The 72,089-nt window shown below is 44.8% G+C and overlaps 1 protein-coding gene across 2 annotated transcripts; it reads left to right on the top strand.

Annotated features, from left to right (window-relative positions):
• The first annotated feature begins 23,986 nt into the window (after positions 1–23,986).
• On the top strand, positions 23,987–62,886 carry LOC147632537 (octanoyltransferase LIP2p2, chloroplastic-like). Of its 2 annotated transcripts, none has more exons than XM_086807307.1 (4): positions 23,987–24,286; positions 61,382–61,646; positions 61,834–61,984; positions 62,088–62,886. In XM_086807307.1, the coding sequence occupies exons 1-4, from the start codon at positions 24,120–24,122 to the stop codon at positions 62,435–62,437; spliced, it is 933 nt and encodes a 310-aa protein (XP_086663433.1). In that variant the 5' UTR covers positions 23,987–24,119; the 3' UTR covers positions 62,438–62,886. The 2 variants fall into 2 exon arrangements, with proteins under 2 accessions (XP_086663433.1, XP_086663435.1); XM_086807309.1 differs by having other exon boundaries at positions 24,033–24,286; positions 61,410–61,646.
• Positions 62,887–72,089: the final 9,203 nt, after the last annotated feature.

The following is a 72,089-nucleotide window of genomic DNA, read 5'->3' as shown; positions in this document are numbered from 1 at the left end:
CCACGGCCTCTTTGACTCTCCCTGCCTCTGAATTTGCCTCTTCCACCTGCGTGTTGTTGTTGTTGTTGTGTATTCTGGGACTATTGTTGTTGCTGCTGTTGGCCATAATTCTGATTACCTATTCGGTCACCTCCTTGACCACGTCCATGGCCTCCTCTACCTCGTCCTCTTCTTGAACTTGTGTAGAAGGCCTGTTGCTCTGAATTGTTTTTGTTTTGTGAAGACTGTTGGTCTTCACCCAAGCTCTTCTCTTCTATAATCAGCATAGACACCAAATCTGTAAAGTTGGGAATGTTTTCTTGAGTCTGAATAGACGTCTTGAATGCCTTGGATTGTGGCCCGCGAGACCACGTAAACAGACTTCCACCTTATCATAATCATCTACTGAAACACAAATAGATTCAAGGGATTCCAGAATACCCTTTATCTTCAATGCATAGTCATTCACAGACATGCTCTTTTTCTCCACAGTATGAAGTTCGTTCTTCAACTGTATCTTGCGTGCCTTGGTATTTGTTTCATACAGTTTTACCAAGGTGTCCCACGCCTCCTTGGGGGACCTGGCATCCTGAATATGCCCAATCATGGTGTCCTGTATACTAATGGAGAGCTAATACATAACTTTCTTGGCTCCTTGGTTCCAGTCTTTAAACTCTTTCACATCTGCAGCAGCAGTCGGATTTATGTCTGGATTTATGTCTGGCATCTCCATGCTCACCTTCTATGTAGTTAGTCCCAATAGCATTTTCCCATCAGGAAATTCGTCAACTTGAACCTCCAAGCATGGAAGTTATTCTTATCAAGCTTCTTAGCCACAATTTGGGTTATCCCATCATTTAACATCTTGCCAAACACACAATTTTACCAGAAACTGCACTGGTTTATCTGCACAAACTACTGTACAGCGGTACTATAGTACTCTCAAATGTCACAACAACCAGTGACTTAAATGTGCATACATACACCCAATGGCAATTGTTGACCTCTTTGCAGCACCCACAGTGTCTACACAGTCAATCTGTCTTCTTGCAGTTCTTAAAATAGAGTTCTGTAGAGAATCGATAACTTACCCGTAGTGCTCGAAATCGCCTGCTTTCTGAAAAACAAAGGTCCTGATGCGCCCAAAATTACTTTTTCGGCCTGAAATTTTAGTCTGATAGGACAGTATAGTTGCCCTATAGCTTTACTCCCGTGAAGAAAGCTCCTCAATCAAAGATCGTTTTTTGCCGGTGCCTCCCGTAGAGCTCCTGACAAGGGTGTAGTCACCAACACAAATAGGGAAGAGTAGTTGAAGCTCTTACCCTCGTACCGCTTCCTGTGGTTCTCTTGCTTGCAGCTCAGCCCTTAGCACGAACCAGGCTCTGATACCATGAAAAGATGTAGGGGGGAAGAGAGCTTGAGCTCTTGCAAGCACACACACACTCACAAAACCCTAATAGAGAACACACAAGGTGAGAGGCTGGAAATCTTCTTCTTCTTCACTCAACACTCAACACACCATATACAAAGATAAGAGTACACATAATATGAAAGGTACTCAACCAATACATACACGGGTTCTCTATAGTGTGAACCCAACTAAATGAGCTGGCGCTATAACTATGCCAGTCTCTAGAATGGCTGTCACACACGGGTTCTCTATAGTGTGAACCCAACTAAATGAGATGGCGCTATAACTATGCCAGTCTCTAGAATGGCTGTCATACATGGGTTCTCTATAGTGTGAACCCAACTAAATGAGCTGGCGCTATAACTATGCCAGTCTCTAGAATGGCTGTCACACAGCCTGTCATCCCACTGGCCGCATATCACCCATGATCTCACCAACCATGCCAGTGGTGTAAGTGTAGGGTCTATCCCCCAGCCGGGTCATTAGTGTCCACCGCCTCACTGGATGAGCTCGATATCTCAATAGTGCTTACCTAATCTTATATGCCATATGTCTTTGTATGGATCGGGGTGTACCTTTATAACCCTGTCATCAATGAAGCCTTTCCTTTAGAGAATTACTTATGTCTCAAAGTTTTCCTCATTATTTTACACAACATGAACCTTGATTGTATCTTAGCTCTAGTGATTATACACGGCCGAATCAACTTTACAAGAGCTAACTTATGCTAATCATGTCCCACTACTTGAATCCATAGGGGGCGTACATGGCCGGGCCTAGTAGGAATATGTGGCCTTTTCCCCATCGGCTCTAGGTTGTTAATAGTTTGAGCTTCGAGCTTTGAGCTTTTGAGCAAGCGACATCAATTTGTGTAGATTTTAACACACAATGACATCACACAAGAGAACACAACAATATGATTTTGCCACAAAACTATCTTACCGTACAACTTATGAAAGATAACAAGTGGACGATATGATGACATAGTCTCTTTCCTTATAGCTAATGCATTTAACGTTACTATAGTAAACTATATGTATACTATTGTATTTTAGTATTCATAATGTCAAAAAAAGAAGTAAATGTATTGACTATAATAAAAAGAATAAACACATAGAGAAGAACCATCTAGTATGCACCAATGTTTTAACTAGAGTATAATAGAGTCTTGTAGGGTAGAACCATATAGTGTGCAATACTATATCATCAATCATGTGACTCGTTATCCAATAGAGGACACTGCCACATAAAAATATAGAATGACCAAATAAGAAATGTAAGTAAAGAGCGATGCAACTACTAGAGGACACTGCCTCATCAAAAATCAATGTAAGTAACTAGAGTAAAAAAGTGTCACCTAGTATAAAAACATCCAATAGGCAACACTATATCATGCATCATGTGCCTCATCATTAGAGGGCATCACCTCTTCTATCGCCTACTCTATGGAATGACATTTGATAGCCTCTAATTACGTAGGTGATGACCTACATTAAAGATATTTCAAACCATTTGATTTCTAAATTTATGCCAAGCTGTGTTATGTAAACATGAAATTGATATTTAGCCCCATTAATATTAAGAAACAAAATCAATACCAAAAAACGTGACATACTATTTAGGCATGGTTATGAATTGATCAACATTAATGGCATCATCATCAAGGGACGCAATCAAGGAGGTGGAGATAGAGTGAAACAGAGACAGAGGTGGAAATGGAGCAAGACAGAGTGTTTATATGAGAAAAAAAACCTTCACCTCATATAATTCTAAATGTATATAGAGTTCTTATATATATATATATAGTTCTTATATATAGTGAAGGTAACAAAGGAGAACAACCCTCTAGCATCCTCTATTCTCTCATCATTGGAAGATAAATCCTAGTCTATCCCTCATACATTCTCTCAAGATAAAAAGAGCCAACTGATAATCCCTTAGCTGCAAAATCCAAAAAGAAGGGGAAGATTTAGACGAGAGATAGAAGTGAATAAATGTTGTTGGTGAGGCATAAAGTTCCAAAAGAAGCTCTTAGTGTGTTGTTGTTTTTTTAAGAAACACTCCTTGTGGCACTACACTCTTAGCCTTTGACAAGAAACAAAACTCACCCAAAATGAGAACAATATAACTCTCTCAAAAGAAAGAACTTTGAATTGAGAAGAATATAGATGACAAAAAGACCATGAATATATCTACTTATAGCATGGGAATACAAAATTATTCTTTGAGATTAAGGAAACTAGGAGGAGCCATTTTCTTCTTCTTGAACAACCAAGAAACAAGAACAAAGTATAATTTTCACCATCTATGATGAGCAATTAGAACGTGATGCTCACAAATGTTGCAAGGATTCGACGAGCATGGAGATCTCATCCTCTTCATCACAAGAGGGTAGAGATTCTCTTGAGTGAAAATCCTCTTTGTAATAAACCCGCAAAAATTAGGATGGAGTAGGGTTCCTCTTCTATATGTAATAATCAGCTCTAAATTCACACCCTTAATAGTAGGGCTCCTCTTCTATATGTAATAATCAACTCTAAATTCACACCCTTAATAGTTACACACATGGTTGCTTAAATAGCTTTTGAAGAAATTGTCCTCCTCTCCTTTTGTGGCTGGAAAAAACTAGTACTGCAATTGATATGCATAAACTGATGTCCTTATATTGTGAGGAACCCTTTTTAAAGGAAAAAAAGATTTCTCTTTAACTCCTAGCCTCTCTCTCTTTTCCTTTCTCAAAAACTAGGGTGTGGCTTTACTGTAGACCCACACGGACAATGGCCGAGAGTGAACGTCAAAGGAAGACGCGACTCTCAACAGTCGAGGAGGGTACTCAAGGGGGAGAGAGAGAGAGCACCCATTCACACAAGCTAAAGAATGGATATGCCTTGCTAGTAGGCACACAAGTAATAAAGGCCACAAGACAAGACAAGCTCCTTACCAAGCCCCCTCTTAGGTAGTGGGAGAGAGGGCATGTTTCTAGCCTATAAAGGCTATTCAAAGGCCACAAGAAAAGACAAGCTCCTTGTTGCCAAGCCCCCTCTTAGGTAGTGGCAGAGAGGGCATGTTTCTAGCCAATAAAGGCTATTAATACATGCCTGAAAAAACATGGATGTGGGATAAAAAAGGAGAGTTTCCCCATGGTTGCAGGTAAATAAAGAAAAGATACATCCTCCTCTTTCCAAAAAGTGAAAGACATTTTCTGGAGTAATCAAATACTAAAAAAGTATGAACTTATAATTTTATTTATATACCAAGAAAGCTAAAACTTCACTATTTTTCTAGAGGTCTTTTCCTCTCTTCTTGCAAGGTTTGAAAAAGAGGAAAACAATCTTGATCATATTAGCCATCTCCCAAAACATTAAGGCATTCATGTGCTTCTCCTTTGATATGTGCTCCTAAGAATGATCATGTGCTTCTCCTTTGATATGTGCTCCTAAGAATGATCATTACCATTCCAAATCTATAAAAAATGAGTGAAGTATGACTTAATTAGACTTCTCTTTTGTGAACCATTTATTTTTCAAGCAAGGTGATGACTACCGGAGGAAAGAGTTAATCTGACACAGAACGGCTTGTTTTAGCTTCGATATTTACAGTGAGAAAATTTCGTGCATATTTGCTAAGCAAACTGTTTATTTTGATACTATGAAGAAATTTTTTCCACTTGATCATATTCTTAATGATGAACAAGTTGTAATCCCTACTCAAGGAGTCCTTGAATTAGAGCCCAGTAACATCATAGATTTTAGGGAAAGACAACTCCGAAATAGAACTCTTATAGAACATCTAGTTTAGTAGAAAGATTACCCTGAAGAGGATGCAACTTGGGAAGATGAAGCTACACTCTTAAAGGATTATTCCCAATTCATAACAAGATGCGGACATCTCGATTTCTTTAAGGGGGGAAGGATGTAACATACCCATCTTCACTAATAAAGAAATGTTCATGTAATAGATAAATTTATGAGTTTTTATGGTATAAAAATCAATGATTTTATTATTTGAGTCATTTCTACTTAGAATCTTCAAATTCTGAGCCCAAATTTGGAATTTGCGCGTAATTTTACCCTAATATAAGATTTTACAGCATCCAAAATGGACACCGGATCAAGCTTATACGTAAATTTTAGTCATTTTAGTTAAAAAGCGACGACCTTTAAACCTTAATAAATGCACGACCGGGTGTCCGATTGACGAACGGTCTGAACCCCAATGACAAGAAGAACTCCCGGACAAAAAAAAAATCACCCCCGGGGCGGTCCAGCATGCAAATCGAGGCGGGCGTCCCAAATTTAGGTACCGCGTCCCAAAATTCGGACCGTACACACTTACTAGGGTGCCCGTACAATGGTCGTCCAAGAACCAAAGGATGGCTACCCACTATGTGGTCCACACGTACCCCTATCCCAGACCAGATAAGGTACATGCATACCACTCCTTTCCCTGGCAACCGACACCGTACCTTTCCCCTAGACCCATGCAGGCCACTGATCCATAGCCGTTGATGGTACACCGTCCTTTCATCCTTGCTTTGCGCAGCGTCCGTAACCGTACCCCTCAGCTATATAAACCCCTGGGGTGCTCCACAAGCTACACGCATTTCTGTGTAGCGTATGTCCCGTTGTACCGTCGTCCATACCGCCATCCACCCCTGTGTAGTGTACTTGCTGCAGTACAGCCGCCCCTCTCACACCCCCTCATTTGCCTCTTTTCAGATAAGCCAATTTTCCTCCATCCCCCTCTTGCTAGGAGGCAGTGTCCTTAACTCTTCTCCCCCCCATGTGAATAGACTTACAGCAGCCCTCCCAACCCTCCTCCACGTTTTTGGTCTTAAGGACATCTCACAATCCCCCCCCCCATTTGCGGTGTAGACTTTAATAAGGGTTTTTTTGCCTTAAGAAAGGGTTCGTGCGCTATAGTCTTTTGCTCATATGGTGAGCAAACGATCTCAGAATTGAGATCCGACTGAAGCGTTTCAACCGCAACAGCGAGCCCTACAAAACGCCATCCAGAATGGCCCCTTCTCGGAGACGTCAGAAGATTGCTCCGAGAGGAGCGCGCAACAACGAGATTATAGAAGATGCTCCCGCGATGTGGCTCCAGACCTCCCTTTACAAGCTCCTCAAGGAAATGGTGGCCAGGTTAGCTTGGTTATATTTTAAAGAAGCATTTTTTTTTATTAGTGCTAATAAATGTGTATCTTTTCCTTTCAAAAAATTGTATGAAGTTATGAATTGTGTGATGCTGTATTTAATAAATTGCATTGAAATTGTTATCTTTAAAGAGTGCAAGTTTTTCTTGGCTTCAACGCTAACTCCGTTCCGTGCTTGTGTAGCCGGGCGGCGTTGTTAGCAAAGCTCAGGATTGGCCTAAGGTATCCCTCATACCATTGGGAGAATAAGGTTCGCCGATTGAGGCGAGAGATTATGATGCTACCTAGTTCTGAGGACCCAGGCTAGTGCAGTGAATAAGCCCACCCTAGTGTGCAAACATCCCTCTGAGGGGTGGGAGGATTGAAAAGATGCAGGGGGGAAGAGAGCTTGAGCTCTTGCAAGCACACACACACACTCACAAACCCTAATAGAGAACACACAAGGTGAGAGGCTGAAAATCTTCTTCTTCTCTACTCAACACTCAACACACCATATACAAGAATAAGAGTACACACAATATGAAAGGTACTCAACCAAATACATACACGGGTTCTCTATAGTGTGAACCCGACTAAATGAGCTGGCGCTATAACTATGCCAGTCTCTAGAGTGGCTGTCACACAGCCTGTCATCCCACTGGCCGCATATCACCCAAGATCTCACCAACCATGCCAGTGGTGTAAGTGCGGGGCCTATCCCCCAGGCGGGTCATCAGTGTCCACCGCCTCACTAGAGCTCGATATCTCAACACTCCCCCTCGAGCTCAACTCCATCTCATGTACACCAAGCGAAGCCCTGAATCTGCGGAGCTTCTCTGTACCCAATGCTTTGGTGAAGATGTCAGCTACCTGATCCTCTGTGCTGACATAAACAAGGTCAAGGTCTCTTGCCAAGACCTTCTCTCTGACAAAGTGGTAGTGGACCTCTATGTGCTTCGTACGAGCATGAAAGACTGGGTTCCTGGCCAACTGTATACTACTAATGTTGTCACAGAAAATGACAACTTGTCTATCCACTGATAGACCCAAATCTGCAAGTAGCTTTCTCAACCAAGCTACCTCACATGCTGCCATAGCAGCTCCTCTGTACTCGGCCTCCGTACTCGATAGAGCAACCGTAAGCTGCTTCTTGCTGCTCCAAGTCACAGCAGCACTCCCCAAAGAAAACATGAAGCCACTGGTAGATCTTCTGTCTGAGATACTACCAGCCCAATCAGCATCTGTGTACCCATGTACACATATCTCTGTCCCAGTCTCATAGAATAGTCCACAATGCAAAGTAGACCTCACATACCTCAGTATGCGTCTCACTGCATCCAAATGCGGTTTCCGTGGAACCTGCATAAACTGACTCACCAACCCAACAGCATAGCTCAAATCTGGTCTGGTGATCGTCATGTAGATCAAACTTCCTACTATGCTCCTGTACATAGTAGGATCCTCCAAGATCTCTCCTGAATCTGCACTCAACTTGCCATTCTGATCCAATGGCACAGAAATAGGCTTACAGCCTATCATACCATACTTGGACAACATGTCCAAGCCATACTGTCTCTGCAGTAATCCAATACCATGTGGTGACCTAATCACCTCAATGCCCAAGAAATATCTGAGCTCCCCCAGATCCTTCATCTCAAACTTCTGTCTAAGCAAGATCTTTACATCAAAGATCTCTGCATCATGGTCCCCCGTAATGATCAAGTCATCTACATAGATGACAACAAGCACAACTCCTCTATCACCATGTCTCACATACAGCGAGAAATCTGCATTGGCTACATGAAAGCCAATAGTGACAAGATATTCAGAAATCTTGTCAGACCATGCTCTTGGTGCTTGCTTTAAGCCATACAAGGCTTTCTTCAACCTGCAAACATGCTCGGGGTGACCCACATCCTCATATCCTGGTGGCTGCAACATATACACCTCTTCTTGCAAATCCCCATGCAAGAATGCATTCTTTACATCCATCTGATGTAAAGACCATTGCTTTGACGCAGCCACTGCTATCACAACTCTCACCGTTGCCATCTTGGCAACTGGGCTGAAAGTTTCCTCATAATCAATCCCATATGTCTGCGCATATCCTTTGGCTACCAATCTAGCCTTGTACCTGTTTATGCTCCCATCACTGTTATGTTTAACTTTGTACACCCACTTGCATCCAATGGCTTTCTTGCCTTCAGGCAATTGCACTAAATCCCAAGTTTCATTTCCATATAGTGCATCCATCTCCTCATCCATAGCTTTCTCCCAACACACATTTCCAACAGCCTCATCAATGCATGTGGGCTCAACAACCTGCACAACCTTTGCCATATATGCATAGTGATGTGTGAGAAAATGTTGCATTGGCCTAATTACTTGATTAGCTTAATGGATTTGATAAATGACAAGATGCTCAACAATGCATGGAGGCAAGAAATTATACAAGTAAAACACTTGTTTATTATGCTGCTTAGGAATACAACATGGATGGGCTCTCACAAGCTAATGCACCAAGTGAGCTTCCCTCTCCCTAATGGGCCTTTAAATAGGACACCACAAGCCCTAAAGCTAGAGGCTTGTTTACACACACACACACCTCATCCATTGCCCCTTTGTGTATAACCTTAGTTCTCAACACCCTCCCTCAATGCAAGCCATGTAGAGTCTGGACTTGAAATGGGTGGCATTGGACATAGGTTGAAAATCCCTCCCTTAATGACTAGTTGGGTAGTTGCCTTTATAACATAGGCATACAAAAGAGATGTTATGGTTGTGTGTTTCTAGAATGATTCTAGAAGAGTTTCTCATTTACAAAGTTTGCTTCGGCTTCCTTTGTTGTTGATGACGATGTAGGCGTTGTAGGACACTTTGAGGTAATGTGCCCTTGTTGCTTACATTTATTGCATTTCATTTTGTTGGGGTATTTAACCCAACAATTACTTGCAAGATGACCAAGCTTCTTGCAATGGGTACACTTGATTTTGGTGACTTTGTGCACAAGAGCTTGATGATCGGATGTAGAGGCTTCACTCCCACTTTTAGGTCGCTTGTCTTCATCTAGACATGATTGGATGACACCTTCAAGTGTGGGATTAGGAATGTTTTTGAGGGTGGTGACAAGGGTGGGAAAAACTTTATTTACCGCTTTTAGCAAAACGGCGATGGCATCCTCCTCATCTACCTTTGCATTTACCGATGCAAGTTGAGCCATGAGGCCCTTAATTCTGGAAATGAAAGCACCAATGTCGTCTCCTGCATTGAACTCCAAGCTAAAGAACTCAATTTTAAGTGAGATCTTGGAGTTCTTTCCACGAGCACCGTAGAGTTTCTCTAGCTCATCCCATTTTTGCTTTGCTAATGGGAGTTGATCCACATGATGGATGAGAGACTCATCAAGATGAAGCATGATGATGGCTTGAGCTCTTTCATCATCTTCTATGTCTTCGGGATTGTTAATGTCAACGACCTTTTTGCCGGTGATGTATGGCCACAAGCCTTTTGACATTAATTTGTACTTGACAAGCACTTGCCAAGTATGAAAACCATCACCCGTGAATTTCTTGATTTGGTTATGATTTTCTTCTTTCGCCATTAGGGTTAGAGAAGGTCTTACCAATTGCTTGAAGCAATGGCAGTGTCTAATCTCTTACAAGATTGGCAAAGAAAACAATTAAAATGCTTGAGGATAATAATGCCAAGAGATTAATGAATGTAAGGCTTAAAAAAGGGCTGTAAATTCTGAAAAAAACAGCAAGAAGCCTTGAGTTAGGGTTTAGGATTGGTGATTAGTGTTTAGCAACACTATTAGAGAGGGTTTTGGTGTTTTTAATGAACACCGTTGGCTTGAGAAATGGTTAGGTTTTCCATTTTTGTGCTTAATGAACACACAAATCAGAGATTTGAAAGATTGGCATAGTGTTTAAGAACACTTTGATTGAGGCTATAGTGTTTAATGAACACTATTAGTGTTAAACAACACTATTAGTGAAGCTTTTAGGGCATAAGCTTCAAGAAAAAGAGCATGGAAGCAATGGTGGAAATTTTAGCTCAAGAATGCTCAAGAAGTAGTGAGCAATCAGTGTTGAAGACCACTTGAGAAGAATTTGTGTTTAAAAACACATAATTAGTGTTTAATTAACACTAATTAGCAAGAAAAAACTTGGTTTTCCATGACTTTGAAGAAAAAACAGAGCTGGGCGTCTGCTAATCCACCTCTTGCGCGCTCGTTACTGCATCATTTGGGCCCAAATTAAGTGACCCTAACCATTGATGTATGGGCTTTAAAAGCCCTATGGTTTTGGGCTCAATAGTGGCCCGCGCTGCCCGCGGCAGCTGTACGACCAGAAACTGTGAAGAAAAAACAGGCGAAATGCCTAATTCGATGACGCCGCCTCCTCCGCCCCCTAATTGGGTTAATTGCCGGTACAGGACACTTAGCCTTGATCTCCCCTTCAACTCCCAAGAAGGAATTTCATGGAGATATGGCCTCCATTGCTTGATTGAAGGCCTCCACCTAGAGAGGGTAGAAGAGGGAAAGAGGAAAAAAGGGGGGAAAGTTCAAAATTTGAACTTGGTTCACTAATCTAGCTTAGGGATGGCTAATGCAGCTGAATAATCAGTAAACCGGGCTCTTGATACCATGAGAAAATGTTGCATTGGCCTAATTACTTGATTAGCTTAATGGATTTGATAAATGACAAGATGCTCAACAATGCATGGAGGCAAGAAATTATACAAGTAAAACACTTGTTTATTATGCTGCTTAGGAATACAACATGGATGGGCTCTCACAAGCTAATGCACCAAGTGAGCTTCCCTCTCCCTAATGGGCCTTTAAATAGGACACCACAAGCCCTAAAGCTAGAGGCTTGTTTACACACACACACACACCTCATCCATTGCCCCTTTGTGTATAACCTTAGTTCTCAACAATGTGCCACATAACCATCATATGTAAATCTCTGCACAGGGTTCTTCACTCTCCCTGATCTTCGCAGCTTTTCATTCATGGCTTCCATAGCCTTCTTTACACCAGGTGTTCTCATAGCTGGGATCCCAAGCTCCTCATCAAGACTCATATCTGAGCCACTAGACTCTCCATCAACATGAGAATGCCCTGCAGAAATGTCAGGCATACCAAGGGGCTCAACCACTTTCTCTTTTCCTTTACGTGATGTAGTAATCACATTTGCAGGGCTGGTATTATGACGCAGCCTGCCACTCCATGGTCTATCAACAGACCCACTAGATGAGGACTCTCCTGGTCCACTCAAAGACTGTGATTGCTGACCTGCATTCTGTGCAACCACACTTCCACTCACATCAGCCCCAACAGCTTCTTTTTCAGCAGCATACCAGCTGCTCATCTCATCAAAGACAACATCCCTGCTTACCCTCAACTCACGTGTAGCAGGGTTATAACACCTGTATCCCTTTTGCTCAAGGGAATATCCAATAAACACACATTTTTCAGCTTTCGGATCCAGCTTAGTTCTCAGCTCATCTGGCACATGCACATATGCAATGCATCCAAAGACTTTCAGATGAGACAAATCTGGTTTTCTGCCAGTAAACCTCTCCTCTGGAGTTACATCATGTATGGCTGCAGTTGGAGTCCTGTTCATGATGTATACTGCTGTAAAAACAGCCTCAGCCCAATAGCAATGCGGCATATTCTTCTCTTCCATCAATGCTCGCGCAATCTCAGCAATGTGCCTGTTTTTCCGCTCAGCAACTCCATTTTGCTGCGGAGTGTATCTGCATGTGAACTGTCTCCGAATACCATTCTTCTTCAAAAATTCAGAGAACTCATTGGAGAAGTATTCTCCCCCTCCATCTGACCTTAGGCACTTGACATATTTTCCTGTTTGCTTTTCAACCAAAACTCTGAAATTCTGAAAGTGAGTGAACACCTCACTCTTCTCTTTCATGAAATATACCCACACTTTCCTTGTGTGGTCATCAATGAAGGTGACATAGTACCTGCAGCCTCCCATAGACACGGTCTTCGTAGGACCCCATACATCTGAATGCACAACATCTAGTGCATTTCTGCTCACATATCTGTTACGTGGAAACACATGCTTTGTTTGCTTCCCAAATTGGCATGCTTCACAGATTTTCTGCATACCTTCCACTTTAAATTTTGGCAGCCCTGTCACAATTCCTTTTGTCTGCATAGACTTCAATCTCTGCACATTTACATGTCCAATTCTTTTATGCCATATGTTTGTGTCTGCAACAACTCCTGAACCATTTGCAAACATCGTAGCACTCATTTCAGGCATGTCTACATCCAACGTAAACATTCTGCCCACTCTGTTGCCTTTTGCAACCAACCTGCACTTGTCTTTGAAATCTTCAACATAACACCCATCAGGGTTAAACCGAACCTGCAACCCCTGCTCAATCATCTGGCCAACTGAAACCAGATTCTTTGTTATGTTCGGTACATGAAGTACATCTGCAAGGTACTTCACTTTGCCATCCTGCATAGATAATGGCACATCTCCAACGTGGGCAATTGGATGAGCAGTGTCATCCCCTGTTTCCACAAAACCTGGTCTTTCCGGGTTCTTCATCTCCTTGAACCACTCCCCATGACTCGTCATGTGGTTCGAAGCGCCTGAATCCACATACCACACATTATCTTTTTGTGCTGCATCAACATTTTCAGACATGGCATTCACGACATGCTGCATAACAAACAACCTTTCATTATCCTCATTATTTCTGCTTGAGGATGCATAGTTGTTTTGCTGCACTTTCCCATTTTGCATGTCAGCCTGCTTCTTATAACATTCTGACTGCACATGTCCAGGCTTACCACAATAATAACATTCACGTGCATCATTATATTGCCTTTGCCAATTTCCACGGCCTCTTTGACTCCCCCTGCCTCTGAATTTGCCTCTTCCACCTGCGTGTTGTTGTTGTTGATTCTGGGACTGTTGTTGCTGCTGCTGCTGCTGTCCAAAATTCTGATTACCTGTTCGGCCACCTCCTTGACCGCGTCCACGACCTCCTCTACCTCGTCCTCTTCCTGAACTCGTGTAGAAGGCCTGTTGCTCTGAACTGTTTTTGCTTTGTGAAGACTGTTGGTCTTCACCCAAGCTCTTCTCTTCGATAATCAGCATAGACACCAAATCTGTAAAGTTGGGAATGTTTTCCCGAGTCTGAATGGACGTCTTGAACGCCTTGTATTGTGGCCCGAGACCACGTAGACAGACTTCCACCTTGTCATCATCATCTACTGACACACCAATAGATGCAAGGGATTCCACAATACCCTTTATCTTCAGCGCATAGTCATTCACAGACATGCTCTTTTTCTCCACAGTATGAAGTTCATTCTTCAACTGTATCTTACGTGCCTTGGTATTTGTTTCATACAGCTTTACCAAGGTGTCCCACGCCTCCTTGGGGGACTTGGCATCCTGAATGTGCCCAATCATGGTGTCCTGTATACTAATGGAAAGCCAATACATAACCTTCCTGGCTCCTTGGTTCCAGTCTTTAAACTCTTTCACATCTGCAGCAGTCGGATTTATATCCGGTATCTCTGGTGCCTCTTCATGCTCACCTTCTATGTAGTCCCAATAGCCTTTTCCCATCAGGAAATTCGTTAACCTGAACCTCCAAGCATGGAAGTTATTCTTGTCCAGCTTCTCAGCCACAATCTGAGTTATCCCATCATTTGACATCTTGCCAAATACACAATTTCACCAGAAACTGCACTCTGGTTTTTTCTGCACAACCTGTAGTATTTTCTGCACAGCGGTGCTGTAGTACTCAAATGTCACAACCAGTGACTTCAATGTGCATACATACACCCAATGGCAACTGTAGACCTCTTGCAGCACCCACAGTGTCTGCACAGTCAATCTGTCTTCCTGCAGTTCTTAAAACAGAGTTCTGCAGAGGATCGATGACTTACCCGCAGTGCTTGAAATCGCCTGCTTTCTGAAAAACGGAGGTCCAGACACGCCTGAAACGCGTTTTCGGTCCGAAAATATTAGTCCTCCGTTATTCTAGGAATTATCATCCTAGATTAATTGAAAGATATTCATTGTAAGCCTAGAGAAATTGATTTTTATATTATGCATAATTGATTTTCATGCATAGAAGTATGCATAAAAGATTATTATTTTAACATAAAAGTGTTACTTTTATCATAATTGAATTTCATGCATAGAGGTATGCATAAGAGATGAATATTTTATTATAAAAGTGTTACTTTTAGCATAATTGAATTTCATGCAGAGGTATGCATAAGAGATTAATATTTTATTATAAAAGTGTTATTTTTAGCATAATTGAATTTCATGCATAGAGGTATGCATAAGAGATTAATATTTTATTATAAAGTGTTACTTTTAGCATAATTGAATTTCATGCATAGAGGTATGCATAAAAGATATGGGAAGTGATAAGATGTGATAAGATGTATATGAAATGAGTTAGGATGTGATAAGATGAGTTAAGAAGTGATAGGATGTGTATGGGATAAGGTAAGAAGTGTATGTGATGGGATAAGATGTATATGGGTTGTGATAGGGTGAGAATATGGATGTGAATGTGGATGGGTATGTATGGATGTATGCATGTAGATGTGGATGCATGAATGTGGATGTATGGATGTGAATGAGGATGTGGATGTGGATGCATGGATGTAAATGTGGATGTGTATGTATGGATGTATGCATGTAGATGTGAATGTAAATGTGGATGTATGGGTGTAAATGAGGATGTGGATGTAGATGCATGGAGATGTGGATGTATGCATGTAGATGTAGATGTATGGATGTGAATGTGAAGTGGATGTGGATGTATGCATGGAGATGTGGATGTATGCATGTAGATGTAGATGTATAGATGTGGATGTGAAGGTGGAGGTGGATGTATGCATGTAGATGTAGATGTATAGATGTGGATGTGAATGTGGAGGTGGATGTATGCATGTAGATGTAGATGTATGGATGTGAATGTGAATGTGGATGTGGATGTATGCATGGAGATGTAGATGTAGATGTAGATGTATGGATGTGAATGTGAATGTGAATGTGGATGTGGATGTATGCATGGAGATGTGGATGTATGCATGGAGATGTAGATGTACAAATGTGGATGTGGATGTATGCATGTAGATGTGAATGTACGCATATAGATGTGGATGTATGGATGTGAATGTGCATGTAGATGTGGATGTATGGATGAGGATGCACGAATGTGCATGTAGATGTGGATGTGAAAATAGATGCATGGATGTAGATGTGGATGTATGGATGTGAATGTGGATGTGGACGTGGATATATGTAAGGAATCTGAAGTGATGAGATGAAAAATGATGGGATGGGATGAGTACACATATAAATGGAATGTGGAATAAGCAATGTGGATTCATGAGGGATAATGTGGAAAAATGAGAGTTAATATAGAAACTATATTTGTAAACTGTTTGTAAATGCTGTTTGTAAATGGCTGTTTTATGTCAAGAATGCTGGGGAAGCATTTTGACTGTCTTGTGATTAAGGTCGTGGAGACCTAACTGATAAAGTTGCAACTGCTGACGGAGAGTCAATGGTGGACGTCTCGCGTAGCAAGGTCGGCCGAGGTCTTGACCAGCCTCGATTCGATTAAAATGGTGAGCTTCCGGTACGGTGGATGAGGGACCAAGGAAGCGGCCTATGAGTGAAGTGCTAGGTCACCTGCGAAGGATCCTAGAGGGTGCTGACCATACGGTGCTCGGGCTCTGGGTCGCCGAGGATACCCACGCGTGCGTCAAGGAAGATATTGGAACAAGGAGTAAGAGTTGTTTTGTGAAACCGGGCATGGATCTGGTTGATTGACCTTGCTGGTCTTCAATGGATGAGTCCATGGCTCTTTATATGGATCTGTTGGTTGATCTTGCTGATCTTCAACGAGAGTCCATCTGGATTTTTATAAGTGATTATATTGCCGAGTATTATGGGCTAGGAACTATTGAAAAGGCCCCTGAGAGTGGACAGGTGGTGAGCGTTCTAGTTGCCAATGATGCCATAGATACTCTGATGAAGGAATGATGGGAAATTAATAATCAACCGGATAATTTGGAAGATTGTGATCAGTGATACTATGGTTTCATTAAAGGATTGTTTTAAAACTGATTGAATCTGTGAAAAAGGCAATTTCATATTGGGTGTGTAAGTGGTGTGACTAGTTTTATTTTTGCATGAATATCCGGCTAGGGGACCTGGGAACTCTTTTCCTTGGTACTCGGGACAAAACCTAACCAAATTCCTAATTGGATCCCATCACTACAATGGTTGGGCGGTTGGCTAACCCATGGGACTAGATGGGGTTAGGCTGGACTGATGGATCCGTAAATTGAGACTCAATTTCTGTTATTACGATAGATAAAGTAAATCCCGGATAGTAATTGTTCTATGGATAGGAATCAACAGCTGTGCCTCTTTGATGGGGAAAAAAGCGTTGATCTCAATGATCCAAGTGCAAGTTTCTTCCTTGATCTGATCGAGTATCTTTATAGGTACAATCGGATCAGCTTGATCAGTAATGGTCTTGACTACGTTAGAGAAAAAAGTTATCCTGGTGGAATCGCCCGTGCTTTCCGGGTAAGAGAAGTTTTTTCGAGTCCGGTTTTTGGAAAAATCGATGGATTAGTCTCTTGTCCGGATATCCGTGGGGGACGAGGCCCCGAATGTGGGACCCCTGTCCCGTGCGAGAAGTGCTACTTCTGCTGCTAGTACCCCGAATCTGTTGCTTGGTGGGAACAGGGGGATCTCACAACTCATTTTTTATAGATTTGGAATGGTAATGATCATTCTTAGGAGCACATATCAAAGGAGAAGCACGTGAGGCATGAATGCCTTAATATTTTGGGAGATGGCTAATATGATCGAGATTGTTTTCCTCTTTTTTAAACCTCGCAAGACGAGAGGAAAAGACCTTTGAAAAAATAGTGAAGTTTTAGCTTTCTTGGTATATAAATAAAATTATAAGTTCATACTTTTTAGGTATTTGATTACTCCAAAAAATGTCTTTCACTTTTTGTTGGAAAGAGGAGGATGTATCTTTTCTTTATTTGCCTGCGACCATGGGGGAACTCTCCTTTTTTATCCCACATCCATGTTTTTTCAAGCATGTATTAATAGCCTTTATTGGCAAGAAACATGCCCTCTCTCCCACTACCTAAGAGGGGGCTTGGCAAGGAGATTGTCTTGTCTTGCGGTCTTTGAATAGCCTTTGTAGGCTAAAAACATGCCCTCTCTCCCACTACCTAAGAGGGGGCTTGGTAAGGAGCTTATCTTGTCTTGTGGCCTTTATTGCTTGTGTGCCTACTAGCAAGGCATATCCATTCTTTAGCTTGTGTGAATGGGCACTCTCTCTCTCCCCCTCGAGTACCCTCAGCTGTTGAGAGTTGCATCTTCCTTTGACGTTCATTCTTGGCCATTGTCCATGTATAGTAGGTCTACAGTAGTGCCACGCCCTAGTTTTTGAGAAAGGAAAAGAGAGAGAGGCTGGGAGTTAAAGAGAAATCCTTTTTTCCTTTAAAAATGGTTCTTCACAATATAAGGACGTCAATTTAGGCATATCAATTGAAGTACTAGTTTTTTCCAGCCAAAAGGTAAGGAGGACAATTTCTTGAGAAGCTATTTAAGCAACCATGTGTGTAACTATTAAGGGTGTGAATTTAGAGCTGATTATTACATATAGAAGAGGAGCCCTACTATTAAGGGTGTGAATTTAGAAGAGGACCACACTTGCACCAAAGTCAAAGAGGATGATCTTCACAAGCTACAGTCTGAGATCCAAAGGGTACTGCTTCTGGGATCTGGTGGTTAATGACATCATCATTTCTCATGATGCTCGGTTTGATGAGAGCTTGTTTGGTATTGACTCCTCTCCACCTAATGCATCTTCCAACTTTCTGGATGATCCATTCCTGGCCGATGTTAGTTATCTTATACCTCTTCCACATCCAGCTTCTCCTCCTCCTCCTCCTATTGCAACTCCAGTGCTAGCAACTACTTTACAGCCATGAGTTCATGTTGCAACAACTCTGATGCTAGCTACTACTTTACAGCCACGAGTTCATGTTGCAACAACTTCTACAGTTCCCACTCCCTCTACGAGTCCTTCTTTGACTTCAGGATTACCCCCACCACCAGTGCTTACTTCATCACCTCTCCCAATAGCATCGGATGAGTCCTCTACTGCAATTGGATCTTCTTCTTCATGCTTTGAGAGGAAGGTTGGCCTACCTCGGTGGGTTTAACAACTCTTTAGAGATTCTAGTCACTTATGCATAGCTCCATAATCAGATCTCTACCACCACCCTTGGACCTCACCGTTCATCTCAGGCTTCCACATCTCATCACATAATGAATTATGCTCTCATGAGTTCTCTCTAGGAGATTGATGAGCGTGAGAGTCCAGAGGAGGCTCTTTCACAGCCACAGTGAGGCGGTAAGCCATGGAAGTAGAGATGTCCTCTATTGAGAGGAATTACATTTGGTCTTTGGTGCATTATCATTTTGTACGTGAATGGATCGAGTTGGGACTTCTTTGGTTGGCCTATAGTTCTACCAAGGACAATGTGGCTAATCTCCTCACCAAACCACTTCCAAGAGCTACTTTGGAGGTGTTACTTCAGCGTGCTGGTATTGGACTGCCCCTTTGGAAGCGCTGAAGAGGAGGTGTTGGAATATATCATCTTTAGAGGATCTACATCACCTTTTTTTCATGCTTGTACTAGTCATTTTATGACACCCTACATTGGCATATTTAGTAGATATTATTTAGGCATTTTCTACCATTTTTAGTCATTTTATACTACTGGACAGCTGTCAGTACAGCTGGCCAATCAGCTCTCTGGAGGGATATATAAGGGTTCTCACCTTTCTCCTCACTTTTGATCTCATTCTTGCATATCTTCTAGAGGTCATTGGCTGTAGCAACAATCTCTTATGCTTGTAAGCACCTACGGGCTTCCCTCGTGCTCATTTTCGACAATAATCAATTGTTTCCACCCTTCTACAGTTTGTGCTTTTGGCCCCTACAACATGTAATGCTCTTTCTTTCAATATCTAATGGAGCTTTGAATAAAACTGCATGGATGCGTGTGATTTGATGAGAGCAATTTCATCTATCATTTGTTGAACCTTTCCAAGATCAACACATTCTTTCCTAATGTTTCTTTAATGGATAGCAATTTTGGTGGGTCAAGGAATTAGAAGCAACCATGATTTACTGACACAACCGTGGGCTTCATCCCCCTTCACTAAGTCTAGTTGCATATGTCAATCCCAAGGGATTCACTCGCAACAACAAAGAGGGACATCACCTGCGTGCATACCTCAAGAAAACCCCCTATATATGATTCTCATAAGATGATAACACCCCCCTATTTAAGCTTATAAGGATACCTTTAAAAATGACTATGTCACCCCCTTCCTTATATCTATGTTTTTTCTCTAGCATTTACACACCCCCTCTCCTTATATTAAAGTATATTACTTTGAACCTTATTAAGATAACATAAGTACTTTGAACCTTATTAAGCAAACATAAGTACTTCATGCATGCTACCAAGAAATAGATGTTAAGTACTAGCAAATCATCATTGTAAGTCACCACACAACCTACTTGAATCATTATTGAAGCATGTTGTGATCATTTCTTGATATCATTAGATCATTACCATATATGCACCGTGAAAGTAAGCACTACCAAGGCCCCCTCCCCCTAACTTAAATTTAAGATTTAGGATTCACCTAAATACATGGCCTTACCCCTCCCTTATAAGCTTATGCCTCATTTCAAAAAACCCCTCTTGTACACTCACGTGAAATCATTAGTTTTCAAAGAGTGAATCCCCTGGGATTAAGTCATTAGGATTTTCATTATGTTGTTAATTAGGCTTCATCCTCCATAGGATTATATTAACTTAATTAGTGTGATTAGAGTTATCTTGCATAGCCGTTGATTAGGGTTATCTTGCATAGCCTTTGATTAGGGTTATCTTGCATAGCCTTTGATTAGAGTTTCATAATTTCATCATGGTATCAGAGCCTCCCTCTCTCCCTTGGGCTTCTTCTAATCACTCTATTTAGTTTACCTCAACTCATTAATGTGTTTAAGTCACTAATCATTCACTTATCTTAATCTTATTCTCTCATCCCCCTTGTGGCTCAAATTTGTGAGGCTCAATTCTCACTCCATAGGCCACCATTGCCTCTTAAAATTTGTGAGGCTCAATTCTCACTCCACAGGCCACCATTGCCTCTTAAAATTTTGGAAGATCTTTCCCACACCTAGGTGCCTCATCTTATGAAGGGAGTTCGCCATATTTGCACACTACAACCAGAAATCGTCGTTTGCCAAGCAACTGAACATTTGCTCCATTCTCTGTGTAGCATCATAATTAGCTTAATCCTTCTTAGGGAAAGGTTAGCCATAGCTTAATCCTTCTTAGGGCAAGGTTAGCCATAGCTTAAGCTACCTACATATCAAAGCTGAGCTCAAATCAACCAAGGGTTGAGCCAAACTCTGCAAAAAACTAGCCGAGTTAAGTCACCCATTTGCGCCAATTTAAGGTGCCATTGAAGGAGTTTCTCGGCTTGGGGACTCTCTCTCAACCAAGGGTAATATAGGTGTGCCAAAACCCCCATCAAATCTACCTTATACATGCTCAACCAAGGGTAATATAGGTGTGCCAAAACCCCATCAAATCTACCTTATACATGCTCAATTTGATCCTCCAAAATCAATTGATATTAATCACTATTTATAGCACTACTCATTATAATTAAGATGGTCATTAGTAGAAATTGGTCATTAGTAGAAATTAAGATGGTCATAAGTAGAAATTGGTTTAACTGAAGGTTAAAATTAAACTTCTTGGGTTGCATTAGTCTTAGTTGAGCATAAAATCACATCATTTTGTCACTTGGGTTAACACTCGAAATAATTTGAGCAGTTTTTTTAAACGCCAAATTTGTACGCAATTAGACACACTAGCGAGAGTCAAACTCTGAGAAGACCTTTGCAATGGTGTCAAGCAGTATCACAAATGTTGAGAAGCTCTCTAGGAAGAATTTTACACTTGGGCCACATAAATGAAGTATCTTCTCATGCACAAGAAGCTATGGAAACTAATTAAAGAAAATGGACCTACTAATCCAACTAGGGATTGGATTGAAAAAGATGAATAGGCACTGCCATTTTGTACTTGGACAGTAATATTATTCATCACATTGATTCCAAAACCATGACAAAACAAGCATGGGATGAGTTGAATTTAATATTTGGTTCCAAGGCCAAAAAGCAATAAATTCACTTGAAAATAGATTTTTTTGGCTTAAAGATGGAATTTCGTGCACAATTCATAAGCAAAATGAAAAGTATCATAACCCAGCTAGATGGCATTGATGCAAAGATTGGTGAAAAGTATCATAACCCAGTTAGATGGCATTAATGCAAAAATTGGTGAAAAGGATGCACTTGCCATACTCATAAAAAGCATGGCAGAGGAATATGGTGCACTAGTAACCACTCTAAAGAATTTACTTGAACCAACATTTGAGGGTTGTATTTCATCAGCACTTGAACAAGAGAACAATGGAATACAAAGTTCATCAAGGGAACAAGCTTTCTACACCAACAAGGGCATAAAAGAATGCTACCAACATTTGAGGGTTATATTTCATACTAATTGAAGAAGAGAACAATGGAATACAAAGTTCATCAAGGGCATAAAAGAATGCTACCAACATTTGAGGGTTATATTTCATACTAATTGAAGAAGAGAACAATGGAATACAAAGTTCATCAAGGGAATAAGCTTTTTACACCAAAAAGGGCATAAAAGAATGCTACCACTGTAGAAGGAAAGGGCACTTTAAAAGTGAATGCAGGCTCAAGCACAAGCCTAAATGTGGACATTGCAACAAGCTCGGGCATAAAAGAATGCTACCACTGTAGAAGGAAAGGGCACTTTAAAAGTGAATGCAGGCTCAAGCACAAGCCTAAATGTGGACATTGCAACAAGCTCGGGCACAAGGAAGAAGAATGTAAACTGAAGAACAAGGAGGCAAACTATGTGGAGGCTTCATCAAGAAAAGAGGTGGTCTCTGACGAGCATCTCTTCTAAACCAAAGCTACATCGACAAGCCTCACCACCTTAGCCCATTATTGTAAAAGTTCACTGATAAGTAGACCTAGTCCTTTGTATTGTGTATTTTAAAAAATCACACCTGACCACCTGACCACCTGAGAGTAGAAATTTATGCACCTAGGGGGGGTGTTGGATCTTTTATAATTCACATCCAACCACCTTGCAGTAGCCTATACATCATGGCACCAAGGGGGGGTGTTGAAATTTGTCGTGCCATTAAGGGCGAGGTATGAGTAGAGGACTAGGATCATGAGCATCCAGCCACATCACACTTGGGATCACACTTGGGATCACACTTGGGCATTATCCCACATGAGCATATTTGTAATAGGTGTACCCTCATGTTAAAAGGTTCATTTCCAAGCAATGAACACAAGCAGTTCTCAAGCCTCTCTATGAGTATACATTTCCATCTCGTAACCTAATTGTGCTTGAGTCAAGCCTGATTAAGTCATTAGGATTTTCATTATGTTGTTAAATAGGCTTCATCCTCCATAGGATTAGATTAGCTTCCATAGCCTTTGATTAGGGTTTCATAATTTCATCAATATTGGCCAATGACCTCTAGTAGATATGCAAGAATGAGATGAAAGTGAGGGGAAGGGTGACAACCCTTATATATCCCTCCAGAGAGCTGGTCGGCCATAGTTGTAGAGCAGGTCGACAGTTGTCCAATAGGATAAAATGCTATAAAATGCCTAAAAAATGGTAGAAAATGCCTAAATAATATTTGCTAAATATGCCAATGCAGGGTCTCATAAAATGACCAGTACAAGCATGAAAAAAAGGTGATGTAGACCGCTGGAGATGATATATTCCAACAGATATTATATAATATTGTGAAGGTTTATGTTGTACATGTGAACTAGCATGCTTGTTGCTTTGTGATGCCCTCATCCTATTTTTCTTTGTGATTCCCTACTCCTATTTTTCTTTTTTGTGGAAGATGGATCCAAGTTTTCTAATCCTTTGTGTTGAGTAGCATTTCCTGGCTTGTAAATCTCCTTAGAGCATGGTGAGGGGTGTAGGGGTTTAGGGAGGGTTCACTTTGCACAAAAAAGTGTTGATAGTAGAGAACTCAACGGGCGGAGCTTTGGATGGGCAATATTGCATGTTCATGCATTTGATGCTCGCCCATTCAAGAGAACATGTGAATGCACTCCGGATTGTTGCCCATCTGTATAATGATGATGATGATCATCATACACATTTGATTGCCCGCCCATTTATGAGAACATGTGAATGCACTCTCATTTGTATGATGATGAAGCAAATATGCATATATCCATATACATATACATAATGCATAATGTGCTGCATATATCGATTGGCTTAGCTTAAATGTGCTGGTTAATTGGGTGAATAACCAATCACATTAGAGAGAGAGAGAGAGAGAGAGAGAGAGAGAGATGGAGATGCTTCTTTCCCATGATGCCGTAGCATTCTACACAGAAAGTCTGTGTTTCCCGCCACCACACTACTCGTGTTTTGGCCGGACAAAACTCACAAGACATTACTGCGTGAAGACTCCTTCAGCAGGCCTTCTGGACTGCCCTCCGACACTCACCAAGCGCAGGTGCCATCGTTTCCATCATGTCTACGCATGTTTGAACTTTGTATTCATGAACGCGTAGCTATGCAAAATCATACTTTTGGGTTTGTTTATTTTCAATAACATTTGGGATCATTTTGACTCCATAAATCCCGTTTTTCCCCCTCTTCTTTCGCACATTCGTACCTGATTTTTTTTTCTTTGTTTAGGAGAATTCGGAGAATTCTTTTTTTTTTTTGTTTGGTGGGGGGTGGGGGGAAGAGACAATGGTGCAGTTTTTTAAAACTGAAGATTCATTTGTGACACTGTCTGTATCTCTTTCTCTCTTTATATATGTGTGCTCAGGTAATATATATGCGTGTATACGCCATATATATATTTTTGATGAATTTGAACTTGATGGGCATTTAATGCATGAAAAAATGTTTATGTGTGCATGTATATGTGTATGTATGTAGGTATATAGGTATACCAAGTACAGGGTATTTGCAATCCTCATAAATGGAGATGTTTATGGGGTTATGTACATACGATGAGTCTGTTTGCAAGGTCTTCCGATGAGTGGCAAAGGATTTGGAATTTCTTAAATTCCTATCCTTGGTTATTAAATGCTTTTGTTTGTGGAGATTTCAATAACTCTCCACGAAGGGAGGATAATACAGCTGGCTTTTCTCATATGTTACATGTTGAGCGTCAGGCTTGGGACAATTGCATTTTGCAAACAGACGCCTCCAATCGCCAAGTAAAGAGTTGAAACAGAGAAGATCTTTGGTTTGCACTCCTAAAATGCATGGTAGATTAAATATACTCGATCTGCATTATCATCTTTTGGCAAGAAAATCCACCATGATTCCCACTTTCTTTCAACTTCGGCAGCCGTGGGCCATAATGCTTGTAAGCATGCGTGCTTTCATCAAAACTACAGCTTATGGCAATTGGCACATTTCTCACTGGGAAGCAGTGATTAGTAAATTTGAAGAAAAAATTCCGAGATGCCCTTTTGTGATAGAATGTGCAGTGGAAGAAGGGAAAGTGGAAATACAGGAGAGAGAGAGAGTGAGAGAGAGAGATGGAGAGGAAACACAGGTGAGAACTTGCTCTCAATATCATCATCCAAAGGAATACATGTCCCGAGCAAGAGGGGAGAAGGCCTCGTATGTGAGGGACTGTAGCAAATAATGCTAAGCAATGAAAAAGGAGTGAGGGTATGCCGGCTATATATATGCCCAGAAGTAGGTAACCGACTAGCTCACGACTAGGGAAAAAACCTCTACGACTAGGATAAAAAGTGCCCAAGACTCCATAAAATGGAGATAAAATATAGGTAAAATAAGTGAAGGTTGACCAGTCCCTCTAGCTAACATGGTTAGTCCTAGAGACTAAAATAGGACACCAAACAGGAAGCCAGCAACGAGGAGATGACACCCCCTTTCAGCACCGGATGTTGAGTGAACTCCAAGAAGCCAGAGACGCCGTCCTTGATCAAAGATAAAAGACTGCAGACACAGGTACCAAGAAAGCTCCACAAGCAATCTCCTCAGCAACTCAACTACAAAAGCAATAGAACAAGCTGCCAGGTACACCGCTCCTCTGGAAGAAAATAATCATGAAGGTTGCGACGTGCTGCTCCAAATAATGGTTCCAAACCCAAGTGTAAGAACACTCCCCGAAGTCGAATGTCGTGTTTTTAGCCTGGAGAAGGTATGAAAAACCTCAAAATCAACCAAGATCAAATCCTGTAGATAATCAATCATGGGAGAAGCAAACTGCTCCTCAATGGAATCCTCAAAAGAAATAGAGTCAATCTACTCCAACTCTGTACCAAGAGTAGCCAAATGTTTTACAAAAGCATCCTTTGAAAATGTTGGCATCGCAAGATGTAAAGACTCTGTAGAAAAGATGGGGTTCATTTGCCCAAATTTTGTACCATGAGTTGCCCAATGCTGTACATAAGCACACTCCACTGAGGTGGGCATCGCCAAATGAAAGGACTCCACATCTCCCTCTGAAAAAAAATATCGTCAGACTGATACAAGCCCAACCTGATTTTGATCTAAAGCCAAAAAACTCTGGAAGTACCACTGTCCCCAGGCACGGTTAGCAACCACAGATCCAAAGCATCCCACCGGGTCCAAAAGTCCATCCTCCAAAACAACAAACCTGCACATTGCATCAAATTGGCAGAGGGAGGGGCATCCTCATAACCATCACAAAGAGAGGCAGAGGTAGACTCCTCACAATGAGGAAAGGAAGCAGGAATATAAACTGCAGTGGTAACAAAGTCCTCAAGAGCATCAGTGAGAGCAGAAGATTGTTCCATAAGTAGAATTAGATCCCAAGAATCAGCAACAAACAAGTGATCCATGTGAAAGGATCACACCTCGCAGGCAAAACACCCTCCTTTCTCTGCACACACTACAAAGAACACAGGCTCGGACAAAATAAACTTTGCTTAGGATCTCTGAAAAGATCACTACTCTCCTCCAAAAATTTGTAAACGCCTATCGCAAAAGAAAGTCTCTGCAGATACAAACAGCTCCCGAAACTGATCCTCAAGTGAAGTAGCTGGAGATGGGCCCCCTTTGAGTGTAGAAAACTCCTATGGGAAGCAAAACACAACCAAAAACTGCTATCTAGCAAAAAAACAGCACTCCACCACCAACAGAAGGCAAGGAATATGAAGAAACTGGGTAACTTTGTAGGCCAGGAACAAAACACAGGTATAGATGCTCCAAAATCAGCAAAACGCTGATTGAAATCAGAAATTCAGTGCCCTCCTCAAGTACCAAACTGCCTCCAAAGCCACAATGCACACAAAACCCCCTTTGCAAGTGATTTGTGTCCACTGTAGAAGAAAACGCAGCCAAACAAGGGCTACAAACCTGAAAATTCAGGCCAAGCAGTGTCCACACCTCATATGAGGAAAAACGCTGAAGAGAAGGTACCTTTAGGTCCAACGGGAGGAGCCCAGGTGAAGGTAGAGCTACCAGCAGAAACAACAGATAACTAGATGTATGAAAGCTCTACTAATGACCCGTCCTTTGGCTAAATTATGAGTTTTACTTATAGATGGGTGTAGGATAGTAGTTGGCCAGCTATACAGCTGTCAGCCTGCTGAATCAGTCACCAAAATGCTAAAAATAACATAGAATGCTAGTCGGGTAACATGTAATGCTAGTCGGGTAACATATAATGCTAGGTGAGGAACATATAATGCTAGGCGGTTGGGAATAAATGCTGGATCTCCATAAAATGCTGGCCAACTGGTCCTAGCTGCCTTCTGATGTTGGCCGACTGATGATAGGAGGTGTCCACATGCTACCGACAATGCCCAAGTGCTCCTGATGATGATGACTTTGATGCTGATGTTAATGCTTTTGCTCTAATGATGTTGACCTAAACGCTTATCTTATTTGCTGCACTAATCAAGGATTAAGCCAGTTCATGCTGAAGATAAGCGATGTGCACGTGACATTCCCTTCGGCTAAACTTGATGATGGGGTGGAGACTTTGTCATCCTTCCTCCCTAGACTTGACCTTGAACTGCTACTGCTTACTGACTTTGACTTCTGCTGACTTTGACTTTAATTGACTAATATTTTTGGTTTGAACACCTTCACTCTTGATCTCCACTTCCAAGTCTTCGATGAAGTATTGAGCATTTGTTCACTGTTGTCCCCATGCTTGCTTTTCCCTTATCCTTGACACAGCGTCGGGTCACCTACTGAAACTGATCATGCTTGTTGCTAGGCCTTCGGAAATGATCTGAGGGCTTAACGAGGTATTGGGTTTGCGTACCTACCCTCAGGGGATGCTTCCTCTGGCTTCGCCTGTTTTGCAGACCACTCCATCTGCTACCCTATTGCATCGTTTCTGCTAGAACTGTGCACCTCCCTTGGGACATAGCTTAGTGGGCTGAGCCTGAATGCTCTGATACCAATGTTGCATGCGCGGAAGCCTTGTTGTACTGATGTTGACCTAAATGCTTATCTTATCTGCTACACTAATCAAGGATTAAGCCAGTTCATGCTGAAGATTAGCCATGGCACGAGCGTGCACGTGACATGTATAGTCTGAATACTACTTTTGCAATTCAGAGCGTCTGCGACGGGGTTGTTCTTACCCGGTACATACTCAATCATTCCTCCAAATTGTTGGAACAACTGACTCCACTGGTGCTGTTTATTGCTCCACTGGGCACTTGGCATAGTTTGTAACCACTTTAAGGCTTGGTGATCTGTCTTCATAGTAAATTCCCTTCCATAAAGAAAAGGTTTCCACTGCTTCGAGGCTGTGATAACCTCTAGCAACGCTTTGTCATATACATCATATATATATATATATATATATATATTTGCATCATTCAACTTTCTGTTGTAATATGCCATTGTCTGCCTTCTTGTTGCAAAATTGCTCCTATGGCGAGATTATTGGCATCGATGATTACCTCAAGGGTCATCCCATGATGCGAGTTTAAGAACTGGTGCTTCGGAAGCTGCCTTTTGCAAAGCAAAGAAAGCCTCTAAAGCCTTGCTTGTGAGACTGAAACTTTTTGTCTTCTAGTCTTCACTCCCTTGAGCAAGTCTATCAATGGTGCTAAAACCGATCCATATGCAAGCTATATGCTTGGCAGAAGCCCACGAAGGAATGTATCTCTTGGGCTGTCTTTGGAACGTCCCAATCGAGGATTGCCTTTATCTTTTCCAGGATCCAGGCGAATTCCATTGGAACAATCACATAGCCTAGGTACTGGACTTCTTGAACTCTAATATGCTCTTCTTTGCATTAATGTAGAGTTCGTTGTCTTGCAAAAGCTGCAAGACCTTCTACACATCTTTCACATGCTGCTCTGCAGTGGTGGCAGAAAAATTAAGAATGTCATCCAAAAAAAAGAAAAGACATATACCGATGAGTATGGCGAAGACTCTTGACATCATCTTGCTGAATGTCGCCGGTGCATTGGTCAAACCAAACGGCATGACCACAAACTCATAATGCCCTCGTTTTGTTCAAAAGGCAGTCGTTGGGATATCGGCCTCGAAAATCCTGACTTGATCATAGCCACTTTCGAGGTCGATCTTCGTGAAGTATTGAGCACCGTTGAAACTTTCAAGGATGTACTCTATCCTTGGCATGGGAAACTTATTCTTGATTGTCAACTTGTTCAAGGCTCGGTAATCCACACAGAGACGTGCGGTCTTATCCTTCTTCTGCACAAATAGAATCGGTGTAGCAAATGGAGAGGACGAAGGCCTGATGAAGCCAGACCTCAGCAACTGTGCAAGTTGTGTGTCCAACTCAGCTTCCAACGCCTTGGAAAGACAATACGAAAATTACTGGGTGGCTCAGCTCTAGGTACCAATTCGATACGATGGTCTTCAGGACGAGAGGGTGGGGGTCTTGGTGGAAGATCATCCCCTTGCAACAACTGCTGGAGGAGGCCGGTCATCTGGGGTTCTAATGGAGTCACGGTGGATCTCGCTATCTGCCGTGGGCGGCGGACATAGATCATCGCACACTCAGCTCCCTTTCTTATAGCTCTATTGGCTTGAAGGTGGGAAATAAGTGGAATACCTTGAATGCTCCGATCCGCGGCGAATGATAGTAGGCTCAGGCAAACCTTCGACGTTGTGATGGTGTCCTGCCTCCAATCAGGAATGAGCGCATACTGGCAGAACCATTGATTCCAAGGATCATGTTGCACCCGAGAGGGGGGAGAGAATGAAGTCCCTCTGAAACTGGGCCTTCTGAACTGTGAAGGCAAATTGTTGAGCTTTGTGAGAAATATGAGTACGTAGGTTGGGAGTGAACCCGGCCACGTCCAAATGATACGGCACAAGGGCACATTTCATCTTGGTCGCCAACTGCAGAGAGATGGCATCTTTTGAACTACCCATGTCGAAGAGGACAACAAACTGTTGCCCCTTCGATGTGCCATAAGCTCTGATAAGACCTTTCTGATGCTCTGTCAGAATACGCAGCGGAGATGATGACCAAATTTGGGAACACAAGAGCAAAAACGCAGGCAGAAAAACAGCACAAGAGAGAGACAGATGTAGGCGTGTAACTCTGCTCTATATACACAAGAAGATCCCGAGGAATGATACAAATGAGGTATGGGGGCTGAGGACCTATATATACCTCCCTAGAGGGCAGTCGGCCAGCATAAAGAAAAGCCCACGACTGATAAAAAGGTCCACGACTGCATAAATGCAGTCGGCCAGCAATCTGGTGCCCAAAACTGATCAAAACCAGTCGGCCAGCAGCAAGAGTGCCCACGACTGATAAACACCCAGTCGGCCAGCACTGTACTGCTCTTGGCACCCTCTGGCAGCCCTCCCAAGCCTCAGAAAAAATGGGAAAAATAGGGGAAAAATACGGAGAGTGGGGAAAAATGGAAAAACACCTCATAAGGGCGGGCACACCCACAACAAAGGCCATGGTGTATAAATCTAGACAGGAGATGACTTCTACCACCCCCTCTCAGCTCCTGGCTGTGTAACTAACCACTGGGAGCTGGGGTGCCGCCTGAGCAAATCCTGAGAGAGCGACTTCGTGAAGAGGTCCACCGTACTGTCCTCCGTCGAACAGAACTCCAGCAAGATGTCATCAGCAACGATCTGTTCACGAACAAAGTGCCTCGGGATGACCATGGGTTCCTCCAGTGGAAGCCCAAACCTGCAATGTAACCTCCTCCTGCTCCGTAAAACTGCTCCTGCGCCATAAGTAGATCCCCTCGTGTCCGGATCTCCTCCCCAAACCGAGTCACTCCAACCGTGGAGTCGGACTCCATCCAACAATCCCCCTCCTGTGTACAAGAGTCCATGATCCTTCGCATGTCACAGAAACCACAGGAAACGCTATCCTGCCTCCCAAAGAGACATCTGCAACCATGAGCTCAACCGCCTCATCAGGAAGCTCCCGTCCAATCTGGTGTCCATCAACCAGATCAATGAACCATACAGCTTCTGAGTCATAGAGACATCACACTGCTCACAAGGATCAACACCTGTTACGGTGCACAAATAAGTCCTGGAAACCTGATGAAACCTGTCAACCACCCCCTCTGAATCCGGAACCACAAAGCCTGGAGAAACCACCTCCTTCTGCAAGTAAGCACCTGCCACCTGCCTAGCTTTCCGAAAGGTCCCCGTGGAAAGAACATCCTCAACTACTGGAGGTTCTATGTCCCCGAACACGACGAGACATCAGAGCATAAGTGACCTGTTCAGCTTCCTTTGACTTACGAACACAAGAACTACCAACATCAGTACTGGAAAGTTCCTGCCAACTGCTGCCATCTACTGGTAAGCTATCCACCATCTGGTCTCGGAAAGCCTGTACCTGCAGCGTATCCACACTTGAGTAGCCATTACTAGACTGCCACTCATCACAATCCTAAGGACCTGGGAGAGAGAGTGCAGAAAGCCTGTAAACTCCATTCTCCACTCCACCTTCCCAAACCACTTGGCCTGTTGCTTTGTCCCGGAGAGAAACAAAATGCTCATCAAACTCCACCCGTACGCCAGTCTTGCAAACCTGATGCACTGACAACAGATGAAAACCAAGTGCCGGAAACATACAACACCTGGGAGGAACGCTTCCCCCCTCTGCCATCGGGAACTATCTCCATCCTGTCCTCACTGTGAACTGGGATAGTGGACGTATCCCCAGTAAGAATATGACCAGAAAGCCTGCAGAGATCCTGTAAACCGGAACGGAAAGGAGTCATGTGCCTGGAAGCACCACTATCGAGAATCCAAACCCGAGTATCCGTTGCGGACAGTCCTCCAATCTCCTCCCTGCCTGAAGAAAATGAAGCATCGGTGTCCATCACCTCCAGGTGCACAAAAGCCGGAGTCTTCATGATTGCTCCTGAGGAGCCTTCACCCTTCTTGGTCTTCCGCTTGGGACACTGCCTCCAATAGTGGCCTTTCTCGCCACAATCATTACAGGTCCTCTCTGCCTTCAGTTTCTCGCGGTCAGCGTCGGACTTCTTCTCAGAAGACTTCTCCGATGAAGCCTTCCCTTTGTCCGAGTTACGGCCTTTCGACCGTTGGCCAGTAAAGGCCTCCGAACCTCCACCCTGAGGAGGGTTCGTGAATTGTTCCTCCTGGTCCAAGACCATGGGCACAAGCTCCTCCCACGTGATGGTGTTGAGCCTGCCACTGGTAATCAACGAGGAGTAAAATGCTGAGTACGAAGAGGGCAAATGTGATAGCAACGTGATGGCCATGTCCTCTGACGATATCTCCTTCCGAGCCTGAAGAACTTCCTGCTGAAGAGCCTGCAGCTTGTTAATATGCTCCGGCATCGTCGACGACTTTGCAGGGCTCATAACCCGCATTTGTACTTCCAAGGAAATCCTCTTCATGGGCGATACCCTATTGTAAAGTGAGGCCAAATGCTGCCATATACCTCTGGCCAGCGTCATGTGCTTTACATGATTGATTAACTGTGGTGTGCAGTTGAGGAAAATAAACGAACGGACCCTGGCGTTGACACGATCCCACATCTGTGTCTGGGCCTCCTAGTCCTTTCGGATCGACGGTAACTCCCCTTCCTCTACTTCCGGTCGTGGAATACCTACAACGACGAAATCGGCGAGATCGTAGGACTCCAGAACGGATTCCATCATCACCTTCCATATGCCGTAGTTGCTCCCATCCAACTGACGGTCCACCGGGAACGTGGGGAGTGTCGGGATCTTCACATGTCTCTCGGCCATCTCAAACAGATCTGCCATAGCGGGGATGTACTCTGAAAAGGGTGGGTGGGTGCGAACAAAGAAGAACTAAAACCTGCAAGTGGCTGTCCAGCAAATCAGCCCGCCTTCCTCTTGCACCTTCTCTTCCCGATCAGCCCAAAACAGTCCACCAATCAGCCACGAAACAGTCCCCCTATTGCTCACACAAATCCCAAGACCTATCTAGAGCCTAGGGCTCTGATACCATGTCAGAATACGCAGCGGAGATGATGACCGAATCTGGGAACACAAGAGCAAAAACGCAGGCAGAAAAACAGCACAAGAGAGAGACAGATGTAGGCGTGTAACTCTGCTCTATATACACAAGAAGATCCCGAGGAATGATACAAATGAGGTATGGGGGCTGAGGACCTATATATACCTCCCTAGAGGGCAGTCGGCCAGCATAAAGAAAAGCCCACGACTGATAAAAAGGTCCACGACTGCATAAATGCAGTCGGCCAGCAATCTGGTGCCCAAAACTGATCAAAACCAGTCGGCCAGCAGCAAGAGTGCCCACGACTGATAAACACCCAGTCGGCCAGCACTGTATTGCTCTTGGCACCCTCTGGCAGCCCTCCCAAGCCTCAGAAAAAATGGGAAAAATAGGGGAAAAATACGGAGAGTGGGGAAAAATGGGAAAACACCTCATAAGGGCGGGCACACCCACAACAAAGGCCCTGGTGTATAAATCTAGACAGGAGATGACTTCTAACATGCTCCTCAGCTCCGCCCTCTTTCTTATCATCGAATACTACTACGGGTACCGCATTCAAAGCGGGCAAACGCTGAACAACATTGGTGGTTGAGGGTGGGGGTGGAGGGGGTGGTACAGATGTGGCGGGTAGTCATTGTAGAGGCTGGTTGTTTGCTCTTTTTCGCTTGCCATTTGGTACAATCTTTCTTGGCATGTCCTGTGTGGTGGCAAACAAAATAACGGTTCTCTTTGAAGTACCGTTCCTTCTCATCTGATTGTAGGAATCCTTCAGTAAGGCCCTCCTGGATGTTTTCTTCACGGGTCTTCTTAGGTCCATCTTGTTGCTCCTTCCCAGAGCTATTCTGGCTCTTCTTCTTTGCCCCCTTACCTGCTTGCTGGATAGACGCTTGGTTCTGCTGGTTGGTCTGCGTCTGCTGTTGAGGTTTGGGGGTGATTGGAAGGGTCTTGGGCTTGCCTCCATTGAGCATCATCTCATGTTTTTGTGCAAGAGTCAAAGCCCTGTCATACGTCTGAGGTTCAAAATTTCGAACGGGGAAAACCGAATGTTTGGATCCAATCCCCGAATGAACTCCTTGAGCTTCTCCTTCTCGGATTTCCCAACTGTTGAGTTGATGTGATCACCTTGTTGGAGTAGGTAAGCATACGGGAACCGTTCTGGGTGAGTTTGTAGAACTCATCTTCAAGATTTGTCATGTGTACTGTGGAGGTAGAAGCTTGGTCTTCAAATCTGACACAAAAATGTTCCAATCATAGTCCGGTAAGCCCGTGTAGGAATTTGTGTGGAAACGGGACCAATGTTGCCACCAAGTAACTGCATCACCCGTGGGGTGGAGCTGCCAGATGGACTTCGTCTTGGGTTTCTGTGATTTTTGAAAGAGGAAAATGGGCAACAAACTAGGACCAATGTTGCCACCAAGTGACAACCGAATGGTTGCACTTGCCGTCGTACTTGGTGAAGTTCGGTGAGGCATGGATAACTGTTGTCGAGGCTATGGCTGGGGTTGTGGAGGATTGAGAAGGTGGAGTGGAAAGAAGTTACCAGAGTCCGAAGTGTCTGTTGTTGGAACTGGTCTGAAGTCTTCTTGGGTCTGTCGCTCATGGTTTGCCTTCACTTCGAGCTCCGTGTCACGTGCATCCCGCACTTGGATGCCACGTAGACATATTTGTACAGAAGGTGCAGGACCTGGGATGGTAAACTGGTCCCATGTGAGCCCAGTCCGAGATGAGTCAGCCAGGGATCCATCTCAGTCGTCCGAGGTCAGGTGTGCATTGTCCTGCACATGAGTCCAAGGTTAGGTGTGCACTGTCTTGCACATGAAACAGTGCCAGTCCGTGCTATGAGTCTCCCTCTGGAATGATGTCAGTGATTCTGTGTGTCTGGTACGGTACCGGACACCAGATCATTGTGTAGACAGTTAGGGTTTGCTTTTAGGAATAGGGGCCAGCCCATAGGGCTACCCCAAGTCTTAGTGTGGGCATGGGGATGGTGTGAAATCACCCCCATGAGGGCTAGGAAGGCCTTGGCTGAACCCACCAGCCATGGAGAGGCTGTAGGACAGACCTAGGGGCATGCCAGGGGCAGCCGACAGCACATCTAGTGTTTGATGGCTGTAGGGCAAGTGTGGGGCAGCCCACACAGGCTGCCCAGCCCTCAAAACAGAGGGAATTCAGTGCCCAGCCCCTAGAGAATCAGGTGCCTAGTGCCTGCCAGCAGCCAAGGGAAAAGATGCGCAACAATTTATGGATTTTATGTGAATTATCCAGCATTTAATGCTGATTTACAGTCGTGGGTAGAAAAGTGAACTGGCCGCCTGGATAAGAGCTGGCCGACTGCTGTTTATGAGAAGTATAAATAGGAGAGCCACAATCCCATTGTGTTATCTCACAATTCACCAAGTGCTCAAGCAAAACAGGGCTAGGACAGCCAAGAAGTTGCTAAATCAAAGGGGTGGAGGACTGCAGGTCAAGGGCAGAGATTTCTCAGCCAAGAAAGGTCAAGATTTCTGTATTTTCTTTTCAGATTTACATCATTCTAATAAAGCAAATACACCATCCGTGGTGGGGGCCCTACAGAGGGTATTTGGGACCCAATACTGTGTCCTCTCCCTCTCTCCCTCTCTCCCTCTCTCTCTATTTTCTGCACATCTTTAGTTTAGTGCGTTAATTCCGTCGCGAAAAGAGTGCTGATTTCTGAGCATTGAAATTACCGATCGTCTCCGAAGCTCCCGCATGTTACAGTGGTATCAAAGCCTACTTCAAGTGCAAAGATTCAGCAAAGAAACCAGAATTTTTTCTCGCTTGTGTGGTTGGTTTTTAGATGCCGGTGGACTACTCCTTTCGGAGTGACTCCTGTCCCTCAAAGGACGGTTGGTTTTCAGCCTCCAGACGTCTCCCACACACACAATGGATGGTCAGATTGCGCTCTGGAAAGGAAGTGCGTTTTCTTGCTATGGCGAGCTTTGACGACGAGAGAGACCAAGAACCATGGGACCAGAGTGCACCAGGCAGCCCAGCTAGGGCACCGGGCTGAGTGTTGCAGAGATGTTCCACCAGATGATGCAAGCAATCGCAGACTAGACGACCAAGTTGGAAGAGAAGAAGGCGCAGATTGAGGCTCTAGAAGAACGTACCCGTTCTCCAGCGTCGCGTTTTCCATCTCCTCCTCCCTCTCCTTCCGTATCCCAGATTCCAGATCCTCGACACAGGGACCCTCTCGCGGGGTCACGACTGCAGTCGCAAGCTCTTTGCTTGAGTTGTAGATGCGTGCATTGGAGATCCGACAACGAGAAGATGAAGCCATGTGACGCGTGGAGCACGAGCGTTACCTAGTAGCTTTGGACGCCAGATTGACACCAGCGACGCCCACGACTTATTTTCTTGAGAAAATGAACTTCCGTAAGTATAATGGTAAACTCGATCCCACAACTCTCTATTCATGGTTGCATCAGTTTGAAGCTTACTTTGCCGCAGTTAGAAAGACAGATACTGACAGAGTGATCTTAGCCAATTGGTACTTGGAAGGTGAGGCCATTCCTTCCGTAAGTATAATGGTAAACTCGATCCCACAACTCTCTATTCATGGTTGCATCAGTTAGAAGCTTACTTTGCCGCAGTTAGAAAGACAGATACTGACAGAGTGATCTTAGCCAGTTGGTACTTGGAAGGTGAGGCCATTCCTTGGTGGACTCAGTGGGCTCATGCCCACACCAGATTAGGTATGGCAGCTTATGTATGGGACGAGTTTGTCAGAATATGCAGTGGAAATGATAACCAAACTTGGGTAGACAAGAGCAAGTAGACTGCAGAAAATAAACAGCACAAGAAACACAGAGAGATAGATGTGTAAACTCTTCTCTATACACAAGATCCTGAGAAAACTGAATGAGGAAGTGGTGGGGGCAAAGGGGCTATATATACAACCCAGAGAGGGCAGTCGGCCAGCAGATAAAGTGCCCACGACTGCTGGAAAAAGTCCCACGACTGCATAAATGCAGTCGGCCAGCAGATGAATGCCCACGACTGATGAAATCCAGTCGGCCAGCAGCCCAGTAGCCCACGATTGATGAACATCCAGTCGGCCAGCACTGGAGTGCTCCTGGCATCCTCTGGCAACCCTCCCACCACTAGGAAAAAATGGGAAAAAATAGGAAAAAATAGAAAAAAATACGGAGAGTGTGGAAAAATGATAAAACACCTTATACAGGGCGGGCACACCCACAATAGAGGCCCTGGTGTATGAATATAGACAGGAGATGACTTCTAACACCCCCTCTCAGCTCCTGGCTGTGAAACCAACCCAAGGGAGCTGGAGTGCCGCCTGAGCGTAGCTTGAGGTAGAGACTTCGTGAAGAGGTCCGCCGCATTGTCCTCCGTCGAACAATAAAGTAGCAAGATGTCACCAGCCAAGATCTTCTCACGTACATAGTGATACTGTATCTCTATATGCTTGGTCCGGGCATGGAAAACCGGGTTCCGAGCAATAGCTATACAACTCTGGTTATCGCACTGGATGACTGTGGGCTCCCTCTGTGGAAACCCGATCTTGCCTAGCAGCCTCCGCAGCCATACAACCTCACAAGCAGCACCACAAGCAGCCCGATACTCTGCCACTGTTGAAGAAAGGGCAATAGTTGGCTGCCTCTTGCTGCTCCAAGAAACTGCTCCTGAGCCGAGGGTAAAACTGTATCCTGAAGTAGATCTCCTCGTGTCTGGATCTCCTCCCCAATCTGAGTCACTCCAACCTTGGAGCTTGACTCCATTCCCTCCTATGTAAAAAAGTCCCAGATCCTTCGTACTCTGCAGATACCGCAAGATCCGCAATCTTGCGTCCCAATGAGTCTTCAATGGCGTTTGCATAAAAGAGCTCAACAGCCCCACGGAGAAGCTCAAGTCCAATCTGGTGTTCAGCAACCAGATCAATGAACCAACCAACTTCCGGTACTGCGAGGCATCAACTGGCTCACAAGGATCTGTAACGGTTAACTTTGTGTTCGGGTCCATCGGCGAAGTAATAGGCTTGCAGTTCTCCATCCCAAAGGTCTCAAGCAACTCATGAACATACCGCTGCTGAGAGACGAAAAACCCCCTCTGGGTCTGCCAGATCTCCAATCCCAAGAAGAAGTGGAGTAAGCCTAAGTCGGTCATCTCAAACTCTTTTGACAAGGCAGCCTTCGTCACTCCAATGTGCTCCACATGACCGCCGGTGAGAATGAGATCATCCACATAAAGGATGATTAGTGTGACCATGCCGCGTTCCCGAAAGAGATACAGGTTCGGATCTGCAACCGATCTCTGAAATCCAGTCCGAATAAAGAAGGAATCAATCTTCTGATTCCAAGCCCTGGGAGCCTGTTTAAGACCATACAAGGCCTTACCTAACCTGTAAACCATTCCTTCCGATCCTGGAACAATAAAGCCGGGAGGCTGCTCAACATACACCTCCTCCTGCAGGTCACCATTAAGGAAAACAGATTTTACATCCATCTGATACACGGACCACCTCTGAGAAGGAATATGATGGTGGCCATCTTTTAGGCTTTTTAATAATATAATATCCACGTGGCCAATAAAGCAATGACCACATGGAGGTTTGGTTAGCTGCCAGCGTGAAAGAAGAGCCGCCTCTGGAAGGTTGGCGAAGACGAGGTAAAAGGTTGCCGCCTCGTTGTGGAAAAAGTGGCCCTGGTCATTTTGCTGAGAAAGGCGAAGGGAGCTGCCGCCTTTGAAGCTGGTGTGGAGATGCAAGGGGCCCGTCAGAGGAGCTGAAGCCGGCAGAGAGCTGGTGATAGCAGCAGAGGGAAGCGTGGCTGCAGTATGTCAGGCATTTTTCTGAGAGGTGTTTTGGGCTTGTGTACATATGGATGCATGGCATGTGTGAAGAGTTTTGTTTGGAATGCGTTGGCGGATGTACAGGGTGAATGGTTTTGTTTTGGGCTTGTTGCAGGCCTGTCCGGAGTGTGGTTTGCTGGAGATGATATCAGTTGCTTGGTAGCTCTGAGTTTGTGTGCGCGTCCAAGAAATAAATGGGCACTCGAAGCTGTATTCGAAGGTGTGTGGAAGCATGGGGCCAAGGTTGCCTTGAATCTTGAATTTGGTGTGAAAAGGAATATGATGGTGGCCATCTTTTAGGCTTTTTAATAATATAATATCCACGTGGCCAATAAAGCAATGACCACATGGAGGTTTGGTTAGCTACCAGCGTGAAAGAAGAGCCGCCTCTGGAAGGTTGGCGAAGATGAGGTAAAAGGTTGCTGCCTCGTTGTGGAAAAAGTGGACCTGGTCATTTTGCTGAGAAAGGCGAAGGGAGCTGCCGCCTTTGAAGCTGGTGTGGAGACACAAGGGGCCCGTCAGAGGAGCTGAAGCCGGCAGAGAGCTGGTGATAGCAGCAGAGGGAAGCGTGGTTGCAGGCGACGGTTGCAGCTGAGGCCGACAGTGCCGACCCTGCAGAGAGAAGCCGCTGCTGGACCAAAGAAGTGGGTCGGGTTGTTTGGGAGATGGCCACCTTTTGGGATGCGAAGGATGGCACCGGGGAGCAGTGAAGAAGGCACGCGTGGCCGTATGGTGGACGTGAGAGAGGCTGGATGCGCAGGAGGGCTGCGACGAGAAGTGATCGTGGTTGGCATGTGAGCGTGCGGGGTTGATGAGCAGAGAAGTGGCGGCGGCTGCAGAGGAGGTCGTCTAGGAGACAGAGGTGTGGACAAGCGAAGTGTGAATGGGAGAGTTAGAATTAGGGTTAGAGTTCATGTGGGAGACATACACAGAGAAGCAAGAAGGGAGAGAGAGAGTTGTGGGGATAAGTCAACTCATGGGAATGAGTGTGTGACTCCCCTATCACATGTATATTGCACTAGTACACATAGTGCACTTAGTACATTAAAAGTACTAAGTGTACTATGTACTATAACTTATGGGCTTGTACACACTATAAGGGTGGGCATAACGCCTTTACCCCAACAACCTCCCACTTAAAGGCAAAGTGCCCTTAAGGAAAGGAAAAGAAAAAATCAGCATGTACATGATAATATACAAGGCCATATCAAGGCTGAAACTGGCCTCATCCAATGCCCATCAAGTGTCTGCAATGAGCAAACCGCTCCGAAGGCAAACTCTTTGTCAACAGATCAGCCGGGTTGTCATCCGTATGAATCTTAACAAGCTGAATTTGCTTGTTCTCTATCACCTCTCTGATGAAGTGATACTTCACATCCACATGCTTCGTCTTTGCATGAAAGACAAGGTTCTTAGCCAACTGGATGGCACTCTGACTATCACAATGCAACAATGGAATTTCCCCTGTATAACCCAAATCAACCACTAACCGAGATAGCCATAATGCCTCCTTGCAAGCCTCTGTGGCTGCAATATACTCGGCCTCTGTAGTAGATAAGGCAGTGCACTTCTGCATCCTGGATATCCATGACACAGCACCTCCTGTGAATGTAAACACATAACCGGTAGTAGACTTCTGGTTATCTGGATGACCGGCATAATCCGAATCCGTGTAACCATGCACTAATGCATCCTGTTTGCCAAAACAAATGCACATATCCTGTGTGCCCTTCAGGTATCTCATGACACCTTTCACTGCTTCCCAATGCTTCTTGCCAGGGTTGGCCATGTATCTAGAAACCACTCCCACTGCAAATGCAATGTCCGGCCTAGTAGCAACCATGGCATACATGAGACTGCCACAAGCTGAAGCATACGGAATCTTGGCCATATCAGCCCTGCCACTATCTGACTGTGGGCTGTCCATAGCACTGAGTTTCACATATGGAGGCAAAGGAGTACTAGTCTTCTTCCCCCCGTCCATATTGAACCTTTGCAAAACTTTGCCAATGTATTCCTTCTGAGACAAATACAACACATGCTGATTTCTGTCCCGAAGTATCCGCATACCCAAAATGTGATTTGCATCACCCAAATCCTTCATATCAAAGGTTTGATGCAGCCTCTGCTTCAAGGTATCCATCTCCTTACGAGATTTCCCGGCAATCAACATATCATCAACATACAAGATGAGGATCAATAGACTGCCATCCAAAGCTTTCTTGGTGTATAAGCAGTGATCTATGTCACTTCTCCTGAATTTCTGGGATTTCATGAATGTATCAAATTTATGATACCATTCCCTTGGTGCCTGTTTGAGCCCATAAAGACTCTTTTTCAGCTTGCATACAAGCTTCTCCTTTCCACTCACTGCATAACCCTCTGGCTGCTGCATATATATCTCCTCATGGAGATCACCGTGAAGAAAAGCAGTCTTCACATCCATCTGAATCAAGTCCAGATCATCATGTGCAACCAAAGCTAACACAGCTCTAAGTGTGGTCATTTTGACCACTGGAGAGAAGATCTCATCAAAGTCCACACCATATTCCTGCTTGAAGCCCTTAGCCACTAACCTGGCTTTGTACCTTGGCTTTGCATCAGGTGCAACTTTGAGCCTGTATACCCACTTGCATGGCAAAACCTTCTTGCCTGCAGGTAAATGCACCAACTTCCATGTTCCATTTTTGTGCAGAGAATCCATCTCTGACTTCATGGCACGCTCCCAAAGAGCCTTGTCTGCCCTCTGTAAAGCCTCCTTATAACATGAGGGCTCCCCACAGTCAGTGAGCATCAAGTAGTCAACCCCTGGAACAAACCTGTCAGGGGCTCTGGAGGGTCTTGTGGACCTCCGTACCCAATGACCATCATTTGCAGGTTGCTGTCCAGCCTGCATATCACCCATTGGTGGTTCCTGTTCCATGCCATAAGGCTGAAAAATCATGCCCGGTATTTCCTCTTAACTGTGGCATATCCAAAGGGATATTTTCTGCCATCTCTGGCTGTCCATTTGGACCATTTTTAGCACCATCTAAGGGCTGGTTTTGCTGCTGTAATGGCTGATTTACAACCCTTGGTTGTTGTCCATGATGTCCATCATCATCAAAGATGACTCTGCTAGGCTCCTGTTGCCTTGCAGGCTCCTTATACATGCATGTTTCATCAAAAATGACATCATTGCTGCGTATAATCTTTCTATTCACGGGATCCCAAAGTCTATACCCCATTTCACCTCTGTCACCATATCCTAGGAATATGCATTTGTGAGACTTACGATCAAGTTTGGTGCGCATTTCCCTGCGTATGTGCACGTACGCAACGCAACCAAACACTCTCAAGTGCTTGTATGACGGAGGCTTCCCTGTCCATACTTCCTCTGGCACTTTCCCACCAAGCCTCGTGTTAGGTGACCTGTTTATAAGATGAACGGCTGTCATAACAGCTTCAGCCCAAAAAACCATGAGGTAACGCAGCATGTGACAACATAGAACGGACCTTCTCCTGAATGGTCCTGTTCATCCTCTCTGCTGTCCCGTTTTGTGGAGGATCATAAGGAGTAGAGAGCTTCCTCTTGATGCCTTTAGCATCACAAAAGTCCTGAAACTGTTTGGACATATACTCTCCACCATTGTCGGAACGCAAAGCCTTCAGTGTTTTGCCAGTTTGATTCTCAACATGAGCAACAAACTTCTGAAACACTGAGAATGTATCACTCTTCAAACGAAGAGGATAAACCCACACCTTGCGTGTGGCATCATCAATAAAAGACACACAATATTTTGCCCCTCCCAAAGAAAGCTGAGGCATCTCACATACATCTGTATGCACAAGCTCTAACTGAGCATCTTTCTGTCCAAGAGCTTTCTTGTGGGGGCACTGTAGTTGCCTACCATATATACAATGCTCACAAAACTGAAAACTTGAAAACTTTAGAGAAGGCAAGTAACCCAAACGAGACAATTGCTCCATTCCCTTGACACTCATGTGTCCCAACCGGCTATGCCACACAGAAATTTCTGGCAGCTCGTTTGCATTTACATTAGCATGGTGACAAACACCTGCATGCATAAAGTAAAGAGTGTCCACCTTAGAGCCTCTGGCAACAACCAGTGAGCCCTTACTAATCTTCCACTTTCCACGACCAAATGTGGTAACATAATCAGCATCATCAAGCTGTCCAATAGAAAGCAGATTCTTCTTGATCTCAGGCACATGCCTGACATCATGGAGCATAAGCTGTGAGCCATCTGAAAACACAAGCCTCACATCACCTCTGCCAAGAATCTTGCATGCATGGTTATCACCCAAATAAACCACTTCTTCATTGCCAGTAGTATACCTGACAAACAAGTCTCTGCAACCTGTGACATGAAAGGAGGCACCTGAATCAATGATCCATGAGTGCATACCATGACCATCTCCTGTAAGAAGTGAACGGGCATCAAGTGAAGACGTGAATAGGACCTCATCCTCACTGTCACCTGCATGTGACACATTGATTTCTTCAATCTTGACTCCACTTTTGCCCTTTGGCTTTACATCTTTGGCTTCATCTTTGTCTTTGTCCTCGCCTTTTCCCTTTTCCTTTTGATCATTTTTCCATTTGTAGCATTGCTTTTTAATGTGTCCCTTCTTGCCACAATAATGGCATTCCAAGTCCTTTTTGGAGCGGGACTTGCTCCTTCCCCGTTCTTGGCTTTTACCCCTTTGCTGGGATCTCCCACGTGCATTCATTGCATTGGACTTTCCAATAGAGTTGTTTTTCCTGTTCATCTCTTCTTGAAGAAGAGCACCCTCAACATCTGCATATGACAGCATAGCATTCGAATTGCTAGTGGCTGTCCTGAATGTGTCCCAACTCTCTGGCAAAGTGCATAAAAGAAAAGTGGCTTTGAACTCATCGTCCATTGCCAACTTTTGATTAATAACTTGGTTGACAATACCATTAAACTCATTTAGATGGGCTGTCATAGACGCCCCTGCCTTCATCTGAAGACCTATGAGTTTCTTCAACCAATATACTTTGCTTGAGGCACTTTGCTGGGCATACAAGTCCTGCAATCTCTGCCACATTCCCCAAGCTGTCTTCTCTTCACGAATGCTGAAAAGTAAAGAGTCTGACACAGACAACATGATAGTAGATCTTGCCAGCTCATCCATATCTTCCCACTCTTCAGCAGTAAGAGAAGCGAACATTACACCCCTTTTTTGGATAGGCTTGTGGTGCTTCTTCTGGAGCAACACATTATAGCACTGGGTTTGCCAAATATCATAGTTATGTGAGCCTTCAAGCTTCTTGATGTGAAGCAATGAAGAGCTCTCACCTGTGGTTGCCATAGCAATATGCAACCTGTCAATGCCTGACTTCCTGCAAGTGTGCAAACACTTCCTGCAAGTGTGCAAACACTGCACCAAAAGCACACAAAGTGCTCACAGTTGTTCTCCCAAACTTTATCTCCCACTGCGGAAGCACAAATGCAACCCTAACTCCCATTCAACTTTATGTGATGAAATCACCAAAATCTGGTTGCTGCAGATTTAGGACAGCACCTTAAATGTGCTCTGTTCCCCTTCCAAAGTACTGTACAGCAGTACTAAGTGCTCACCAATGATGTACCAAACCTGTACTGGCAAGTACAGCAGCTGAAATTGAACCTTTTGCTCACTCAAATCAGTGTACAGCCATTCCAAAACTTGCACAAAGCTGTGCCAAATCTGTACCAGCAGGTACAGTAGCAATAAATGCTCTCCTGGCTGTCCAAATGAGTAAAAATCAGACTTTTACAGTCCCGAACACTGCATACAACAGTCCCGAACAGAAATTGGGCAAAAGCCCCTTGACTGCAAGCTGATTTCTGAGGATTCAAGGCTTAAAAGTCTTGCCTGCTGCTTTGCCAAGCTTAACAAGCATAAAATCTTGAAAAGCCCCTTGATTTAAGATCAATTTTTAATCATACATGGTACATTGACGGACATGGAGGCATCCAGAGTCTTCACGATGCTTCCCCCTGGCCACATATACATCCAATACATGAAACCCCCTTGATTTACAGGCACATTGAGTGCTTGTCAGGCATCAACACGTTGCCCAAAGCATCAAATGCGAGTGCCTGCATGCAAATCAACCAAATCGGCACAAAAGCCCCTTGATTTGCACTGCAATTTGCTGCAATTTTGCCCGAATGTGCGATTTCTCACATCATACAGCATGTATGACTGCTTAATTGCACAATTACATCAAAAGCCCCAAATTTCGACATCCAATTTCTTGCAAATTGATCCTGATTGTGACCAATGTCACCCAATTTTGCCAATTTTGCTCAGAAATTGAGCAATTCGGCACCTGTATCTGCTCAATTGATGATTGTACCTGCTCAATTGCAAATCCCAAAAAAAAATTGAAGCAGAATACCTTGTAATTTCTGATTTTTTGTTGCAGAAAAAGGGGTTGATGATGCTGCTGCTGCTTTTGCAGAAATGGGCAATTGAAGGAGCTGCTGTGCAGGTTCTTGGAGGTGATCCTTGCTGCAGATTTGATGGCTGCTCCAATCAAGCTGATGCGCCTGCACTTGTCGGGGAGACCTAATGGCCTGCAGCCGCATCGACCTGGGGCTTCAGCATGATGACGTGGTCTGTAAGCTATGTCACGGCTCTGCACGACTTGACCGCAGCCAACATGGGCCTTGCTGCTGTGGGCGATGGGTTCTTGGGCTGCGTGTTGGGGACTGAGGTCTCTTGTCCTCCACCTCTACCTTCACCTTGGATGGTTGCTGTGGCTATTTTTGCGATGGATTGCTTTGTCACGCCTTGTGTATTCGCTTGTTGACGCCGCCTTCGACCGGTAGCCAGCGCTACACGACGTCGCCTTCGCTTGCGTGTCTTACGCCTTGTGGCCAGGCGCCTCGCATAGTAGCGCTACAGGTACTTGCTCACGCACAGCAGCCAGCCTACGCCCAACGCTCACGTATTGCTGGTAGCGGGGTAGCGGGGTATGCACCTGGTTTTGGTTCGCAGCCAGTTACGTGTCCGCCTGCTTCGCCTGTGTTCGCTCGCTGCTGAGCGCCACTCGCTTCTTTGTTATGCTTTGTGGCCACCAGCGCCTTGCTGCTTACACTGCCTACGCCGATTCTGTAAACAAGCGAAGCCACCCACCGCAAGGACTGCCAGAAACAGCACTGGTATTCCCACCCCGATACCTATTTTCGCAACAGTGCTTAATCCAGTCCCTGAAGTACTTACAGGCAAATCATAGGCAAATGGAAATTGCTGAAACATAGGTGGTCCGAACCCAGGTGGAGAAACTCCCTTCCAGCTCTCATATTCTGTCTGTGTGAGATTTGCAACACCAAGCTAGCCAACAGCAAGTGCCACCGGTGTGTGAAGCGACCCAAGCACTTGTCCCTGCCGCCCGTCAGGCTGAATGTATGGCAGTACCCAATCAGCACCCAGCTATGGAAGTACTACAAGCTCTGATACGAGTTGAATGGGAGAGTTAGAATTAGGGTTAGAGTTCATGTGGGAGACATACACAGAGAAGCAAGAAGGGAGAGAGAGAGAGTTGTGGGGATAAGTCAACTCATGGGAATGAGTGTGTGACTCCCCTATCACACATGTATATTGCACTAGTACACATAGTGCACTTAGTACATTAAAAGTACTAAGTGTACTATGTACTATAACTTATGGGCTTGTACACACTATAAGGGTGGGCATAACGCCTTTACCCCAACAAAGTGCAGAGGCTGGTGGGGTTGATAGCACGTCAAAGAGAAGGGGTTCAAGGGGAAGGTGGTGCTTGGGTTTGTTGTGAGGCTGGCAGAGGATCAGCACAGAGAGAGAGAGAGAGAGATGTTAGGGCTGCTGCTGGTGGCGACACACACAGAAGTGATGGGCTGCAGAGAGAGTTGAGGGTTAGCTGGTGGGGCGCCTTCTGAAGAGAGAGTGGCCGGGTTCTTTCTGGTGTGGTTGGCACAGCACGCAGGCGAGAGGTTCGCGGTGATTGAGGATGTGGTGTATCCTCGGCAGTGACAGGTCAGAGTGTTGATGTGTTCGTGGCTGGATGGCTTGGTCGTCAGACGCAAGGTTGTAGTTCCTGAGGTGGTGTGGCCGTGGTGGAATTCCCTTGGTAGTAAATCGGCCTGAGTGTTTGTAAGTTGTGCGAGTAAGGCTTCTGTGTCGGGAGAAGCTTGTATGATGTGTTTTCTGGGAATATAATTGCTAGGTGTTTATCTTGGTCTATGGTGCCCCTGTTTTGTGCTGTCTTTCTGAGGTGGTGTGGTGAACTGTGAAAAGTGTTCCAACCGGTGGTTGGTGGTGCCCCCGTTGTCGTGGTGTTTTCCAAGGTTGGGAGGTGAAGGGTATAGAGGCATGGTCTTTTTTTCTTGTTTTCACCTCACACCTGTCAATGAGGAGAGTGCAGAGAGCTTGTAGATGCCATTCTCCACACCGCCTTCCCAAACAACTTTGCCTGTCTCACGGTCCCTTAGAGCAACTGAATGCTCCTCAAATTCCACCCGAAAGCCAGTCTTGCATACCTCATGCACTGACAGAAGATGAAAACCCAGAGCACGGACATGAAGACGGGAAGCATGCTTGCCCCCCTTGCCGTCGGGAATAATCTCCATCCGGCCCTCACTATGTATCGGAATAGTGGAGTTATCGCCAATAAAGATACGACCTGATTGCCGTTTCAGATCCAGAAAGAAGTCACGGGATGGAGTCATGTGCCTAGAAGCACCACTGTGGACCGTCCAACTGACAATCCATTGGGAACGTGGGGAGAGTCGGAATCTTCACGTGCTTCTCAGCCATCTCTAGTAAACCTGCCATCGCGGAGAGTAACTTGAAAGGGTGGGTGGGTGGAAAAAAAAATCTGTAAACCTGCAAGTGGCTGTCCAGCACCTTGGCCCGCCTTCCTCTTGCACCTTCTCTTCCCGATCAGCCCAAAACAGTCCACCAATCAGCAGCCTAACGCTCCCCCTCTTGCTCAGAAAAAATGCCCAAGATCTGTCTAGAGCCTATGGCTCTGATACCATGTCAGAATATGCAGCGGAAATGATAACCAAACTTGGGTAGACAAGAGCAAGTAGACTGCAGAAAATAAACAGCACAAGAAACACAGAGAGATAGATGTGTAAACTCTTCTCCATACACAAGATCCCGAGAAAACTGAATGAGGAAGTGGTGGGGGCAAAGGGGCTATATATACAACCCAGAGAGGGCAGTCGGCCAGCAGATAAAGTGCCCACGACTGCTGAAATCCAGTAGGCTAGCAGCCCAGTAGCCCACGACTGATGAACATCCAGTTGGCCAGCACTGGAGTGCTCCTGGCATCCTCTGGCAACCCTCCCACCACTAGGAAAAAATGGGAAAAAATAGGGAAAAATACGGGGAGAGTGGAAAAATGATAAAACACCTTATACAGGGCGGGCACACGCACAACAGAGGCCCTGGTGTATGAATATAGGCAGGAGATGACTTCTAACAGAGTTTGTCCGCGACCTTAAGCAGCGGTTTCTACTGCCCCACTACCTTGAGCGACTCGAAGACGAGTTCAGTTTGCCAATAGAATTTCAACTTCAAGTTTGCAGTTAGGCTTATCTGATTCGGACAAGAAAGGGCAGTTTTTGTATGGCCTTGATATGCAAATCCAATGGGAGGTGCGTATGTTTAGGCCAGTCACCTTTGAAGACGCACTCTTGCTTGCGCGGAGTGCAGAAATGAAGCATAATAGTGGCAAGCCCAAGACTTCCTAGCTGGCTTCTCCCAAGGCTACTCCTCGGGAGGCAAAGGCCAGAACCAGACGGGGTCTTCCGGAGGACAGAGCCCGGGAGCCTCTAGCTCCAATAACTCGAACAATGCGTCTAAGCTTACTCCAGACCAACAAGCGAAGGCAGGCAAGACAGGTGGCAAGGTGAGTGCTGAGGAGCTTTCTCAGTACAAGGAGGAGGGTAGATGTTTCTTTTGTCATACAAAAGGACATACTTCTCGGGAGTGTCCTAAGAAGCCTCCAAAGCCCGCCGCTACTGCCACACAGACCCCAGTGGGTGCCCCTAGTTCTTCAAACCCCGGTGCTTCAGTTGGAGCAATTATTAGCCAGGAGCTTGAAGATAAGCAGAAGGGCACCCATGACCAGGAGTATGAGTGCAACGAATTGCTCAAGGCCTTATGAGTGCAATGAATTGCGCAAGTCCTTTGGCTACATAGGTGGCCAGAGAGTCGTTGTCTTTTTTGATAGCAGCAGCACGGAGGATGTGGTCATGGAACAGGCCGCTAGGCGTGCCCGTTTCGTCCTGACTTCGGTGGACAAACAAGTTGAGGGCTTTAGCACAGGCATGACAACGAGCGTCAAATATGAAGCTCTAGGTGCTAAATTAGTTATTCAAGGCATAGAATTTGTGCGTGATTTTATGGTTGCCTCTCTTGTAGGAGCAGACATAATTTTGGGCATTCAGTGGTTTCACAAGTTTCTTCTTGATGTCAAGTGGGACAAGTATACGTTCCAGATCAATCGGAATGTGTCAAACGCCCCAGTGACCATTAAGGGTGAGCCAGGAATTCCGAACTTTCCGCTCATAAGCCACTTGCAGGCTAAGCGAGCAGTTAGGAAAGGCGCACATTGTGCGATGATATACATCCAAACAACCCAGACGGTGGTCTGTGCTTCCGAGAAGTACTCGGCTCTCCATAAAAAGTTCCAGAAGATTTTTCTTCAGGACAGTCTCCCTCCCTAGCTCTCCCTGTCTAGATCGGAGGACCACAAGATTGACCTCCTCCCAGGCTCGAAACCCCCGACCAAGTTTTCGTATCGCCTTTCCAAGGCAATGGAATCGGAGTTGGACCGCTAACTCCAAAAATTGTTGCAATCTGGCTTCATCCGTCCCAGCGTGTTGCCTTTTGCAGCACCGATCTTATTTGTCAAGAAGAAAGATGGGTCTTCTCAATTGTGTGTCGATTATCGTGCACTCAATAAGCTAACTATCAAGAGTAGATTCCCGATGCCTCGAATAGATTATATTCTCAAGAGGCTGAATGGAGCAAAGGTGTTCTCAAAACTTGATTTAAAGAGTGGGTACCACTAGGTGAGGATCGTGGAGGGGGACATCCCCAAGACAGTCTTCCGTACGGAACGGGCCCACTATGAATTTGTGGTCATGCCATTTGGCTTGACGAACGTCCCAGCTACATTTAACTGCATGATGATGCGTGTGTTCCGGGATTTGATTGGAAAGTGTGTGTTCATATTTTTGGACGACATACTGGTATTTTTAGGTATGGTTGAGCAGCATGACATTGATGTGGAGAGAGTTCTTAAGTTGCAGGAAAGCAACGAGCTCTACGTCAATGAGAAGAAGTCGGAATTTTATCTGTTCCAGGTGCATTACTTGGGATACATAATTAGTGCCGAAGGCATTTGACGTGATCCGGTTAAAGTTGCCGAGATTGTCAATTGGGAAATACCTCAGACAGTCTATGACATCAGATCCTTTGTAGGTATATGCCAAGCGTACTCCACCCACATCGACAAGTTTTTTGACCTCTCGGCAGATCTCACCGATCTGCTAAAGGGTGTGAAGACAAGAAGGCAACTTGCCTTGTGAGACGAGCCATTTCAGGTGATCACCGATGCGAGTAATATTGCAATTGGCAGTGTGTTACAACAGAATGGTCATCCAGTAGCTTACATGTCTCGTAAGTTACTGCTCGCAGAGAAAAATTACTCAGTATACGATCATGAACTCCTATTAGTTATATAGGCCTTGAAAGATTGGAAACATTTTCTTTATGGCCGTGACTTTGAGGTTCGCACTGATCATCAGGCATTACGCTGGATTCAGACAATGCCAAGTGCACAGTGGAGTGATCGACAACACTGCTGGAGCCAGATATTCTAGCAATTCGGTGGTATGATTGAGTACCTTCCAGGAAAGGCCAATCCAATGGCCGATGCTTTGAGCAGGAAGGGATGCTTTGAGCAGGAAGGGACAGGTAACTTCGATTCAAACCACTGGACTCGATCTTGTTGATACAGGACTAGATGACATGAAGCACAAGTACGCGGATTCCGAGGAATTGGGTACACAGTGGGAAGAGGCATTGGATGCCACAGGACCATGTCACTCTCTGATACGCGATGGTTGGCTTTTCTACAAAGGCTGGCTATGTGTCATGAGGTCATTTAGGGCAGCTCTTCTCCATGATGCCCATGACGCCATTACTGGTGGTCATAGGGGCATGAATTCGACTCTGGAGAAATTAGAACGGCGATATTATTGGCCAAAGATGAGGCGAGATGTGTTTACATATGTACAACGCTGTGATATTTGTCAAAAGGTGAAAGCTCCTCGTGGAAAGAAGATAGGGTTGTTACAACCTTTTCCAATTCCTGAGGATTCTTTCCAAGATATTTCAATGGAATTTGTCACGAATCTGCCTCCCAGTCCAAGTAAGCGTAATACGCAGTGCTTAACTATTGTTGATAGATTTAGCAAATTTGTTATGCTTATTCCTTGCAGGGTCAATGTGACCGCCGAGGATGTTGCCCAGTTGTTCATTTGGCATTGGTACCCGAGTGGCGGGATTCCTAGGACCATAGTGTCAGACCGCGATGCCAAGTTTACCACTCATTTTTGGAGGGCATTGTTTGATAACTTTGGTACTAAATTGAATTTTTCCAGTGCATTCCACCCATAGACGGACGGCCAGACAGAGATATACAACCAGTTGGCCTTTAATGTGCTGAAGTGTTATGTCCACGATCAGCAAGGTAAGTGGGAATCTTATTTGCCTTTAGCTCAAGCTGTTTTGAATGATTCTTTTTCTTCAGCTATTGGCAGGACTCCATATGAGGCAGCGTTTGGAAGACCTTTCCAGTCGTTGACCAGGACCTCGTCTTCATTACTTGAAGTGAACAGAGTGACAGAGTCTTACCAGGAGATTTTATAGTTAGTAAAAGACAGATTGGCTAAAGCGCAAGAGGCCTACACTCGACAGGCCAATAAAGACCGAAGGGATATGAAGTTTTCGGAAGGGGATTGGGTTTATCTTCGGATTATGAAGCAAAGGTTGAAACAGGTGGGCAAGCGATGCTCAAAGTTGTCTTTCAGGAGCTTCGGACCTTTTCCCATGAGGAAGAAGATTAATGAGGTGTCTACGCAGTTAAAGTTACCTCGGAGTTGGACTATGCATGATGTGTTTCACGTCAGCTGGTTAAAGCCATATGCAGGTCCAATCCCCTCAGAAGTCAAAGACGAGGCGGAACCAGATATTGTTGATGAAGTAGAAGTTATGGTTCTAGAACAGGTCCTTTTGCACCGTTTCAAGCATGGCTCAGGCCGAAGACAAAGACCGAGGGACCCATGAAGCGGTATGGCTTGACAAAGAGTTTTTCGAAGACTATCCGACGTTATTGACGGATTATTTGGAGGCTATGCAGTTTCCGTCAATAACGCCGGATAAAGAGTTTTTCGAAGACTATCCGGCGTTATTGACGGATTATTTGGAGGCTATGCAGCTTCCGTCAAGTTAAGTAGTGCATCCCACACTTGGATGCCAGACATATCTGTACAGAAGGTGCAGGACCTGGGATGGTAAACAGGTCCCAAGCAAGGGATTCATCTCAGTCGTCCGAGGTCAGGTGTGCATTGTCCTGCACATGAGTCCAAGGTCACGTAGGCATTGTCCTGCACATGAATCAATGCAGTCCGCGCTGTGAGTCTCCCACTTTTCTTGCAAGCACTCACTCACAACCTTTGAGGACGTTTTCCATCGTTCAAAGGAGGAAAACCCTTCTGGATTGTTGGTGTTCTGCCATCTCGTATGAGTGGATTTGACACTTTCATCATATGGATGAGATATTGGGCACTTTGGACTATTTGGAAGGCTCGGAATCACGCTATGTTTCGACAGCCTCCTCTAGATACTTATGATTTCTTATGTGCCTATCTTCACCAGTCCTTACATTGCAGCCGACAGTTGGTGTCACCATTGAGCTATCTAATGGTCCTCTTATCTTCTTGTGTGAGCTTTGGGCTCTGGATGAGCATACTCCGTAGTGGTGCTCCATCGCTAGGACTGGCACGGCGTGATTCGTAGTGCCAGGGACGGGTGGATTGCACACGGTGTATGTTTCTGGATTACCACCGCTAGGACTGGCACGGCGTGATTCGTAGTGCCAGGGACGGGTGGATTGTACACTGTGTGTGTACCTGGAATTGACTTTCCGGTGGGCCTGTTTGTGCCCGGAAATGTCAAGTATTGTGCAAGTACATGAACGGAGATTATCCTTTAACAATGTTGCATTGTGCACTCATGTTTGCCTGCCTTTGAAATGTTTTCGCGTGAACTGGTTTCGTTTGCATGCCTGACATGTGTGTCTAGCTCAGGGGTCGGGGACGCCCTCCCGTGAGCCGTGGAATGCCTTGTCTTCTGACAGGTTTTGTGGCGTGTGAACAGGTGGGAAATCCTTATTTAAATAAGAGTTTTAAGTTATAAGCCTTATAACTTACAGGTTTCATACTTCATTAAAAGTAGGTGGACACTTTATAAGTGTGGGCACCCTCTTTTGGCCTGGGCACCCTTTTATAGCATGTGGGGTGGGGGTTGGCCACCTACCCCACCTACCACACCCAATCTTTTGCATGGGAGGAAGGCGCCTCACTTCCAGCCCTCTCCCTTGCATTTTAGAGGAAGAAAACACAATTGTTGGCTGGGATTTTAGAGAAAACAGGCTGGAGCACTCATTATTCTCATGAAACTGGTCGTACAGCAGGTACAGCAGGTACACCAGCAGGTACAGCAGGTACAGCACCTTCATTAATTGCTGATTCTGGTCGTACAGCAGGTACAGCATGTACACCAGCAGGTACAGTAGGTACAGCAGGTACAGCAGGTACAGTACCTTCATTAATTGCTGATTCTGGTCGTACAGCAGGTACACCAGCAGGTACAGCAGGTACAGCAGGTACAGTACCTTCATTAATTGTTGATTCTGGTCGTACAGCAGGTACAGCAGGTACACCAGCAGGTACAGCAGGTACAGTACCTTCATTATTTGCTGATTCTGGTCGTACAGCAGGTACAGCAGGTATAGCAGGTCAAACCAGTGGGGTTATCCGCGTGGATTTAGGACATACGCATTTCCTACAAGTGGCCCAGGTTGTTTCACTCTTCCTACTGGCTGTACGGTGGCTCCAGAAGATTTTCATCGCGAAGAATGAGGAATTCTCCTGCTCTCCTATGTCTGGACTCCTCTTCCATTCACCGAGTCAACTCCGTGAGGGTGCTCCATCGCTAGGACTGGCACGGCGTGATCCGTAGTGCCAGGGACGGGTGGATTGCACGCGAAGTGTGACTCTGGAAGGTGCTATGGACGGGGCAGCCCTTGGTGACTGCAGACTCGGCATCAACAAACATGTTTGGGTTTGATATTTTGTTTTCATTGCATTGCTTATTGGAAATCTGGCCTTTGGCCCGTGTACTTGTAACAAATTCTCCCAAGTAATAATATCATTTCCTTGGGGGGGGGCCGGCCGTTCCGGCCTCAGTGTGGTGTCATCTATCTATGCTCAGAGTTGTTAATTACTTTTTGCTATTTTGTCTTGTGCTATTGTCTTTTAAGAGTGTATATTAAAGTGCTAACTGGAGAAGTGAGTCCAGGAAGGGGTGACCCCTGCTTGGGTCTCGTTTCAGTGGTATCAGAGGATGTGCATAAGACAGATTTCAGGACAGCATTTGGTTTGTACGAGTATCTTGTTATGCCTTTCGGTCTTACAAATGCTCCTGCCACTTTTAACCGTATGATGGACAGGATTTTTAGAGATCATCGATCGTTCACTGGAGTTTTCTTCGATGACATCTTGGTTTATTCCAAGAGTGAAGAAGAGCACAGAAAGCATTTAGCCATAGTCTTTGAAGAACTCCGAAAGCATAGACTTCACATCAATGCTAAGAAGAGTGAGTTCTTCCTCTCCGAAATTCATTATCTTGGGCACATTGTTTCTCAAGATGGCATACGAATGGATCCCGCCAAGATTGAGGCTATCAAGAATTGGCCTGAACTCAAGTCAGTGCATGAGGTTCGTAGTTTTCTTGGGTTATGCTCATACTATAGACGGTTCATATGGCATTTTGCTTTGATTGCTGCCCCTCTTCATCAGTTGACAAAGAAGAAAGTCTCCTTTCAGTGGACTTCATTGGAAAGCAAAGCTTTCTATTCACTAAAGGATGCAATCATATCTGGGCCCGTGTTGATCATTCCTGACTTGCACAAGCCATTCTTTGTGGAATGTGATGCATGTGGAGATTGTTTAGGTGCTGTCCTAAACCAGGAAGGACACCCCGTGGCATTTGAGAGCCGCCGTTTGCGTGATACGGAGCTTTCTTTGGGGATCTATGAGGAGGAGCTATTGGCAGTGATTCATGCATTGACCATTTGGAAGCACTATCTTCTGGGTGCAGAGTTTATGGTGAAGACCGACAACCAAAGCTTACGGTATTTTCTCACACAAACTAAGCTCTCAGAGAAGCATATGCGGATGGCAAATTTCCTCTCTATGTTTCATTTTCAGATTGTGCATACACCGGGAAAGAAGAATGTCGTGGCCGATGCATTGTCTCGAAGGCCGTATGTAGCTTCTATCTCAATTGCCTCTCATGGAGACTTGTCGTCTATGCAAAATAAGTACCATATAGATGTTGATTTTTCAGATTTATGGGCTGATTTGGTGGCTGGTCATACTCATGCATCATATGTGATCAAAGATGGGTATCTCCTTAAAACCAAGGTTAATGTGCATATGGTGCCCGATGTACAAGGGGGGACAGCCCATGATGCTTTGGATAGGATGGTATGCAAGGCATGGGGACAGCTCAAAGATCAACCCGCATTATTTATGTTTGATGATTGTGCCACGGACAACTTCATATCATTGGAAATGGCTACAGCATTGGGCATTAGTGTGGATGTCATGGGACCGGAGATTGAGGCCGGAAGTGCATTTGTTGGCAAGCAAGTCAAGGTCACACCCCTTATTGGCAAGCTTCGCATGCATATTCAGGGATATTTGGACCATGAGAACTTCCTCATTGCACCATTAAATGGGTGTGATGTATTGCTTGGAAAGCCTTGGCACTCCCGTCTTGATCCTCGCAAGGCTTACAAGACCAACCGGATCACATTTATGCATAGGGGCAAAGAGCATGTTATTGATGCCGGTGTGGAAGGGAATTCTATCCCTATTGTATCCCACATTCAAATAAATAAAGCCATGAGAAAGGGTCTTTGCTCGTACATGATTTTTGTTCGTGATAGAGTAGACCATGTTGATCATTCTCTTGATTCTCTCACATGTGATAGGCTGGAATTTTTGAAACAATATGAAGATTGCTTTACAGATTCACTTCCAGGGGAGCTACCACCACCACGGCCGGAGGATCATCGTATAGACCTTGTGCCTGGCAGTTCTCCACCAAATAGGCCGGCATACCGTGTGAGTGCATCACAGCAGGAGGAGATCATGAAGCAAGTCAATGAGCTCATGCAAAAAGGTTTGATCCGCCCTAGCTCTTCACCGTATTGCTCTCCCGTACTTCTAGTGCAGAAGAAGGATCTCTCTTATCGTATGTGTGTGGATTATCGGGCTCTAAATAAACTAACCATCAAGAATAGGTTTCCTATTCCTCGTATTGATGATATTTTGGATAGATTGGATGGCTCGGCATATTTCAGCCGAATTGATTTGAAGAGTGGATATCATCAAGTACGGGTAGTACCAGAGGATGTGCATAAGACAGCTTTCAGGACAGCATTTGGTTTGTACGAGTATCTTGTTATGCCTTTCGGTCTTACAAATGCTCCTGCCACTTTTAACCGTATGATGGACAGGATTTTTAGAGATCATCGATCGTTCACTGGAGTTTTCTTCGATGACATCTTGGTTTATTCCAAGAGTGAAGAAGAGCACAGAAAGCATTTGGCCATAGTCTTTGAAGAACTCCGAAAGCATAGACTTCACATCAATGCTAAGAAGAGTGAGTTCTTCCTCTCCGAAATTCATTATCTTGGGCACATTGTTTCTCAAGATGGCATACGAATGGATCCCGCCAAGATTGAGGCTATCAAGAATTGGCCTGAACTCAAGTCAGTGCATGAGGTTCGTAGTTTTCTTGGGTTATGCTCATACTATAGACGGTTCATATGGCATTTTGCTTTGATTGCTGCCCCTCTTCATCAGTTGACAAAGAAGAAAGTCTCCTTTCAGTGGACTTCATTGGAAAGCAAAGCTTTCTATTCACTAAAGGATGCAATCATATCTGGGCCCGTGTTGATCATTCCTGACTTGCACAAGCCATTCTTTGTGGAATGTGATGCATGTGGAGATTGTTTAGGTGCTGTCCTAAACCAGGAAGGACACCCCGTGGCATTTGAGAGCCGCCGTTTGCGTGATACGGAGCTTTCTTTGGGGATCTATGAGAAGGAGCTATTGGCAGTGATTCATGCATTGACCATTTGGAAGCACTATCTTCTGGGTGCAGAGTTTATGGTGAAGACCGACAACCAAAGCTTACGGTATTTTCTCACACAAACTAAGCTCTCAGAGAAGCATATGCGGATGGCAAATTTCCTCTCTATGTTTCATTTTCAGATTGTGCATACACCGGGAAAGAAGAATGTCGTGGCCGATGCATTGTCTCGAAGGCCGTATGTAGCTTCTATCTCAATTGCCTCTCATGGAGACTTGTCGTCTATGCAAAATAAGTACCATATAGATGTTGATTTTTCAGATTTATGGGCTGATTTGGTGGCTGGTCATACTCATGCATCATATGTGATCAAAGATGGGTATCTCCTTAAAGATAATTGCCTTTGTGTGCTCACAGATTTGAGGCAAAAAGTGTTGGAAGAATGCCATGCTCCACCGTATGCAGGACATAGAGGTATTCTACCTACTACTCATATGGTTGAACGCTACTTCTTTTGGCCAGGGATGAGGAAGGACATTGAGGCTTATGTACGTGCTTGCCTCATTTGCCAAAAGGTCAAGTTTGATCGTCAGAAGTCTCCTGGGTTGCTTCTACCATTGCCTATTCCCTCGCAGCCATGGGAGAGTATAGCTATGGATTTCATCATGGATTTGCCTCGCACTCAGCAAGGTAATGATGCTATATGGACTATCGTTGACCGGTTTAGCAAGCAAGCTCATTTCTTGCCGGTCAAGAAAACGATCAAGGCAGATCATATGGCAAAAGTTTTCTTATCACAGGTATTCAAGCATCATGGTATGCCTAAATCTATTGTGGGTGACCGTGATCCTCGAACTACCAGTCTCTTCTGGAGAGCACTTTTTGACAATATGGGCACAAAGCTGAATTTTTCATCCGCTTTTCATCCTCAAACCGATGGTCAAAGTGAAGCAGCAAATTCAGCCGTATTGGACCTTCTCAAATGCTATGTAGCTGATCAAAAGACTTTGTGGGAAAAGTATTTGCCACTTGTGGAGTTTGCATACAATAACACGGTGCATGCTTCTACTGGGAAGGCTCCCTTTGAGATAGTTTATGGCAAAGTGGTATTGCCTCCCATCCTACGTACTAAGGATGAGATTTTTGCTGCTGATGACTTTGTCAGGGACTTGGATGTTGCCTTTGCACAGGTACGGACAGCCATAGCCCGTTCTCAAGAGAAGCATAAGAAGGCTGCAGACAAGCATAGAAAGCATTTGAATGTCAAGGTAAATGATTGGGTATTGCTGAAATTCGAAAAAGCTAGACTCCGTAAGAGATCTGGTAAGGAGGGGATGTTTCCCAAGCTCTCATCCAGGTATTATGGGCCTTTCAAGGTCATTGAGCAGATCAATGAAGTTGCTTTTCGTTTAGCATTGCCATCCCATTGGAAGATACATAATGCTTTCCATGTTAGCCTCTTACGAAAGTATGTGGGTCCGGAACCAAGTCTTCCTATCATTGAGGATCCACCAGAAGTGGATGAGTTCGAAGAGATTTTGCAACCAGAGCAGATTGTGTTTCATAAAGAGCGTAAGCTATCTGTAGGCAAGCTTGTAAGACGCTATTTGGTGAAGTTCAAGAACTATCTCCCCATTGATGCTAAGTGGGTTGATGAGGACTACTTCAAAGATTACCCGCAGCTTCTCCATGACTATTTGGAAGCTTTTCAGTTGCGGACAACTGTTTAGAAGACGGGGAGATGTCACCATTGAGCTATCTAATGGTCCTCTTATCTTCTTGTGTGAGCTTTGGGCTTTGGATGAGCATACTCCGTAGTGGTGCTCCATCGCTAGGACTGGCACGGCATGATTCGTAGTGCCAGGGACGGGTGGATTGCACACGGTGTATGTTTCTGGATTACCACCGCTAGGACTGGCACGGCGTGATTCGTAGTGCCAGGGACGGGTGGATTGTACACTGTGTGTGTACCTGGAATTGACTTTCCGGTGGGCCTGTTTGTGCCCGGAAATGTCAAGTATTGTGCAAGTACATGAACGGAGATTATCCTTTAACAATGTTGCATTGTGCACTCATGTTTGCCTGCCTTTGAAATGTTTTCGCGTGAACTGGTTTCGTTTGCATGCCTGACATGTGTGTCTAGCTCAGGGGTCGGGGACGCCCTCCCGTGAGCCGTGGAATGCCTTGTCTTCTGACAGGTTTTGTGGCGTGTGAACAGGTGGGAAATCCTTATTTAAATAAGAGTTTTAAGTTATAAGCCTTATAACTTACAGGTTTCATACTTCATTAAAAGTAGGTGGACACTTTATAAGTGTGGGTACCCTCTTTTGGCTTGGGCACCCTTTTATAGCATGTGGGGTGGGGGTTGGCCACCTACCCCACCTACCACACCCAATCTTTTGCATGGGAGGAAGGCGCCTCACTTCCAGCCCTCTCCCTTGCATTTTAGAGGAAGAAAACACAATTGTTGGCTGGGATTTTAGAGAAAACAGGCTGGAGCACTCATTATTCTCATGAAACTGGTCGTACAGCAGGTACAGCAGGTACACCAGTAGGTACAGTAGGTACAGCAGGTACAGCACCTTCATTAATTGCTGATTCTGGTCGTACAGCAGGTACAGCATGTACACCAGCAGGTACAGCAGGTACAGTACCTTCATTAATTGCTGATTCTGGTCGTACAGCAGGTACACCAGCAGGTACAGCAGGTACAGTACCTTCATTAATTGCTGATTCTGGTCATACAGCAGGTACGGCAGGTACACCAGCAGGTACAGTAGGTACAGTACCTTCATTATTTGCTGATTCTGGTCGTACAGCAGGTACAGCAGGTATAGCAGGTCAAACCAGTGGGGTTATTCGCGTGGATTTAGGACATACGCATTTCCTACAAGTGGCCCAGGTTGTTTCACTCTTCCTACTGGCTGTACGGTGGCTCCAGAAGATTTTCATCGCGAAGAATGAGGAATTCTCCTGCTCTCCTATGTCTGGACTCCTCTTCCATTCACCGAGTCAACTCCGTGAGGGTGCCCCATCGCTAGGACTGGCACGGCGTGATCCGTAGTGCCAGGGACGGGTGGATTGCACGCGAAGTGTGACTCTGGAAGGTGCTATGGACGGGGCAGCCCTTGGTGACTGCAGACTCGGCATCAACAAACATGTTTGGGTTTGATATTTTGTTTTCATTGTGCATTGCTTATTGGAAATCTGGCCTTTGGCCCGTGTACTTGTAACAAATTCTCCCAAGTAATAATATCATTTCCTTGGGGGGGGGCCGGCCGTTCCGGCCTCAGTGTGGTGTCATCTATCTATGCTCAGAGTTGTTAATTACTTTTTGCTATTTTGTCTTGTGCTATTGTCTTTTAAGAGTGTATATTAAAGTGCTAACTGGAGAAGTGAGTCCAGGAAGGGGTGACCCCTGCTTGGGTCTCGTTTCAGTTGGAGGCTATTGACATCCCACAGTTTGAAGTCTTCTGCTACTGTTTTAAGCTTTCTTCCTTGGATCACTTCTCTTTGAAGTACATCCTCCCCATGTATATTGTTTTTGGGTAATAGAGCACTGGTTTTTACAAAATAAAAGTATGTAGGTATACAAAACCCACACATGCGCACGCGCACGCGCGCGCGCGCACGCACACACACACACACACACACACACACACACACACATAAATAAATAAATACAGATCTGTATATGTTTTAGATGAATTTGAACTTAATGGGGAATCATAAAAATGCATGAAAAAAAGTTTAATTTTATTTTTTTTGTCTAGCCCTAAGAAAGTCACTTTTTGGAATTATGCTGCCGGAAAAGCTTTGCAGATACTCAATATATATTGCAAGTGCTAATTCTTAATTGTGTCAGATGTGACTGTTATGATTTTTATGATCAGAGCATTCCATACTTGGATGCATGGAAGTGGCAGAAAGCTATGGTAGAGAGCAGCACTGCAGCAATACAAAAGGGACATGATGTAGATGACGCGGTAATCATATTGCAACATCCTCCAGTGTATACTATGGGGACCCGCAGCTCCAAGAAGAATTTATTGTTCGATAAAGACCACCCTCCGTGCGATCTTTACTGGACAGAACGTGGAGGGGAAGTCACTTACCATGGTCCTGGCCAGGTCCGTTATTATCTCCTCCACACCATGGCAATTTCTTATGCTTTCAAAGTTGGTTGGTGCCATGCTGGACACCGAGTCTTTTTGTGCAGATCATCTTGAATTGTTCATATTAGTAGGCTTGGTGGTGATCGATGATAGAACTGCAGTCACATGTATGCTTTGTTCATTATGATTATTGGGTTTGCAGCTGGTTATGTACCCTATATTGAACTTACGGCATCATCGAATGGACCTTCATTGGTATCTTAGATCGCTGGAGGAAGTAGTCATTCGAGCTCTTCAGACTGCATGTGCCATTGAAGCCACACGCATTGAAGGACTAACGGGTGTCTGGGTTGGTAAGCTAGCACCTTTGTGTACGCACCTTTTTGTGAGTGTTGATTGGTGAGTAGATTTTGTTGAGGTCATTAGTGTGAATTCACCTACTTGCTGATAATGTAGGAGACAAGAAAGTTGCGGCGATTGGAGTCAGGGTTTCACGCTGGATAACCTACCATGGGCTGGCCCTCAATGTGACCACCAATTTGTCTCCTTTCAAAAGTATAGTCCCCTGTGGCATCAGCAGTCGGCCAGTTGGAAGTGTGTTTGAGATCCTTCAAAGGCAGGCTCTTTCGCAGCCAATTGAAGCCGAATCAGATGTTCTAGTGCGGCAAAGTTCTGAACTTGATCAGAACAATCTGCTAGATTTGCTACATCAAAGACTTCTTGCAGAATTTTCAGAGGTTTTTGGGATGGATTTATTGGACGCATGCCAAGACATCTCCATTTTAAGCGCAGGTTCTCATATGTAACCATCTCTTTTATGGTCATAACCATGATGCACTCTTATCATCATCAAGAACCAAGGTGCTGAATATTCATTATCAAAGTATGATCCTGTCTGTAGGCTTCTTCTCTGTACATTTTTAGCTTTCAGAGCACCTTTGGCATCCTTGAAGTCGCTTTTTGGTGGTTGTCCACCTTTTTGCATGCTAAAACCAGCTTTGTCCTTCCCTTTCCCCATGCTTAGGTCAATCTTTGATTGCACCCATTTGACATTGAGTTGCTCGGAGGCCAAAGCTGAATTTATGAGTTGCTACAAAGTTTGATTGGGACAGATTTTAAGTGCATTTTGAAAGATGGTTTGAAGCCTCAACTCAAACTTTCTCTTCTTTTTCTCTTCATCAATCTTCATAAAGGGAATCACTTCCAATAGTACCTCTATCAAAAGTTTATACATAAGAATTAATTGATTTCTTCCTTTGTGTGGCCCAACCAATCCCACTTTTGGTGTACATTCTTTGCAAAATTAGGAGGCAAAAACTGAGCATAAAATTTTCTTTTGAATTCAGCCCATGTAGCAGTGGTGTTGACGGAAAGCTTCTCGGCCAACAACCAATGTGCAACAGTCCCTTTGTAATACATGCCAACAACACTTTGATCCTTCGGTGAACTCTCCCTCATGCAAGGCAATCTGAAACTGGGAAATGAAAGATAAAGCATTGGTGGAGTCATACTCGCCATGGTAGTTCTCAAATTTTATAGATTGGTCTTCTATCTTGAACTCTTTGGTCCTCTTACTGTGACACACATCCTCCCCACAAATGTCGGCTCTCCTCTTGCTTTTATCTGCATGAGGAACATAGTGCTTTAGTTCCTTCCTTGTAGGAGCTGAAACATGAGTCAGTTCCCTACAATGTGTACCTAGAAGTGAAGAAGCATGCCTCTGAGATGGTTCCATGTGTAGTAGAGCCATGCCAAAAGCTTACTGACACCTTTTCCTTCTCTTGATGAATTGCAGATTTCAGCTTTGTAGAAGCAGCTTTAAGAGGGTTTGGATGAGACAACTTTTTGAACGTAAGCTCACCCTCTATTCCCTCCACCACATCACCTTGATGAATGAGAAATCCATGTGGATCATCAAGCATTGTTGTGTCTTATCAACAAGCTGAATTTCATGGGCAAGTTGGCTGGATGTTGCTCCTATTGGGAAACTTATCGTCCGACTGATAAACTGCTTGGAGTAATGGTACAACAATATGAACGAAACTGGTATTATGATATGTTTACAACAGGGCATTTTTCCCGAAAGGATGACAAGGAATTAGTGTAAAAAATTGGCGCTAAAAGCAAAATGTTCACTTTGATAGCTGATTAGCGGTGCACAAGGGGAGTAGATTAATACTCCAAAGATGTGGGCTTGATCATCAAGAGAGTGCCATCTCTCTTGGTTTGGCACTCAATTCTAATGTAACAATGCATCATTCACAAAAGCTGAGAGTCTGATACCTGCCTAACTTTTGGATCTTCATGCAAAGTCTTCAATTGGGCATCTTTCTCACATAGCTGCCTCTTGAGATTTTCCATCTTCGCATGCATGACATCAAGCTCATTAGCATCTTGCACCTTCTTGTTATCACGGGAGGGCTGTCCTTCATTTACATAGTCATGAGATACATTTTCAGCATAGTGTTCATCACTTGCATGGGTTCCATGGTGTACATCTTCAACAACCTATTCTTCATGGGCTTTCTTTCTCGAATATACATTCACTTTACTACGTGTATGGCTTGCCATATTGTCTTAAAGCACTAACAGTTAATCTATGCAAGATAGGATCATCTTTCACATAGGAAGGAGGAAGATCCTTGGCTATGATACCAATGATATTGGCCCGAAAGGGGTTGAGCACAATCTTGCTACATAGTTAAACTATTTATACTATTAAACAAGATGAATTTGGCACCGACTAGATAAGATAGCAATTCTGAAATTTAAATGACACTACAATAGGACCGGAAGAGGCTGAACTTTCTTGTCATATGATTGTATTACCAAGGATTCCTCAAGATACAAGATTTATGGACATCACATGCCATATTTCTATTGACATCCATGCAATGAAAACACTTTGCAAACATGATTTGTCGAAGTCAGGTTGATTCCATAGCTTTTGTCACGAAGAACCTCACTCCCCAATCCCAAGTGACTTGCCACAAGCAGCTATGCTCTGGTGGCATCCATATGCATACATGTGTGTGCCAAGCCCTGGCATAGGAGACCTTGAAGGTCAAGCATGCGGATGTAGAGTAGATTAGAAGAACTTGGAGAAGCTCGTACCAATGGGTTTACTGAATTTGTAAGTAGAAATCAGCTTTTGGTCAAGTTGTTGGTGATAGAAATTCTCAAAAGCATTTTTAGCAGGTACATATCCAAGAGATAGCAGCTGAAAAGGACTGCCAAGGGCTGGACAGCAGTGTAGAACTCATTTGCGGGCTGATTCAAGGATTGGAGAAGTAAGAAACCATGCCAAAAAGTATGTGTAGGAACCATAGTAATAGGGGACGGAGGGGACGGAGGGGATGGAGGGCCGGGACGCAGAAACGCCATCCCGAATCAACGATTCGTTCCGGCACGGGCTGGGGACGGAGGGGACGCCTTGGGTAGATGCATCACAAGGGGATGCCGTCCCGAGAACGGGACGGCCGCGCGCACCCTTTTTTTCCGCTGTTTTCTTGCACCGTTTTTTTAATTTCTTTTTTGCCATTTCCACACTTTTTTCGCCTTGTTTTTTCACTGTTTTTTTTCGCTTCTGCCCGTTGCTTTCCTCCCGTTGGTGGCTGGCAGCTGCCCGTTGCTTTCCTCACGCTGGCCTGGCTGCCATCACCCGTGACCTGCAGGCTGCAAGGCTGCACCGCCATGAGTCTATAAGGCTTGTGCTCTCCTCTCTCTCTCTCTCTCTCTCTCTCTCTCTCTCTCTCTCTCTCTCTCTCTCTCTCTCTCTCTCTCTCTCTCTCTCTCTCATAGGCCCAGGCCGCCTTCCCTTCCCCTGTTTCCTGTCGCCCTACTCGCCCCCGCTTGCACAGCCGCCCTGTGCGCCGCCGCCCTTGCTCAAGCCCCCTTCCCTTCCCCTGTTCGCCGTCGCCGCCTTCCCTTCCCCTGTTCGCCGCCCGCTTGCACAGCCGCCTTGTGCGCCGCCGCCCTGTTCGTCGCCCGCTCGCACAGCCGCCTTGTACGTTGCCCGCACTGCTCTCTACCATAGCGCCGCCTTCTCCCTGGGCCGCCCTTGTTCGCTACCGTCATCACCTTCTCCCCGCTGTTATCTGTTCGCTTCCGGCGCCCCCCTTTCCCCACCTACCCTTGCTCAGGCCCCCAAGGCAGCAACATAACTCTCTCTCTCTCTCTCTCTCTCTCTCTCTCTCCTCCCTGCTCGTGGGAAGGACTGCAGAGTGATCTGGAGGAATGGCCCCGAGTCTCCAAGAGAAACTCGAGGCCCTCGAGACGGCAATGAAGGCACTAATCAAGGAGAACAAGAAGACATCCGATTCCAACCTCAATGAGGTGGAGAATAAACTACACGGGCACATCATGGCTCTCGAAGCACGGGTTATGAACCTCGAACAAGAGAACACGGCACTCAAGGAGGAGGTGAGTGCATTGAAAGTGGAAATGGTAGCCATCAAGAATACTGAGAAGGAAGAAGGGGAGATCTCTAAGGAGATCACAAAGAACATGGAGGGAAAGCTCGAAGCCAAGCAGTTAGGATGGGTTGAGGTGGTGACGAAGAACATCCGTAAAGAAGTGAGGGAGGAGACTCAAAGGGAAGAACACCAAATCATTCACACCACCATTGAGGAGGAGAAGATGAGGCATGCCCGCCGCCTCAACATTCGAGTCATAGGTATAGCCGAGACACCCGACTCCACTCCCGAGAAAGATGGACAGCTTCTATGCATGAAGCTCGGCTACAAGGAAGAGCATCCTCTCCCCTTCACCAAGAACCCTCTTCCCTTCACCAAAGCATGGAGAGCCGGGAAAGACTCAACACGCAAGCGAGCCCTCATCCTACAGTTTGCAGGAGAGACGGAGAGGGTCACCTTCATGAGGAAGAGGGTCATACTACGGGGTTTAGAGGAAGCTCCTATTTTCTTGGATGATGATCTCACGAGGATGCAGCTTGAGCATAGGAGAACTTGCATGCCACGAGTCTTACACGCGAGAAGAGAAGGCAAGAAGGCCTTCTATCGAGATGGTCGGGTCATCATTGATGGTCGGCCCATGGATTAGCGGTTTGGGGTCTATGGGACACAGACCAGGCCATTGACAGAGATACACATGGTAGTATGGAACTGTAATGGTTCACTATGGGTGCAGCCTGGACGACTGGAGCATGTTATGGTGGGGAGAGACATTATACTTCTGACAGAGACACATCAGAGCCCAGAGAGAGGGCTACCTCGAGTAGAGGGATTCCAGTGGGAGTCAGCATACAGGAGGACCACACGCCAGGGTACCTCGAGAGGGTCGAGGGGAGTAGCATTTCTATTCAGACGGGAGCTACAGGGGAGACTGAGAGTGGTAGCACAGGATCTAGAGGCCAGATACATGTGGATCTGCTTACAGCTCTCACAGGACAGGGTTATATACATAGCTCTATGTTACTTTTCTCCATCAGGATCCTCCTATGTCATTACAGAGGACATGCCACAGGAGGAGGAGATAGGAGCCTCGCTATACACTTGTCTGTCAGAGGAGATTATGCATTATTCTACACTAGGGGAAGTATTTATTATGGGCGACTTCAATGCCCACACACAGAGCAGACAGTGTGAAGTGTATGACTATGATGACATGGAGATCCTCCACCCTGTGGATCCAGAGGAGATAGGGGCTAGTCGGGCATCGGAGGACACTGGACCAGACAGAGGACATTATGGGGACCGGAATCAACCTAGAAAAAGCTATTAAACGGGAATAGCATGTGAATGGATGAGATAAGGTGAAAATAGGATGCGATAAGATGTGTATGGGATGTGATAAGATGTGTATGGGATGTGATTAGATGAAAATAGGATGTTATAAGATGTGATGTAATGACAATGAATGTGGATGTGTATGTGGAAGATTGAATGTGGATGTGTATGTGGAAGAATGAATGTGGAAGAATGGATGTGGATGTGTATGTGGAAGAATGTATGTGGATGTGTATGCGAAAGAATGGATGTGAATGTGTATGTGGATGTGTATGTGGAAGAATGCATGTGGAAGAATGGATGTGGATGTGTATGTGGGTCTATACCTCAGCCATAATAGGAGCCTCGACCTACTACAGCTAGCTTCTTTACCCACTCGATGGTATAGGAAGCTATCCGCCGCCTACAGCGCATGGACGGGCCACTACGGGCCTGCAGGGTGAGCATCTCATATATGCAGTAGATTCTTTGGCTCCTTTTCTTGCACACCTTTTTAACAGGGCACCAGCAGAGGGTTTGCCTGCAGAGTGGACGATGCACACCATTTTGCCGATTCACAAAACAAGGGATATGCTCGATCCGAGCAACTACAGGACGGTTATGGTTGGCCACGTGCTGGCCAAACTTTATGGTGCAGTGTTGGAGCAAGAGCTTAGCTTATATGCTGAGCGAGCAAGTTTACACTCAACAGGGCAGGTAGGCTTCAGGAGAGCTTTCTCTACCCTGACCATGTATTCACTTTGAGATGTATGATTGATCAGGCCAGAGTGAGGAAGAGAAAGCTCTATTGCTGCTTTGTGGATTTCCGCAAGGCATTTGACACAGTACCACGAGAGAGGCTCTTTCAGCGCCTGCAGTCTCTTGGCATACCAGCAGATATGACATGGGGCATCTATGCATTATATGAGCAGGTCTTTGGGTGAGTCAGATGTCCAGGAGGTATGTCTGAGACTATTGCTAGCACCATTGGTGTGAAGCAAGGATGCCCACTTTCCCCCACGCTATTTGGGTTATACATTGATGAGGTGGCTGACTTCATTACACGGGGAGGCGGAGATGGGGTTGATTTAGCAAGTACCTCAGTACATATTATGCTTTATGCTGATGATATTGTATTAGTGTCTGAGTCTCCAGGTGGTCTACAACAGCATCTACATGCACTCGATGATTTCTGCACACAGAGGGGTCTTACTGTGAACCTTGGGAAAACCAAGGTTATGGTCTTTCATACATCAAGACAGGGCAGGAGTCAGCTGACATTCACTCTCGCAGGACGCCAGGTGGAGGTGGTGACATCATACGTGTACCTAGGGGTTACCTTCTCTGCAACAGCAGCCACACGCTTCACCATGGGTTTAGCAACCAGAGCTAGATTGACACGGGGATATGGAGCATTGGCTATGCTAGAGAGACTGCCGCCAGGCGCATTTTCAGGAGTCTCGGACGAAGGGGTGCCTATTTGACACATTAGTCACACCGGCATTGATGTATGGAGCAGCGGTATGGGCGCCAGGCCTTGCTACCCATTGGTGGACACAGATAGAGAGACCACAGGCCCTCATGATGGCACGCATGATATGCAGCAAACCGTCAGTACCTCATGACATTATCCGAGCAGAGTTTGCTGCGCCCCCTATGATGGTAGAGGCCATATTCCAGACTATATGCCTGCTAGACAGATTCAGAGAGATGCCACAGGACAGATTGTCATACAGAGCTTTTGAGGCATCTTGACAGTTGGCTGAGGCAGGAGACAGAGGATCATGGTATGCACAGGTCACACATTGGTTCTCACAGCATGGCCTAGACATGGATCATCTACCACCATTCCAGTATGACAGGGATGCACCACATATCCGTCTCTCTCATAGTGAGAGGAACGGAGTATTGAGACATGATCTATGGCAGCTCTATACACGAGAGACATGGATATCACCTACACAGCCTCTTCCACCGAAGATGCTATACTACAGAGATCACTTCATGAGTATCACTGATGATGGATTTATAGGTAGAGAGACCTAGATATATGGAGGGCTTTTTACCACACAGCTTCCGAGTGGCTATTGGTCAGCTTAGAGTTTCATCACACCGATTGGAGATTGAGATGGCAGAGCAGCACGGATCCCCCGAGATTGTGCAGAGAGGAGGTGGAGAGAGGTGGAGAGTGACGAGCATTATGTATGCAGATGCAGATGCATATACAGCCACCATCAGAGAGAGATATCCCATTTTATTCAGAGGAGGTGGAGAGAGGTGGAGAGTGAGGAGATTATGTATGTAGATGCAGAGCATATACAGCCACCATTAGAGAGAGATATCCCATTTTATTCAGAGAGCCACATTCCCTACGCCAGATCTTTGAGGCAGCAGACCAACACATAGTGGGGAGATTCATTCTAGACATACAGCGCCACAGAGAGACATCATTACAGGCTCAGACAACTCCAGAGGGGGGACGACAGACACAGATTACTAGAGATCCATCCCACTCCCAGCCCCTACACGGCAGGGAATTACTCTCCAGAGAGCAGAGACACTCAGAGCCCGCAAGAGACAGAGGACACCTGGCTTTCGGACACCATGCCTATACCAGAGAGAGATGATAAAGATCAGAGCTCATTTTCACAGAGAGGGTGCGGAGCGACTGGCTCGCTTCAGAGCACACCCAGGCATGTTCTTCAGGGAGCTGTGGACACCCCCTTCATTGATGTATACCATTTTATACCCCCAGTATGGTACAGGATGGAGCTAGCTAGGCTGCATATCATGATTGTATACTCCATGCATATAGTTTTGCATTCTCCTAGTAGTAGAGCTCACCACTCATTGTACTTATTGCACACCCAGATTCAGCTTTTTAGTTCTGTACTTTTTCATTTTGTTGGGATGACAGAGGATACCCCATACAGGTACACCGATTTGTCTCATAGGCCGAGTTCGGTCTTTTGGAAGACGTTAATAAAATCTTTCTTTCTTTCTTTCTTTCTTGGCCAGCCGCCCCACTCTAGAGCTTAAGGCTTAAGCAACAAGCGATCTAGCCTCTCTCTCTCTCTCTCTCTCTCTCTCTCTCTCTCTCTCAGTGCACAGGGCCCAAGCCCTACTCCCTCACTCTCTCACTCTCTCTCTCTCTCTCTCTCTCTCTCTCTCTTCCACTGCCCCCTCCCTCCCGCTGCCCCCTTCGCTCTCCTCTGTAGAGCCAAGACCAAGAAGGACATGCAGTCTAATAGTTTGTGTGAGGACTTCCTAGTCTATTAAGACATAATTAAAATTGAATACAAGAACTAAAGATAATTAGAGAGAAGAAAGCTGAGTTGTTTGCATTGAGACAGAGGCCTTTCTTAACTAGAGGCCGAAAGGGTACAAGTGAAGAGACACATCCCTGGGAAGGGGTGTGGCTCTTGAATCAATGGTTATGTCCTTTGGACTTAGGGGTGTGTCTTTTAATGTGTAAGATTCCTCCCCGGCCTCTCAAAATGTCTAGCATATTCTCCTGTAATCAATTCCCTCTTCAGAAATATAAGAGATCTTGTCTCTGTCTGTTTTGGCATAGAGAGAGAAAATATTCTAGAGAGAGAATATTCAAATTTTAAATATTTCTGGATAGAAAAATAACTCATCTTATTAAAATAAGTTCCCCTGAAACAGAAATTCAAAAAGAATTTTCCAATGTGCAATTGGAATTAATTGGAAATAGGTATAAAGGACCTTAGCCTAAGGGTCTGGATTTTCAGAAATTTTTGGATTATGGTCCAATTAAGGTTCCTATGGGCCAATAGCATCAATCCATGTGTAGGGAGGAGATAAATCCAATTTGTAAAAGAAGATACCCAAAAATGAGTAAATGCTCACATAAGATGAAGAGTTGAAAATGTACAAGGTTTATTAGTAAAAAACTATGAGTAATATTAAAAATATGAGATATTTTGGGTATCCAAAAATGAGTAAATGCTCACATAAGATGAAGAGTTAAAAATGTACAAGGTTTATTAGTAAAAAACTATGAGCAATATTAAAAATATGAGATATTTTGGGTATAATGATTCCATTTTGACACATATGTAAGGAAGGGGAGTCCATTAAAGGAGGTGCATATTTCACATGTTTGAATGAGTTTTAAACTCATAAAAATTGAGATATTTCATCTCTCCTCTCTCCTAATTCAAGTCTAGTTGCAAAAAGTTAGCTCAACTAACCTAAAAATAGTCAAAAATTGACCAAACTGAGTTGGAAAATTCTAGAATCAGTTTGTTTGGTTAGGAGCTCACTTTTTCCTATAAATAGAGGCCTTCTCCTTTGTTAGAACTCAACAATGTCTAATGCATTGTTACTCTACTCCATCCAAGCCAAGAACTATGAATTTGTTAATAATTCATTAGTTTTTGACATTTCCCTCTTCCAAAGATTGGTGGCATCTCTTGTTCAAACAAGAGTTGAACCCTCAAACCATCAAGCCAAAGGAAAGCTATCAAAGTCATTAGTAAGTTGGTGGTTCTTCTTTCTTTCAATTATTTTATGGATTTTTATGGTTTTAAAATGGTTTTTATGCTTTATGTCTTCTCTATAATGTTAGGCCTCATTACAAAAGGCATTCCCCTCTCTTCTCTAACAAAACCAACCATTCTCTATCCTAGGTGAATGGTTAAGTGATTAATGTCAAATTTTTATAATGTTTATCTCAATTAAGTGAAAAAAATATTTACTTTAGGAT

Source organism: Cibotium barometz, chromosome 13 (assembly GCF_041138505.1).
Source record: "Cibotium barometz isolate CiBa-2024 chromosome 13, ASM4113850v1, whole genome shotgun sequence".
NCBI classification, from domain to species: domain Eukaryota; kingdom Viridiplantae; phylum Streptophyta; class Polypodiopsida; order Cyatheales; family Cibotiaceae; genus Cibotium; species Cibotium barometz.
Note: the sequence above shows the minus strand (reverse complement) of the source record. Positions and strands in the feature narration are given on the sequence as shown.

What these genes read in the sequence shown, in the direction of transcription:
- LOC147632537 (XM_086807307.1), top strand. Translation starts at nt 24,120, where the DNA reads ATGGAGATGCTTCTTTCCCATGATGCCGTAGCATTCTACACAGAAAGT. An exon ending in CTTACCATGGTCCTGGCCAG is followed by an intron (nt 61,647 to 61,833) that starts GTCCGTTATTAT and finishes TTGGGTTTGCAG; the next exon opens with CTGGTTATGTACCCTATATT. An exon ending in ACTAACGGGTGTCTGGGTTG is followed by an intron (nt 61,985 to 62,087) that starts GTAAGCTAGCAC and finishes CTGATAATGTAG; the next exon opens with GAGACAAGAAAGTTGCGGCG.